General features: G+C 48.2%; 4 protein-coding genes and 1 non-coding gene across 10 annotated transcripts; 4 read left to right on the top strand and 1 right to left on the bottom strand.

Annotated features, from left to right (window-relative positions):
• Nucleotides 1-21,518: 21,518 nt before the first annotated feature.
• Nucleotides 21,519-23,377, bottom strand: LOC117856396 (uncharacterized). Its single transcript, XR_011898375.1, has 3 exons — nt 22,320-23,377; nt 22,067-22,198; nt 21,519-21,944 (listed from the first exon to the last, which is right to left on the bottom strand). It is a non-coding gene; the product is annotated as an uncharacterized protein (transcript).
• Nucleotides 23,378-24,271: 894 nt separating this feature from the next.
• On the top strand, nt 24,272-25,581 carry LOC117856397 (F-box/LRR-repeat protein At3g26922). Its single transcript, XM_072294237.1, has one exon. The coding sequence runs from the start codon at nt 24,315-24,317 to the stop codon at nt 25,401-25,403; it is 1,089 nt and encodes a 362-aa protein (XP_072150338.1). The 5' UTR covers nt 24,272-24,314; the 3' UTR covers nt 25,404-25,581.
• A 1,323-nt stretch (nt 25,582-26,904) lies between these two features.
• On the top strand, nt 26,905-29,414 carry LOC117855153 (uncharacterized). Its single transcript, XM_034737443.2, has 3 exons — nt 26,905-28,042; nt 28,132-28,275; nt 28,368-29,414. The coding sequence occupies exons 1-3, from the start codon at nt 27,881-27,883 to the stop codon at nt 28,797-28,799; spliced, it is 738 nt and encodes a 245-aa protein (XP_034593334.1). The 5' UTR covers nt 26,905-27,880; the 3' UTR covers nt 28,800-29,414.
• A 4,117-nt stretch (nt 29,415-33,531) lies between these two features.
• On the top strand, nt 33,532-35,746 carry LOC140222870 (F-box/LRR-repeat protein At3g26922-like). The gene is made up of 2 exons (XM_072293996.1): nt 33,532-34,538; nt 34,816-35,746. Exons 1-2 carry the CDS (start codon nt 33,747-33,749, stop codon nt 35,050-35,052), a joined length of 1,029 nt encoding a protein of 342 aa, XP_072150097.1. The 5' UTR covers nt 33,532-33,746; the 3' UTR covers nt 35,053-35,746.
• Nucleotides 35,747-36,841: 1,095 nt separating this feature from the next.
• On the top strand, nt 36,842-44,967 carry LOC117858744 (uncharacterized). Of its 6 annotated transcripts, XR_004641034.2 has the most exons (8): nt 36,842-37,130; nt 37,307-37,392; nt 37,700-40,475; nt 42,451-42,594; nt 42,717-42,876; nt 43,472-43,561; nt 43,658-43,773; nt 43,907-44,967. XR_004641034.2 is itself a non-coding variant. In XM_072293605.1 (7 exons), the coding sequence occupies exons 1-3, from the start codon at nt 36,910-36,912 to the stop codon at nt 37,721-37,723; spliced, it is 309 nt and encodes a 102-aa protein (XP_072149706.1). In that variant the 5' UTR covers nt 36,842-36,909; the 3' UTR covers nt 37,724-42,594; nt 42,717-42,876; nt 43,472-43,561; nt 43,658-43,773; nt 43,907-44,967. The 6 variants fall into 6 exon arrangements, 2 of the variants coding, with proteins under 2 accessions (XP_072149706.1, XP_072149707.1); XR_011898164.1 differs by having other exon boundaries at nt 37,700-42,594; XR_004641032.2 differs by lacking the exon at nt 37,700-40,475.
• The last annotated feature ends 25,529 nt before the right edge of the window (nt 44,968-70,496 follow it).

Below are 70,496 nucleotides of genomic sequence, written 5' to 3' on the forward strand. Positions count from 1 at the left end.
GGGTACTTGTTGCTCGGGGGCTAGCACCACGACATTAGTCAAAGATGATATTACTTTCTGCATCAACGCTACTACAAACGACACAACACCTGGACTACTTGTCGTCGTGGGTTGATTTTCCGGCTGTGGACTTGCTTGGGCCGGGGCAACGTCCTGGACTAACAGGCTATTGCCATTGGTCGTGGGCCTAGAGCAAGGTCCTCCAAGGTCCAGATGAGAGGATTTCCTACACAAGATAAAACCTTAGCAACAAAAAGTTACAATAAGTACTCGAAAGGAGAGGAAAGATTACTTTGACGATATCCTCAACTTCAATGTGGGTTCGCTAAACAATCGCAATGGCTTGACAGATGAAGATGGCGCTTTCAGTGGGGCCTGCACGTCCACAAGAGGATCTTGACCAGCCTTGAGCTTCGCCTCGGCTGCTAAAGTTGTCTTTGCGACATTGAGGTTTATCACTTGTGGATCATCCTGAACTACATCTTGAGGCTCTAGATCATCCTCATTCTCAATCAGCTCCTCGGTGATTGGCACCTTGCTTTGAGCAGTCATAGCATCCGCCTTCTCTCCTTTGGTCGCCTCTTCGAGTACCTGCAAACCACCAGTGTCATCCTGAGTAGACACGATTGGTGATACTGGAAACACCTTTCAGGAGTACACAATACTTAGGAGCTTGTCCTTCCTCATAAGTAATTACCGTGGGAGGCACATCTTCCGCAGGTACAGACTTATTCACGACCCATTTTGCAATAACAGATCGCTTCTTCTTTAGCGGTGGAGGAATGGTGTTTTATACCCGGCAACCTACCGAGGGGTATTCCGAGGTAGTAGATTGGTTGGTGGGGGATCACCAGACCTGGAACTCGAAGGTAAAAGCAAGGACGCAAGACTCAGATTTATACAGTTTCGAGCCGCCAGAGTAGCATAATACCCTACGTCCTATTTGTGGTGTTGTATATTGCACCCTGCGCTTGGGTGTTGTTTTGCCTTGGTTCAGGCTTGAGGATTTGTTCCTCTGTTGTGGTTCTATGATGTCTTCACCTACCGATCTAGAGACCCCTGCCCTCCTTTATATACTCCAGGGGGCAGGCTTACTAGGTGGTTACAAGGTAAGAGTCCTAGTAGGATTACAAGGTATGAGTCCTAGTAGGATTACAGGGAAATCCTTAGTAGGAGTTCGTCTTCTTCCTTCCTTACGAGTACTGGGGATCTATCCCCGACAGAGGAATCACAGCTCCAAGCTCATTAGCAGCCAAGCGTTTCCTTCTTCCAGAGGAAGACCCAGCCTTAGCAGATGGTTGAGCCTTGACTTCATCTGTGGCGTCAGAACTAGTGCCGCTGGAGGACTCGACTACCTACTACTCCTAGTCATCTCCTATCATGACTTCCCGCATAAACACACGAGGAGCAGCTTCATAGGATACTTCGGATCCAGGAGGAGGAGGAGCAGAGAAATACAAATCAACATCTTCCTACAAAGAAAGATAAGTTAGCAAACCCAACAACTTCAAATAAAGTACTCGGGGCTACGGCCACGGGTACTTACAGGCTTTGGTGGGTTGGCGGCACTGAATTCCTGCGCAATAGTGGTGATCTCACCCATATTTTTTAACATCCATTTGAGCCTCACCATGACTTCATCAGTGCTAGTCTCTTCTGGAGAGAATCTAGAGGGATCAGCTAGGCTGGTGTACTGATAGCCATAGTGGCACCTTTGCTGCCGGGGCTGGATGTGTCACTTCATAAAGCTGAACACCACTTTGATTCTAGTAAGGCCCTCTTGTTTCAACTGCGCTATTCGACCCATTAGCTCGGGTAGTTGGAGGCAATCTCCATATTTTGGTTCATCAAGCCAGTGGTTGTTCCATGAGGGGTGATGCCCTGTCATCTTGGGTAGTTTCAGGTCATGGTTGCCAATGTAGCACCACTTTTCCTTCCACCCGGCATTGGAGTCTATCAACTCGTAATCTAGGTGCTGGCCACTTGCTGTCTCCCGTATCTGGATATCGGCGCCTCCAACCAAGATAGTATGATCCTTTGAGGGTTGTGGCTTCACACGAAAAAACTTTCAGAATAATTCAAAGTGCGACTTGATCCCCAGAAAGGCTTCGTAAAAATGAACAAAGATTGAATTATGGAGGATCCCATTGGGGTTCAGATGCACCAGCTCAATTTATAATAATGCAGTAAACCTGAGAAAATATCTGAAGATGATAATGCAAAGCCTCACTGTGGCGGAACCACCTCGGATTAGCTTGATTAAGCAGAGTTAAGCCGCCTAACATGCGACACTCCTGCCTAACCCGTGCTAACACGAAGTGCCGTCGGATTTCATCCGATTTAACCACTTAAACAGGATCGAGTTTAGCAAACCCACACGAAGGTGAGTGGTTACAGAGAATACAACAAGTCCACTGAGTTAAACAAGTTTTACCCATTTAGTTCGGCCATAAAATCCAACATCAGAGTTTTACAAGATTCAAAAGAACCACGGAGGAAAACACTAGCGGAAGACTTCGTCGGGGTCGGATGTCCCTGGTAAAGCCAACCGGGACATCACAGCGTCCTCTCCTCGCCATCCGAGGAGGGGTCCCACTCGACCGTCCAGCCTGGCGGGAGCTGGGGCGGCCAAGCACCAACCAGAGAGGGGTCGGACGCAGCAACTTCACCTGAAAATAGAAGCCACAACAAGGCTGAGCTACTAAGCTCCACAAGACTTAACCGATAGGGGTGAGGACTACTCCTCATCTAGACATGCAAGTTGTTTGGCTGAGGGGTTTGTTTGCCAAAAGCACTAAGTAACCCTATTTCAAGTTTTAGCTCCGGTTCTAGGTTCATTTACCAGTCTAGGTTGTGCAACCTATTCTAAGCAATCATAGAACCAAACAAGATGGGTAGATATAACAACAAACATTGCCATCATCAGATTCCTCATTTACTCAGGGTGACATAGCGATCAAGCAATCTCAAACTGTGAGAGGCAGACGAATCGATTTGAGTTCTTTAACCATGCATGGTGAACCTAGCCTCACGACATCCGCGCACCCGGAGGTCGCTTCTTGTGTCGGCCTTCCCCATCAATCCCCTAACCCGTGTCGGGCCCATTTCCTTTGGTGCAAGGTTCCACAGACTCGGCCTCTGCCGTCCTGTGACCACTCTTACCACCACGTGTGACAACCAGCAGGGGAAACTCCGTTCCAAGAACAATGGGGCGACCGCTCACGTCTAGGTTCAATCCGGTACTAGGCTTCCTCATCCCATACTAAGTATGAGGCTAGTACTTTCAAACACTTGATCACGAACACCACCACTATCGGGCCTTAGCAAGATTTCATAGACAGACGGGGCGACCATCCGACCACCAAATAGTTACCAAAGCCCTGCCCCGTCCATCGTCCTTATAGTTATAACAGGAGAGTAAACATGCAACTTCTACAACTCGCGAGTGACAGGAAATCACTTGACTTTTACCGTCTCTTAGTTAAGCAATGCAGCTACTCGGTCCAACAGCTAGTGCTCAGATCATGGGTTACCTGAGTCATGCATCTAGGGTTTCACACAACTCCTATACGTAAATGCAGAAGCATGTTATACGGAAGGCATGCGCAAGTTTGGCAAAACACGTAGGATTTTCATGCAACCGGGGCTTGCCTTCAAGCAAGGAGGACGGGAACTGCTCGGCTTCGGGGGCGACTTCGGCTTCGGAGGGCAGGAGCTCGGCTACAGCTTCTTCTTCTGGCGCCGGGTGAAGCTCGTAGAAACCGTCGGCGAGGTGCAGCTCTACACGAATGCAATGCAAGGGTTAGCATAGACGGTTATTTCAACAGCAACACGGGCTCGCCTGAGCCCAGAAACTTGCGACAAAGAGTAGGAGGTTATGGTGGTTCGAGAGAGCTGGTGATGATCAAGAGGTAAGGGTAGGAAGGGAACTAGTGGTCTGATCCTTGAACCAGAGGATGTGATAACTGGGGGAGTCCTTAGACGCAAGCGCTGAAGGGTTCCCAAGTTTTACACATACACCCTCGAGTTGAAGAAAAAGATCACAGCCAAGCCCTCGGGCGAGGCGTATAAGGGCCGGCGGAATAGATAGGGTCGGGCGAGACGGAACCGGGGTCGGGTGGATAGGAGGGGTCGGGCGAGGCGGACTGGGGTCGGCAACTCACCTTCTTCCTGAAAGGAAAGCTTAGGGTCGGGAAGAAGCAGACTTGGGCGGAGGAACTAAAGCTTAAACAACGGCTAAGACCGGGAAGCTACGGCGGCGGCGGCGCTTCTTGCTAATCACAAGAGAGCTTTTACGCAGCACGGAGGAGCAAGCTGCTGGGTGACTTGGAGAAAACTGAGAGAGAACTGAGAGAAGAACTCCTCAAGAACTGGGTGGGTGGCGCTAGGAGCTTGAGCAAAGAGCTAGAGAAGGCTAAAGGCAACAAGGGCGGAGGGAACTCCGGCGACGGGGGCATTCCTTTTATAGCTGCTGGAGCAGAGGAACGGAAACGGCGCGGAGAGAGAGAAGGGGAGCGGCGCGAAGGCCGGGGAGAAGCAATAGAGTGCTCTGCCGGGGCGGCGATTGAGCGAAGAGGGCGGTGCTGCAGAACTCCGGGGGTGACGCCAGCGATCATTGCGTTCTACCGTCAGGGCGGCGTAGGAGCGGGTAGACTGGTGGTTGAGATTTGGCGGAAAGCGGGCGTCGTCGTGCGGAAGAGGTGATAGAAGCGACCGGTTTAACGGCGCTAGAATCGAGGGCGCACAGGTGAGAAGACAGGCGGACGCGGGCGTGGGGGAGAGCGCGGAACAACAGATTGCCGGGTGGCTTCTGACAGAGCGGGGGAAAGGAACTGTCGCGGCCGCGGTCGGGGTTGGCGGTGGAGGAATCGTCGTGTAGCGGCGACCAGGCGGCGCTACTGTGGCTGAAGGGACGGAAAAGACGGGCGACATCGAGCTCTGGGGCCGGGATCTGGTGGCGTGATGATGGGCGCGGGAGGCGAGGCTCTGCAGAAAGGGGTGCAGAGGGCTTCCGCTGCCATTGGGGAAAAGGGGGCGCGGGAACCCACTCGGTTGCTTGCCAGAGACAAAACTGAGCGGCAGGCGTCGGAGAAGACGAGCCACGCGGCAGGAAGACTCTGAGGCGGCCATGCAACTCGAGTGCGGCTGTCGCGGGGGATCTGGAAAAGATCTCACGGGTCCATCGGTGGATAGATCGGACGGGTGAGGAAGATTAGCAGAATCCGATGGTGGGCTGAGCTCGCCGGGGTCGGAAGAGGAGCGAAGCGGGAAGGGGTCGGATCCAGGGGTCGGGACCTGGCGGCTAGCTGAGCACTTAGGTGCGGTCAAGCAAGACAGCTGACTAAGGTTAAGGGCTGCGATCAAGGCTAACTGGAAAGGCTTAGGGGTCGGTCGCTACAGCCTACCCCTCTTAAAAAGAATCTCATCCCGAGATTCAAAGATCAAGGGGTGTGCTGTTCTTACCTCCTTGATGGGATAGAAAACCGGGGAAACGCTTGTTCAGATATTCGTCCGTCTCCCATGTTGCTTCATCCTCGGTGTGGTTTCTCTAGAGGATCTTGTACATCTTTACCACTTGGCGTCGGGTGTGCCTTTCCTTTTGGTCAAGAACTCGATCTGGGTACTCGGCGTAGGTCAGGTCGGGCTCTACCTGAAGCTGTTCTTGCTCTAAGATCTCTACTGGAATTCGGACACATTTCTTCAGTTGAGACACATGGAAAACATCATGTATGGCCGATAGCTGTTCTGGGAGTTGGATCCGGTAAGCAATGGGTCCACATATCTCCACAATCTCATAAGGGCCAACATAGCGGGGAGCTAACTTGCCTTTTATTCCAAACCGTTGCACTCCTTTGGTCGGGGAGACTCGAAGGTACACATGATCACCAAGGTCGAATTGCAGGGGTCTTCTCCTCTGGTCGGAGTAACTCTTCTGTCGAGATTGGGCAGCCTTGAGATTTGTTTGAATTACCTTCACTTGCTCTTCGACTTCTGCTACTAAGTCAGGGCCATAGACCTGTCTTTCCCCTGGTTGGGACCAGTTCAAGGGTGTCCTGCATCTTCGGCCATACAGGGCCTCAAACGGTGCCATCTTCAAACTGGCCTGATAGCTGTTATTATAGGAGAACTCTGCTAAGGGCAGGCACTTGTCCCAGTTTTTATCATAGTGGATAACACAGGCTCTTAACATGTCTTCAAGAATCTGGTTGACTCTCTCGGTTTGGCCATCAGTTTGAGGGTGATATGTTGAGCTTCGAATGAGCTTGGTGCCCATAGATGCTTGTAATTCCTCCCAAAAACGTGCCACAAACTGAACTCCTCGATCAGAGACGATGGTCTTGGGTACACCATGTAGGGAAACTATACGGTCGAGGTACAACTCTGCATATTGCTTGACTGTGTAGGTGGTACGAACAGGAAGGAAATGTGCTGTCTTGGTCAGACGGTCCACTATAACCCAGATGGAATCATACCATTGTGTGGTAAGGGGTAATCCAACTATGAACTCCATGCTGATGTCTTCCCATTTCCAAGAGGGAATAGGTAGCAGCTGCAAGGTGTTGGGATACGAGGTAGGCTACACTAGCGCAAATCAAAATTTCTACCGCGTATAACCAGGAAGAACTGCCGTATAAGGATCACGGGATTACCACTCGATGCACTACTGGTGCGGAAGATGTAGATATGCGTCGATGCAGTGAAGATGATCACGTAGTCGTACGTAGTCGAACAACGTAGTCGTACGTAGTCGATCACGTCCAGCAGCTCCTCAGCAGCTCGTCCACGTGCACAGCAAGATCACCTCCGGTACCGCGGCTCGTCGTCGGCTCGTCGTGGCTCGTCGGCGGCTCGTCCAAGTGCTGCAGGCGCAACACCTCCAAGGTATCCACACGTGCAGGGAGGAAGCGTCGCAAGCCGGATTGCTAGATCCGCGAGTTGCAACAGGCGAGGGCGTGGGAGGCACGGCAGGTGTGTTTTGCCAAAAAGGTGTCAAACCCTAGGGCGCCCCCACCCCTCTATTTATAGAGGTTCCTGATGGGCCTCTGGATCCGAGGCCCATTAGTACTCCTAAACCTAATCCAACTCGGATCAGATCCGAATTGGGCTTCCAGCCCCTTAAGTGTGTGACCCTATGGGTTCGGATACGTATAGACATGGCCCGAGTACTCCTACTCGGCCCAATAGTCGGTAGCGGCCTCTAGCAAGACGTGCCAACTCCTATATGCACACGAAGATCATATCAGACGAACCATCACAACATAATATACATGCTATTCCCTTTGCCTCACGATATTTGGTCTAGCTTCAAGCCGACCGCTCTTTCTCGATCCTGTGATTCGGAATCCCTTTGTAGGTTAACTCTTAACCGTACGTAGCATGGCCATGCATTTTCGGATCCGATCACTCGAGGGGCCCAGAGATATCACTCTCAATCAGAGAGGGGCAAATCCCATCTTGATTGACCATGTCTCATAGCATGCTTCTTGACAAACCCGAAAGCTACCTTTATAACTACCCTGTTACGGCGTAGCGTTTGATAGCCCCTAAGTAGGTCAATCCACATCTAGAATACATGCGACAATCTCAGGTCTAAGGACAAAGCGTATATGTTGTTTAAAGAGAGAACTACTTCTCGTGTTGGGTCAGTCCTAACACATGTCTCCACATGTGTCCACATTATTAGTTCAACATCTCCATGTCCATGACTTGTGAAACATAGTCATCAACTAATACATGTGCTAGTCTAATATTCATGTGTGTCCTCACATGAACTCCGACTAGGGACAACTTTAGAATAACCATACAAGTAAAGAGTTTCACATACAATTCACATAATTGCAAATCAATTCAAGTAGCCTTTAATGGATATTCAATGAACACAATATACAAATCATGGATAAAATGGAATATCATCATCTCTATGATTGCCTCTAGGGCATACCTCCAACACAAGGTTCCTGCTACCTTCAAATGACTGGCCTTGACACGTTGACAGGTGTCACATTCTGAAACATAACGAGCTATCTCTGGTTTCATTCCACCCCACCAAAAGGTTTGACGGAGATCATGGTACATCTTATTGCTGCCATGATGGATCGAGAACTTGGAAAGATGAGCTTCATCTAGGATTTGCTTCCTCAACTCGGGGTCGGCGGGCACTACTAGCCGGTTTCCATAATACACACCTCCCGTTTTGTCCTGACGGAAATGCTTATATCCCTCATCCTTTACTGAAATCTTACTGATGATTCGTTTTATTTCTTCATCCTTAACTTATGCTGACCGAATTTGGTCCTCCAAAACTGAGTCAAGGATGATGTGACCAAGGGTTCCATGAGGAACAATATCCAGACTTAGTTTTCCCATCTCGTGACACAGAGTCTTGGTGAAGGCTGTTGACAACAAGCAGTTGCAATGGGGTTTGCGACTGAGGGCATCGGCTACCACATTGGCCTTGCCAGGATGATAATGCACTTCCAACTCATAATCCTTTATCAACTCCAGCCATCTTCTCTGACGCATGTTGAGGTCGGCTTGAGTGAAGATGTACTTGAGGCTCTTGTGGTCGGTGTAGATATTGCAGTGAGCTCCCATTAGGTAATGCCTCCATATCTTCAAGGCATGTATCACTGCTGCCAACTCAAGGTCATGTGTCGGGTAGCTTAGCTCATGAGGTCATAACGCACGTGAGGCATAGGCAATGACTCGGCTGTCTTGCATAAGAACACATCCGAGTCCAGTACCAGAGGCGTCACAGTATACGTCATACGGCCTAGAGGGGTCGGGCTGAGCCAAAACTGGGGCGGTGGTCAACAAGTGCTTCAGGGTCTTGAAGGCCTCTTCACACTTGGTGTCCCACACAAATTTGACCTCTTTCTTCAGCAACTCGGTCATCGGCTTAGCTATCTTGGAGAAATCTGGTATGAAACGCCGATAGTAGCCTGCCAGTCCAAGGAAACTCCTGATCTGGTGTACTGAGGCAGGAGACTTCCATTCCATGACTTCTTGCACTTTACTGGGATCCACGGCGATACCGTCTTTGGAGATAGTGTGTCCCAGAAACTTGACACTATCTAACCAAAACTCACACTTGGAGAACTTGGCATAGAGCTGGTGATCTCTCAGCCGTTGGAGAACTATATGAAGATGGTCGGCATGCTCTTCCTCGTCCTTCGAGTACACTAGGATATCATCAATGAACACCACTACAAACTTGTCCAGCTCGGGCATAAACACCGAGTTCATAAGGTACATGAAATAAGCGGGTGCATTGGTAAGTCCAAAGGACATTACTAGGTACTCGTACAGTCCATATCTGGTAGAGAAACCTATCTTGGGTATGTCGCAGGGTCGAATCTTTATTTGGTGATAACCAGAACGAAGATCGATCTTGGAGAACACTTTTGCTCCGGCTAACTGATCGAACAAGACATCAATGCGTGGCAGCGGGTACTTGTTCTTGACCGTCACAGCATTGAGGGGTCGGTAATCCACACACATACGTAGACTGCCATCTTTCTTCTTCACAAACAGGGCGGGGCAACCTCAAGATGATGTACTGGGTCGAATGAAGCCCTTTTCCAACAGATCATGCAACTGGGTCTTCAACACGGCTAACTCAGCGGGTGGCATCCGATAGGGTCTCTTAGATATCGGGGCTGTGCCAGGAACCAACTCTATGGAAAACTCAACTTCTCTATCAGGTGGCATACCCGGCAAATCTTCTGGAAACACATCAGGGTACTCACAGATAACAGGGAGGTCTTCTAGACGAGCTCCCAAGAGAGGGTGGGCACAAGGAAGCGAAGACTCAGGATGGGTCAAGGGTATGGTAGAACTACCATGGGAGGGTGAGCTGATGTAAATAGATCGGGCTGATGTATCTAGAACAACATGATGTCGGGCCATCCAATCCATACCAAGGATGACATCTATGCCTTCTAGGTCAAGGATGATAAGGTTTTCCTTGAAGAGGGTGGGACCTAGCTGGAGAGGTACAAGAATAACGACCTGATCCGACGTTATCCTTCCTCCAGGAGTGGCGATCACATAGGGTTCCTTAGTGTGACCGACACTTAGCCCACATCTTTCCCTTGCCTTACTCCCGATAAAGCTATGAGAGGCTCCCGAATCAAACAACACAACAACAGCTTGATTTAAAACAAGGAAAGTACCCGTCATTACTGGCGCACCTTCGGGGAGCTCGGTCAAGCTGGTGTAGTTGAGTCGGCCTTGTCGGACTTGCACCTTGGGCCTTCTTCCTCTGGCTGTCATGGGGTTCTGACCTTGCTGTTGATTCTTGTTCCTGGGGCAGTCCTTTGCAAAATGTCCTTCATTGCCGCAGGTAAAACAACGATTACTGGCTGCCGGGCGAGGTGGCGTTGGCAGGGTCGGCCGGGGCACTTGCGGTTGGAAACCTGGAAAACGAGGCGTTGTTGCCGGCGAGGGTCGGGCGATCCATTTCCCTGACTGCTGGGGTCGGCCAGGGGCTTGTGGAGGAACCATCCGGAACCTTCGGGTCGGTGGGCTCGGAAATGCCACAGAGGCTTTCCTCTTATGGTCGGCCTTGAGAGCTTGCATGCAGTCCTCCTGAGAGATGGCCAGGTTGACCAACTCGTTGTAGGTGTCCACCCTGATGGGGTTCAGCCTTTCCCTGAGCTCCAAGCTCAGTCCTCGGCGGAATCTGTCCCGCTTCTTCTCGTCGGTGTCCGCATGATAGCCAGCATAACGGCATAGGTCATTGAAAGCTTGGGCGTAATGCAGCACATCCCGAGTTCCTTGGGTGAGGGCCAAAAACTCGTTGAGCTTACGCTCCAGGAGACCTTCGGGAATGTGATGCGCCTTGAACGCCGTCTTGAACTCGTTTCAGCTGACCACGTGGCCAGCCGGCAGCATGGCATGGTAGTGGTCCCACCAGAGCCGTGCGGAGCCACGCAGCTGCTGAGCTGCGAACCGCGCCTTGTTGTTGTCGGGGCATGGAGCGGTGAGGAGCTCGAACTTGGATTCGATCGTACGAACCCATGCGTCAGCATCGAGCGGTTCTTGTGTCTTTTGGAACAGCGGGGGCTGTGTCCCCAGAAAGTCCTCATACCGTGCGATATGCGGCTGCGGCTGTGCTCTTCCACCATGTGGCTGCTGTTGTTGTCCTTGCGCCAGATGCCTTAGCAGCTCGGTTTGAGTTGCTAAGATTGCCTCCAATGGCGATGGGGGCGGGGGCGGGAGAAGGTCCTGTTGCTGATCACTACCACTGGGCACAGATCCAGACCTAGTGCGGTGCGCCATCTGCAAGAGTTAACGCCCCATTAATTTCATAACCTTAGGTGTACTCCAACAATTGGAACGTATGAATTAAATCCCTTAATGCGACTCTTGCCAATGGTGCATCACACGTCCTCATAGAGGAAGCACATTCCTCCCATTCTCAGCATAGGTAACCTCTACTTGACCTGGTACTCCAATTCAGGCAACACATGCCACATACAGACTCCTAGGATCTGATCCACTCAAACCAAGGGGTCGGACAGGGTCCGTACTCGAGAAGGGTCAGACGAGGCGGAAACTGCCTCAAAGGGTCGGCGCACTCGGTTTCACAAGCCGGGGTCAGCCCAAGAACAGGTCCTCCGAACACAGCATACGGTCATGGCGCAACTTACTCAACCTAGCATCCACACCATACAAAGATGAGAAAGCTATGCACCGGGGTTAACTTTATACACAACGGTGTTTCAACACAGGGAGTACTCAACTCGAGGCTAACCTATTACAACTTTTCCAAAATCTAGGCTGCCGAGGAGTACAACAAAAAGAAAGATGGTTCCCTGAGAACCCTTAAGCTACCAATGGACACTATGAGTCGGAGAAGGGGCGCCATCTTCCTCTATATCCATGCTGGACGCTCCCTCGTCTTCCTCAGGGTCCTCCTGAGCTTCGAGCTGCATGTTGAGGGCATGCATATCTTCGAGCTCAGCTTGGTGCTCCTCCAGGTGGGCATTAGCAACGGCCAACTTCATTTCCACCTCCATCTTTTCCTCCGAGAGCTCTATCATGCCGTCCACGAGGTCGGCGACTTCTCCTTCAAGCTCGGAGATCCGATCCTGCATATCGTGGATCTGGATACCACGCTGGATCTGGATACCACGCTGGATGGTGTAGTTTACATGGAAAGATATGAACTAGTCAAGGATTTGGAAAGTACTCATTGTAATAAGAGTAAAACTCTTCTAGTCGTATCCAACTAGTATTCTTGTAACCAACCGACCTGTAACCCTGCCCCCAGCAATATAAGGCGAGGCAAGGACCCCCTCCAAAGCAATTCCATCCAACCAACACACGGAGCGTAGGGTATTGCGCAATCTAGCGGCCCGAACCTGACTAAATCGTGTGTCTACATTTACCTTTGAGTTCCTGATCTCGACGAGCCCCACTAACCTATTGAAGCAAAAAATCGGATAGTAATCCCGACTCCTGCGTCGAGCACACGACCTGAGAGAATCTGCTTAACTCCTATTCGGGTTATCGCCCTGGTGCGTTTCACATGGCGTGCCAGTCAATTTGACCTATTGAATGACAAGGAAGAAAAGATATCAAATTCCGAAGATTCGATCGGCTGAAGTTCCGATCTACTCCAAAAGATGTATCAGCGGATTGGCCAATTTAGTATAAGGATGACCGGCTATGAAACAACCGATAATCACGTAGCAAATGTAAGAAAAACTACTAGAGTAACCTAAATAATGATACAGAGACAACACCTGAGATAGATCTAATCGGATGTATGATGATAAAAAAGTGTATTAATATAGCCGACAGTTCGTACCTCAAGCTGGATAACTGGTGATAAGAACTAAAATAACAGGCAAAACCTATAATTCTAGCAAATATCGATAATTGGTAAATAAATCTAAATGAAACAATAGTGATGCGCCCGAAGTTAAAGCTTAGATATTACTCGAAACGCGGAACTTACAAATTGGCCGGAGATCATGTTGATGCAGCCCTGCCAACTCGCACGAACTCGTGAAAAGAAAAGGATTTGGCGAAGTCACCGACTTGAAAGTAAAGTTGCGTGAAAAGGTAGATTTTGTATTGACGTTTGTTGATTATTTTGCAAGCTTCACGAGGCACCTATTTATACCCTGTTACAACTTGTTTCCTAACCGACTACGACTCAACATTCTATTTCTTATTCAAAGCAGCAAATATTTACATACGGATACAACCCGCATCGGAGTCGAACACCATCCAATCCTCTATGCGCCAACCCTGTTTTCTTGTTACCACCTTGGCCCATTCAGGCCCATATCGGCCGAGCCATTCTGGATTCCAATCGGCTAGTCCCCATCGATCTCATCGGCTAATCGGATGAAACATTGTAGCTTTATCGGCCGATTTCTCTATCCATAGCCTCTTGTTTAACCGCATCGGCCACTTTCTTCTCCTCTTGACGTCGACCCTGAAACGTGTCAAAAACTGGCGTCAACACATGCCCCCCAGTTTCTGAGTGAAACATATCTTTTGCTCCGAAATTTTCTCAAGTCCGATTCCTTCCTCCGAAGAGACGCAACAATAAATGTAGCAAAACCCTCTTTGCTCCCAAAATCTTCTCCTTGAAGATTGCATTTTTTCGAAAAGAGAGCCCGTAGGCAACTGCTCTTTTCGAAATTAGCGTAGACGTCATGGTAAAAATTCCGTATTTACCCTTTTCTGGAGCCATCCCACAGATACTCATCTCTTTCGCCGCTTCTTCTTCCTCCGGGCGAAAAGGGTTTCCTTTCCAGCGAATCATCTCCCGGCGCATCCCAGCGACATTGCTCGTGCCGCCTCTAGGCACATCCCAGTGCACTCCGGTGACTTGCTCACGTCCTCCACCAACCGCACCGGCTTCCAGGTTCCAATGGCAGCACCCACAGCTACCATGGCCTTCGTTCCTGAGGTAACTCTTCTAGGCTTTCCTCATCTTTTCGTGATTTTGGATTTGTTCTTAGTCTTTCTTCACATTTGCTCAGGAACTCAGGCAGAGAATCACCATCCCCATGGCCGACACCCCTGGATTCATCGGCCTTGGCCCTATGGGAGATCCTGACCCAACCAATCTGATTAGCCTAGAAACTCACAGGATCCCTTTTAAGCAATCAACCATGGAATTAGACAATTGGGCGACCACCTTCAAGTCTTGGCTGAATCAAACCCTCGGATGGAGAGATTGGTTTTTCATAATGTCAAATTCCAACAGAGTCTTTTGGGATGAGCAAAAAATCGACCATTGCATAAATCTATCTCTATCTCATATGGAGAAGAATGAATCTCTGCTCATCATGGCATCTTACTTGTGGTCCGACGCTCTCAATGCATTTCTTTTTCAGCCATGGACCAATGACTCCAACCTTGGCCGATGTCTTGATGCTGAATGGCCCAGATGTTTCCTTCGCTGATTCACCTTTTGATTTCTTAATCAAACCTACCCATCGGCTGGAGACGAAAGCAATCGGCGGATGGAAAGGTTTTATTGAGAAGAACATGAGGACCAGACCCATTACGGAAAAGGAGCACACTGCCTTCTTGATCATGTGGCTGGAAAAATATGTCTTCTGTGGCAAATTGGTCGGTCCTACTTCCAACACACAGGCTTTGGCCGAAGCACTAGTCAGAGGTGCCGCAGTCCCTTTGGGAAAGCACCTGCTAGGGGCAGTGTATTACATGTTGCATCATGTCACCGTGAAGCTATCATCTGGAGAACCCATCGGGAATCCTGGTGGTCCTTGGTGGTTTGTCAATCTCTGGCTCAAATTATACATGAGTGAAATCTTCAAGGAGCGGATTGAGACCAAGACTTTCCCCAATGTTGAGTTAGAGACTGACCCATTGCTAAGACGCCGATGTACTTCCTTTGGTGAAGCTGTGTCCTCTTTCCCAGGCGGCAAACTCGCCCCCTCAAGAATAGTCGAGCATTTCAAATGCTTTTATAACGGCTTTAGAGAAGCAGTGACGAAACTGGTATCCATATTAGAGAGAGAACCCAAATTTCGAGAATCCTAACTGCTTTGACTCGGTTGCCAACACCTTTGACGAGGGAATCATGGACACCCTGATCAAACCTGGGATTCTACCAGCAAATTTCTTCTCAGGCAAGGACCCTCCAACATACGAGTTCTATAATCTGTCGGTAGCAGCTCGGTAATTCGGCTTGGGACATATGCCAATCGGACTTCACTTCGTCGGCCGAGTGAAATTTTGAGAACCGATTTCAAAAGGACTGGAATACAACAGATTATGTAATCTGGCACCGGATTCTGACACTATTGACCTGAGCGTTTGGCTGGTGGTCCCCTTCTCTACATAGCAATTCAAATTGTGGTGGGCCGAGTGGAAATAGTACCTTTTCTACGTGGCCCCTACGGTGTACTGCAATCAACTGGACCCTGCTCATGCTGAACCAAATGTAGAGGTAACAATGCTTTTTCTGCCGATTCCTTACTTTTTATTCTTACATGCCACAGAACTTTTCCATCGTTGTCCTTTTTTCTCTGCGCAGGTCGATAGCCAAGTGCCTCCAACACACAGTCGGAGCGGCAGACTGATAGAGACCCATAATCCATACACACCGTACCCTCTCATCGGCTATCACGCCCCATCAATGGAAGACGTAGCCATCGGCCGACATAAGCTCAAAATGTCTACCACAAAGAAGACGAGTCACAGGGTGCGAGCTCGCACTGAATCGACGACAACTCGGACAACCTACCAATCGGCAGCAACATCGGCTGAGCTTTGAAGACTCACGTTGATCAAAGGTTGACCAATATACCCACCAAACTAGTCGGTAAAAGGCTTGGGACCTATGTGCCACGTGTCCATCGGTAAAAAAGTTTTTTCTCTGGGCTTAAAAAGGAAAATGATGCAAATTACAAGTTGACCCTTAACCTGATTCTTCGATTCAACCTAAGGATTGGGGGCTACTCCATATGGAGTGTGACTTTCGTCACACTTCCATATAAAATTCAAGATTGAAGGATTCAAAACCAAGTTAAACGAGGCTTGAGCATATTCTAGCCGCATGGCAGTGCTCGCGTACCTTTGAAGACTTAACCCGATGAAGTGCTCGAAGAACACCAAAACTAGTCGGTGAAGCCTACAAAAGTACTTGGAACTGCTGCATTTGACTAAAAAGTATTCGGAGGCTTGTCATACATACAACAATGGGCCAACCAAAAGGTTTGGACAGTCTCAAATATAGAGCTGGACATCGAGATGTATCTAACATGGATACTATGGCGCAGGACGACGTAGTCTACGTCGCAAGATAGGAACTAGTCAAGGATTAGGAAAAGTACTCGTACCAATCAGAGTAGGACTCGTCTAGTCGAATCTAACTAGTATTCTTGTAAACAACCGACCTGTAGCTGTAACGCCCATAAAAATCTACCCAAAATAAATCACTCGTTAAAAATGCTTTCCAAAAATTTTCCGTCTGCTGAGCTCCATCAAATCTTTTCCCTTCCGTCGGACCCGTCATTCCAGCCCTGACTCGTCAACCCTCTTTTTTCGTCCCCGTAATTTTCACCGCGTGCCCGTCAAGTCCATCACGCGTGCCGTCGAATCCCGCAATTTTCGCCACCTTTCCCTCCCCTTTATCCTCCTCTTTTTCCTTTCCTTTCCTCTTTTTTTCCCTCTCTCTCTCTCTCTCTCTCTCTCCTTCTCCCTCCTACTGCCGCGCCCCTTTCTCTGGCGTTTGGCTCCGGGGCGCCTGCCGCCAGACGCCGCGCGCTACGCCGGGTCGCGCGCCTGGCCGCGCCGCGCTCGCCCGCGCCGCGCACCTGCCCGCCCGCCGCGCCTAGCCGTGCTCGCCCGCGCCGCTCGCTCACCCGCGCCGCCTCCTGCCGCGCCGGTCCCACGCCACGGGCGCCTGCTCGCCCACGCGCGCGCCCGAGCAGGGTCAACCGCGCCGCGCCGCCCGCTCCGCGCCAAGCCGCCATCCCGTCGCCGCTCCTGTGGCCATCCCGCCCGCCGGTCACCGAATGCCGCCCTCTCCCAGCGCACCTCCCCACGCCGGTCGCCGCCCCTGCTCCCTCCCCTCGTCGACCGAGCCCACGCCATCCACGAGCTCCGCTACTCCGGCACGCCACCAGCCGGAGGACCGATTGCCATCATTGTCGGCCGCACACCACCCCTCCTGTCGCCTATAAAAGGGGGCCAAGGCCGGCCATCCTCATCACCACCTCGCAACACCCTAGCTCGCCGCCCCTCTCACCGCCCCTGCGCCACCCGCCGCCGCCGCCAGGAAACCACCACCTCCCTGCCGCCGCCGGTCCCCTTCCCCTCGCCCCGGCCACCAATCGACCGAGGTGACTCCTCAAATGGGTTCCCCACCCTCTCCTTCCCCTTCCCAGCCACTCGGTCTCGCCGCCGACGGGCCGAGCCGGCCGGTCCACCGCCGGCCGTGCGCCCCCCCCCCCCCTTCCTCTGTTCTGAAGCCAAGGAAAGAAGGAGGAAGAAGGGGGCTCGAATTTCGATCTGCCCCTCGGTTTCCTCCTATTTGCAACCCGGTCCCTCCACCTCTCTCCAGGGAATTCCACAAATAAGCCCTTCCACTTTTTAGAGTATTTACAAATAGGTCCTCGGTTTTCACAATTTAGTCCTAAACCTCATTTTAAAGCCCCTAATACTCCTTTAACCCGTCATTTCATGCGCCAAATTTCCTCCAATCGATCCCAAATTCAACCACGGCCTCCTCTCATATATTTTCGCCGAGGCATATCCAAAGTTCATGAAAATACCCTTCCTACCTATTTTCCGTTCATATTTCCTGTTCGGAGCTCAACGGGTAAAATCTTTTTCCTTTTTATTTATTGTGTGCTCGTTTGTGTGTGCCGTAGATCGCGGAGTACCCAAGGAGGAGCGCGAGGAGGAGTTCGACCGCGAGCCCGAGCTCGAGGACCAGTACCGTGAGCAGGAGCTCCCGGAAGGCTTTGAGAACGGCAAGTCCAATCTCACACTTTGATGCATATTTAATACCCATTTTTTCAGACACAACCTATTGGCCTGTTTTATAAAATGCATGTTGTTTTATCGCAAGACATGGTTGGATAGCCACCCCTTGATTGTTATGATTATTCCTTGTCGTCCCATATTTATCTCTAGATATGAGTTGCTCTGTTTAGATGATAAATACTGCTAGAATGCTTAGGAACTCATTATCCAAATTCAATCATGACTACATCTTTATTCGGAAAATAAATGTGTGAGTGTATTCAACTGAGGAGTTGGGTTTTTCGGGTGAAAAGAGAGGTGGTGGATGAGATGGATGGGCGTTTCTTGTGTGGAATGCCGGTTTGTTGAGCTCGTACCTTAGTGGTTGAGCAGAGTTGGGAGATATCCATCTTGTCATGGCTAAGGATCGAGTTGATGTGTCATCTTGCCTAATTCCATCATCGTACAACCACTCGACCGTTGTATGGGCAACGGCTTAGCATAAACCCCACTAGCTAAACTGCTAGGCTTCAGGTGTGCTGGTGAGCAACGGGAGCCCTTGGAAAAGGACTAAGCTCTTGGTGACTTAGGTCCCGGTTTCGGCCCCGTGGATGGGCTGCTAACCCCTTGGGTGCTTTCGTGTTGTCTAGTCAGTGTTGGCTATGGTGGGTAATGGCTTTGTTAGGATCCGTACCATCACTAAGGTGATCGTGATACGGTACCCTACTTGTGGGAAAAGTGTACAACCTCTGCAGAGTTAAAACCTATCCGGGTAGCCGTGTCCACGGCATTGGACGAGTTACGGCTCGGTCACACAACTAGCTTTTGGGAGATGACTAGTATTTACGGTGTGTGTGTGTGTGTGTGTAGGATTTTGGAAGTGTCCGGCAATTGTGCCGTGCGCTACGGCGGACGGGGAGTCCGGTAACGATAAAACTTGGATCCTTTGTGTAGGATCAACCCCACTTGGTATATCTTTTATTAAGAAAATGTTTTATGAAAATTCTTTAAAATGAAACCCTGCATATGTCAAAAATCCAGCTTTATTGCAAATAAACCCTAACCATATCCTTGTTGAATCATATGCATATTCTTGTTGTATCCCCTCCGTGGAGGTGTTGGACTTGTTGAGTACTTTTGTACTCACCCTTGTGTTGTTGCTTCAGAGGAGGATCCGGACTTCGTCGCCGAGGACTTCGAGTAGGAGGTTGCGTCTGCACCCAACGCTGCCTGCGGTGTTGGCCCTTTTGCAGGATGCTTCCGCTGACGCATAGTTCTGATTGCAGTCCGGAGTCCGACTGGACTGCAACTTGGATTTGTATTGTTATCGCTTTAGTCTTGCTTTAGGTGTGGCTTGCCCGCCCGCTCCTTCGGGAGTTGTACGGTTTCTGAACTATCTATTGAATAAATGTGTTATCAGCCTCCTGGGATTGATAATTGGATCACATTTAGTCTCTACTTATGTGGGGACGCTTCAGTAGCCCTACCCCCAAAATATAAGGTGATGCAGGGATACCCTCCAAAGCAATTCAATCCAACTAACACACCTTTGAGTTCCTGATCTCGGCGAGCCCCATTAACTAAAACACTACCTCGGACACCCCAAGGTAGGTTGCCAGGTCTAAACACCAACAGGGCGGCCACTAGACCGCCGTGTTCACACGCATACAGTGTAAAGGGATAGGTCGGGGCGCAAGGCTTGTCCTGAACCAGTCTCCCCACAGGCTTAGCCTATAAAAGGCTGGTTCTTGTACCAAGTGAGAGACAAGGGAAAAGAAGTTGAAACAACTAAAGCAACACAACACATAGGACGTAGGGTATTACGCTTCCGAGCAGCCTGAACCTGTCTAAAAACTCTCTTAGCCAAATCACACACTAACTCCCTGACCTCCTCTCAAATTCCTACGTACGAACTAATCCAGGCTGAATCTAAAAGGGGTCCCATCGGATTCCTGCTCTTGGTACTCGACCACCATCAATGGTGGCTGGGGAAGTGGCCGCCAGGGAACGCGCCTATGATTCCCTTGATCTCGATGTACTCCGCCATGGCGGAGAGGGTTTGCATTTGGTGATTTTTTTTTTGCTCGTCAAGGAGGGGGATGAGAGTGAGTGAGTGACTAACTAGCAAGTGATGAGAGTGAGGTACCGAGGTGGTCGGTGGCCTAGGGTTTTGGCGCTGCCTTCCGCCGTGCGCCGTGGGCCAAAATGCTGGAGGCGGATTCCTCGCGGGCCCATGACATGCAGACAAAGAAAGATGTTCTTGCAGTTGCTTCTGCCTCCGTTTATATGTTGGCCCACAAGCAAGAATTTCCTTCCCGTTTTCCCTGTCTTCTCAAGTATATCCAACTATGATGAGCTGAGTAATTATGAGGTTTAAAAAGGACTGTAGAAAGGCTTAAAAGAGGCAGATTGCATGTACTGTCTCCGTTCCAAATTATCTTGTTACAATTACAGATGGCCATGACAATCTATTTGAAAATATTTATAGAACGCACGTGAATGACCATCATGATTGAAGTGTAGCTTTGAAAACCATTTCCTTTTTTAAAAAAATTGTTGTAGAACACAACAAATTTGTGATTGCATGATATTACTCCCTCCATCCCAAATTACTATTTATTTTAGCTTTTATAGATACATTGATTTTGCTATGCATCTAAATATATATATTATGTCTAGATATGTAGTAAAAAGCCAAAACGAATAGTAATTTGGTACGGAGGAAGTACTTTTCACGACAAATCAACAGATATGATTTGGGCTGAAATCAAATATTTCAGAAAGATATTGATAGACTAGACGAGCTTCTACTATTCATCCATAGCAACAAAGGAAGAATGTAGCTTCTACTCTTCTTGACAGTGAAATGCTTTGCCTGATCACCCCTCCGCCGCCTCATTCAGAGCACATTAGCTCGAACGTAAACATTACATACTACTATGACAGAAATAAGAACTTTAAATAGTGTAATTAATAGCAGATTTCTACGGAATTAGGCACCGATTAGGGTGGTATGAGGCTAAAGCATCAGTAACTATTAATCAGTATTAATTTCTGAATTCCGAAAAAAGGATCTTCATTGGCATCAACAGAACAGCTGCAGCATGTTCAAAATCTGAACCAACTAGAAGCATAATGAGTCAAAGATACTGTAACTTTAAAAGGTTTGTGCAAGATCAATCAAAACGATTGTCACCGAATATTGCAACACAAACAGACTGCAACAAATAAAGCATAACTACCACTGTTGCTGCCATTACCAATTCACCATAATGCATTGGTAAATTAGTCAACACAACTCAACATAGCTTGCTCTTTCTTCACGGCACAGTAAAAGAGAACACTAATGACTACAACCATTAATGAAAACTATCAGGTAGTAGTAACAAGCAGATGTCAACTGTTTGCATTTTTCTATAACACCAACCAGCAAAATTGTCGAGTGCTGCCAATTTCAGCACTAACAATTTCTCATCCTATATGCTACTACCAGCCAACAGTTTAAGATGGTAACATGCGTGCAGATACTGCAATAAAACAGAACATACCCATTTTCAGGAAAACGTAGCTTGGATCATGAGACACCCAGGGTATACTGAGTTCAGAAGCAATAATAAAAAGGGTCAGTAACAGAAAAATCAGATGCTACTTGGTAGCTCCAAGAAGAACCTCCTCCAAAATTACTGCTCTCCAAGACCACCAGGTCACAGTTCCCACTGGCCCGTTTCACATAAGATGATCCTGTATCAGTTCGGCGGCCGCCACAACCCCTGAAGAGAAACTGTCATTGGCAAACACAATTGCCATCTGCTGCAACGCCTCTGCATTCTCCAGGATGAACTTAAGGAAGGCAAGCTCACTTTGTTTCCCTCATGGAAAACAATCTCCCTGATGTGCGACTGCACGCATTCGGTACGACAGGCCTCCTGCCAGAACTTGTGACTGAGCGTACCAGTTGGTTGATCAGCTTTCTCAGACTGCGAATCAAATCAATCAGTGGTTTAGCTAGCTAGCGTTGGATCATTCAGTGAGCATAAATCAAATGCTAGTGACAATTCATATGGGTGCCAGATTAACAGAGCAAGCAGGATCAACTAACCTCGATATGCAGGGTCTCTACGCTGGGAAAGCATCTGAGGAAGCTGGGAAGCATCTTGGCTCCATTGCGGACTCCGAAATGCACCTTCAAGGCCAAAATCTTGACACTTGGGACGATGGTGTTTGGGCTTGCCTTTGTCCCAACCAGCAACATAGACGGTTTTTCAATGGAAAGATCACAGAACCTTTGATGTACAGATACAGACTAACTAAGAATTGCTTAAATAAATGGAAGAAGAACATGAGCATGGCACCTTGATGACAGTGTCGCCCACCTCAAGAACATGTACCCCAGGCACCAAAAATCCCACTGAGCGCAGATTGGATCCATGCCCAAACTTGATCCTGGTGCGAACCCTGTCGCCGGGCACACAACGAATCGTCTCCCACAGGAAGAGCCGCTCCAGATGGGGAGCTTCCACCACCGCGACATCTTCGACAATGCACGTGCACAGCTGCACACACCGCAGGCTGCTGCTGACAATGCGGAGGTTCACTTGCTTCTGGCTCGAATAGAGCACGAGAGTCTCCAGGACGGGGCTCCTGGCGAGGACGAAGTCGAGGTCCCTGTCCTCCATGACGACGCAGCCGAGGGTGAGCTCCCGGAGGGCACCGCGCGGGAGGTCCGCAGTGTTCGGGAACCTCCAAAGACCGAGGTGGAGGCACCTGACGGACGCGAGGCTGAAGATCGCGGGCGGGGCGCCGGGAAGCTGTTGGGGGGGGGGGGGGGGGGGGGGGGGGGGGGGGCCGCGGCGCGGGGGAGTTTGAAGGTCGAGGTGCGCGTCCATGTAGCCGATGGTGAGGTCGACGCAGCAGCGGAAGGGGCCCGGGTGCACCTCCAGGACGCGGGACACCGCGGTGATGACGGCGCTGGACTCGGCGTCCCGGGGTAGGCTCCCGTCGTGACCAGCGCCCGGGACGAGGAGGGTGTGGACGAGGACGAGCGGCGCGGAGCGCCAGCGCGGCGTTCTTGGCGGGGAGGCGCGAGACGACGTTGCGGATAATCTCGTCCGGGAGCGCGCTGATGCGGTCCTCCTCGGCGCCGGCCCCGTCGCCGGCGGACGAGAAGTCGGCGGAGAGGTAGGCGTCGGCGTAGACGGGCGGGTCGGGGAGGCTGGAGCGGAGGAAGTCGTACATGAGATCCATGCCGTGGAGTACATGCGCGTCCATCCCCTGACTCACCATCTGGAGCAGCATACCCTCTGCCTCCAGGGTGATCTGCGGCGGCTGGTCCATGGTGGCCGCCGTGCACCCGACGGACGGGGAGCAAGGCGAAAGCGAGGGGGTTTGGGCTTTGATGGGGAAATTTTGTTTGGTGGATGAACTTGGCTTTGCTGGCCCAGCACTACTATTTAGTGGTGATTCATAATAAGGTGATCCTATTTAGTGGGATAACTATATTCTTAATGTTTAATGCTAATTATGTGCATATGAGAAATGAAATGGTGATGGATCAGCCAATTTCATTTCTCAAAGCAAAAAAGAATTTTGAGGGTGAGGATGTGATGAACCATTCCATTCTTCTAGCCAAACCCATCTTTAACATGCCTTTGGTGAAATTTCAGTTAGCATTTTTCTGTCAAAAGACTTAGCTAACTCAGGATTCTGGGTAGTACTTTACCATCAGCCGAAAATACCTTTTCCCTTTACAAAACCCGGTGAAAATTTGAATCCTTGTGTCTCAGCAGTTTCTTTTTTATTCACTTCGTACGTGGCTGCTGCTGCACTAGTAACTAGCAAACTGACAGCAGGGATATGTTCAAAACTGTACAGATCATATTTTCGATCAGAGAGTTTTTCATTAAGGGGCCGTCCTGTTAGAGCTAAAAAGCTTAAAAGAACAGGTGGAATGGCAAACCAAATTTTAACATCCTAAAATTCGAGTGGACAAATCAATTTAATAAGCTTCGGTTGTTGCCTCCATACGAAATATGAAAGTATATGTCAAATAAGTTGAAGACACAAATAAAATTTCAACACAGACCACAACTGAATCTTGTCAAATTTGGCAGATTCTAATTCAAAAAAAAAAACTTGACAGATTTTAGGACGCTGTAGCCCACGCGGACTTCGCTTTGGCCCACGCACACCCAGGGCTGCCTGTCTGCAACCGCTATATATTCAAGCCGAGCTCGGCCGAAATCGAATCAGCATTTCCCTACCAGCACAACTTCCCCACCAACTGCCCGGCCATCTCCACGGCGACCGCACCGTCAACTTTGTCCTGCTGCCCCCTCCCCACCGTCACCATGGCCGCCACCCTCGCCGACGCGGAAGGCGAGGGCCACGACGGCAGGGACAGCTTCAGAATCAGCGACCTCATCTGCGACGGCGAGGAGGATATCAGCTTTGTCCTGTGCTGCTGCCCCCTCCCCACCGTCACCACGGCCGCCACCCTCGCCGACGCGGAAGGCGAGGGCCGCGACGGCAGGGACCGCACCAACGACCTCACCGACGACCTCCTCCGCCAGGTCGTCTCCCACCTCCCCATCAGGGACGCCGTGCGCACCACCACGCTCTCCACACGCTGGCGCCACATCTGGCACTCCGCGCCGCTCGTCCTCTTCGACCAGCATATCTCCGCCGCCACCGAAGCCCAGCACGTCGCCGCCATCAGCAGCATCCTCGCCAGCCACACGGGCCCGCGGATCCGCACCGCCCACCTCACCGGCTTCAACTTCCACGATCGCAAGCCCGAGCTCGCCCAGTGGGTGCGGATCCTCGCCGAAAAGGACGTCGAGGACCTCGTCCTCATCACAAGGCCCTGCTTCGGGTTCGGGAACGCCCTCATCACCAGCACCTTTGGCTATCCCGCGCTCGACCTCCCCGCCGACATCCTCCTCCGCTGCAAAAAACTCCGCCGCCTCTACCTCGGTTATTGGGCGTTCCCGAACATCACCAACCTCCCTGGTGGCGTCGGCGTCTTCCCCGACCTTGAAGAGCTTGCCATCCTTGACACTTACACGAAGGACAATGACCTCGACCACATGCTCGCTTCCTGCCCCGCGCTCAAGAAGCTGGCGCTCGTCCTGAACAACCCCATGCCACAGCATGTCCGCCTCCGCGGCAAAGAGCTCGAGTGCGCGATCGTCTGCTCATCCGTTGCGGACGTCGCGCTGGAGGCAAAGTGCCTGAAGCGGCTCATCATGTGGGATATGTGGGCACATGATTTAGCGATCCGAATTGCTGGAGATGTACCTGCGCTGAAGGTGCTTGGATACTTGGATGCAGGATGCCACCAGCTCCAATTTGGGGGGGTCCAGGTGATGTCTGATGATATGATACTCCTGTGTATGAATGATCACCTCATAACTAGCTGTCTATGTTCTAGTGTCTGATGATATGTGGATGCATTGCAGGTGCAGGCTGGCACGAATGCAAGCCCAATGCGCAGGGTCCCGAGTGTCAAAATCTTAGCAATAATGGTGGATTTCAGTGAATTCAGGCAAGTTCAGAAGCTGCCCAGTTTCCTCGGATGCTTTCCCAACATCGAGATATTGCATGTGGAGGTAACTATCTTCATGATAATCCAGTCATTTGACATTTTCATCGTCACTAGCATGGTTCTTCTGTAATAATTCTGGTGTTTGCTAATTTTCAGTCTTCTGCAAGATATGAATTGAGAAAGAACTACGCCAAGTTCTTCGAGGAGCTCGGTCCCATTGAATGTTTGCTATTCCACATCACAAAGGTGTTTCTCTACGATTTCCGAGGTCATCAAAGTGATATGGAATTCCTCAAATATCTGGTCTCGAGAGCAAGTCAGATGCAAAAGTTGACACTTGTGTTGCCTTTTGAAGATCTTAAGCATTCTGTGGATGAGAATAAGATCAAGGTTCTACTTGGTGAACTACTACTGGAACCTGAATGGGCTACTGAAACTTGTAAGGTTTTGCTTCTGAGGCCTGTAGCAGAGCTTGTTTGCTTCTTCCACAGGGCATTTGATCTTTCTATTGAGGACCCGTTTCTCAAGGATGATGGGGAGGAGCTCTTCAGCTCCATGAAAAGGAGAGAACAAGATGTTAACTGAACAAGCGCCAGTAGATGAGTTCACCAGTATTGAGGACCCTTGTAATCTGATTGACAAGAAGGCGGTTAAATGTTTCAGAATCTAAACTTGTTTTTTGGGGTAGTATTGTCAAGCTGATCATGAAACAAAATCTGAACTGCGTTGCATAGCGTCAGCATTGCAGCATGATGGCTGTATTTGTTGATATTCCGTAACTATCTGCAGTTTGATTCTGAAAGACTGACATTTGAGACAGTATATTGCGTAACCCTCGTATACTTACATTAGAATTTCACTTTTGAAAATCATTCCATGTATTCATCACTATGTGTCCTTTTGGTCTCTACGTGCATGTGTTATGAATTTCAACAGGTTATTTTTCCTGTTGCCCAGAGTTGCTATTCTGGCCTGTCTGTGTTTGAATCAGTGCAGAAACAAGAATTTGGTCATGATGACAAGTACACCTGCATCTTTCAAACTTTTCTTTCCAGCATGTTGTATGTAACAGAAATTTAGCATGTTTATTCTGGGCAATTGGTGAATGTCTGTGCTTTGCCTGATATATGTTGCTTTTGTCTCTGAATTTTCTCTCAACTTGTTGCTTCCACAAAATCTTGTTAGTCATGCTTTCAGATAGGTGCTGCTAGCACGTCAACTTAACTATGCATGCTTTACTTCCAGTATTCAAGCTTGGCACAGTTTGCTCCTAGCAGGTTAACTTCATTTCCAAAGTTTTACTGCCGTTTCAGCTTGGCACAGTTGCCATCCTTTCTTCTTGCTTGCCTTACCTTGTACTTGAACATGCATACTGGGCTACTGGCCATTTCAGATGACCTATGCTACTTGAACAGGCTGTTTGTTCTTGAGGGGGCACTGAAGGCCAGCTGGATCTATTTTGCAAGAACATTCCTCCTCTCTGATGGACCCTGGACCCCCTCCGCTTCAATTTGAGACTCGCAAGGAGGCACCGGCCGGAATCCTCTCCTAATCGAATTCGTCCCCTCCCCTGCAAAATCAAATCCCCATTCCCCCCACCGCCACCGGCCGAAACCTTCCTCTCCTGTTCTCCGCACCGGCCGCCATGGCATTGGCCTTGTTTAGGGAAGTTATCCTCCGTGACGTCCTGTCCTACCGCCCCGGCCTCGCCGTCACCAGGCGCGCCACCCTCCGCGCCGCGGACGGCGAGGACCGCATCACCGCCCTCCCCGACGACATCCTCGGCCTCATCTCTCCCGCCTCCCCATCGACGACGCCGTGCTCACCACCATGCTCTCCTCCCGCTGGCGCCGCATCTGGCACCGCGTGCCGCTCGTCCTCTGCGACGACCACATCCCCGCCTCCACCGAAGCGAGCGCATCGCCACCATCGACCACATCGCTCACACGGGCCCGTTCCAGTCCCTCGATCTCGCCTGCTGCTTCAAGGAGAAAGAGCGAGAGCTCGCCCAGTGGCAGCACCTCCTCGCCGACCGGGGCGTCCAGGACCTCGTCTTCGTCAGCATACCGGGAGATTTGGACCTGCGCCTTGCCTCGGACATCCTCCGCTGCGACAAGCTCCGCAGCCTCTGCCTTGGTTACTGGACCTTTCCGGACACGCCCAACCTCCCCGACGGTGCGGGCGTCTTCCCGTACCTCGAGAAGCTTGCCATCCTCTTCACCAAAATGGAGGACCGGGACCTCGACCACATGCTCGCCTCCAGTCCGGTGCTTAAGACCCTCACGCTCGAGCCAATGCAGTGGCGTGCCCAACCACATCCGCCTGCTCAGTCAAAGTCTCTAGTGCGCGCTCATCGTCAAATCCGGGATCATGGATCTGGCGGTGATGGATGTCCCATGCCTGGAACGGCTCATCCTGCATGGTAATTCTGTCAACTTACCTCTCAGGATTATTAGAGCACCTGAGCTGAAGGTGCATGGCTACTTGGATACCAAAGCCCACCGGTTTCAAATTGGGGACAACGTCATAAAGGTGCAATGTGCTTACATGATTCCTCGTGTATGGTTGTGTAATTACTTGGTACACATGTGCATGATTCATGGGTGTTTTTTTTGTTGAAGGCTGACACTGAGGTAAGCCCAAGCTCCGAGGTCCCAAGTGTCAAGATCTTAGCAGTGGAGGTGAATTTGCATATCTTCAAAGAAGTTCAGATGCTGTGCAGCTTCCTCAGATGTTTTCCCAACATTGAGATACTACATTTGGAGGTAACGATTTGCATGATAATTCATTTACTTGTTTTTTTCCATCATCATTAGCATGGTTCTTCTGTAATTTTGTTGTTTGCCAATTTCTGTAGTCTGCTGGAGCTGATGAACCCAGTGACAAGCCCGATGCCGAGTTCTTTCAGCTGCCCAGTCCCATTGAATGTGTGCAATCACACATCAAGGAGGTGTTTCTCAATGAGTTCCAAGGTCATCAATGTGAGATGGCATTCCTTAAGTACCTATGTCGGAGAGCAAACCAGATGCAAAAGTTGACACTAGTGTTGCGTGGTACAATGCTTGACTCTGTGGATAAGATCAAGGTTCAACTGGATGATCTAGTTCTTCCATCGGTCGCTAGTGAAGCTTGTACAGTTTTGCTTCTAGGGCCTGCAGTGGATCTATATTGGTCCTCCTTCTATAGGGCATCTGATCTTTCTATCCATGATCCATTTCTTTCAGATCATGAGAATGAGCCCTTCATTTCATTAAAGAGGGAGAATAAAATGTGGATAGAACAAACATAAGTCCAGGATTGTTTCACGACCCAAACTGTGCAGGGAGGAGGAAATAATCCAGAGCCTAGAGCTGAAGAAGAGGCCATGGGCCGTGGCGAAAGGATGAAGAAGCCTGTGAAGCGAATGAATCTGTGAAGACCTTGTAGTGGCAGAGCCCTGGTCGATGTAATATAGATACTGGAGAGCTCGTGAGAAAGGGTATTGTTGATGTCATGAGTTAATAAACTCAGACCCTAGCTTCTATACCAACTTCCCTGTCTGCCTCGACTGTTCCAGACTTCCCATCGAATTTTACCATATGCCTATCCAATTATCATGTTTTGTGTTGATTGATCGAGATTATTGTGACAATGGGAATGAGATCTTCAGTGACATTAAAAAGGGAGTACAAGATGTTAACTGAACAAGCACCAGCACAACACAGATGGAGATGAGCTCACCAGTTTTGATGAGTCTTGTAATCTGATTGACTAGAAGGTGGTTATATGTTTCAGGGTCTAAGGTAGCCTTATAAGAAAGTATTGTCATTCTGGTCATGAAACAGAAGATATGAACCGTGTTACATAGCGTAAGCATCAAATTGTGCACTATGATGGTTCCCTTTAAGAATTTTTGTTACCTTTATGAGGTTCGTTACTATTTACTACATCATAGATACATGTGTTTGATGGTATTCCGTAGCTATCTGCAGTTTGATTCTGAAATAATATAGGGACATTTGCAACACTATATTGCTTAAACCATATACATTTATGTTAGAAATTTTCCCTTATGAAAAATATTCCATACACTCATCACTATGCATTACATGCCTAATTATGCATCCAAGTTGATCATGCCTATGTCTATGAAGTGCTTCCTCATTACTCCCTCTGGTTTTTTTACATGTCACATTAGGTTTGTCCTAAGTCAAAGTTATCCAACTTTGACCAAATTTATAGAAAAATATAACAACATCCATACTACCAAATATATGCTCTATCAAAATATATTCCATGATGAATTTAGTAAAACAAATTTGATATTGTAGATGTTGTTATATTTTTCTATAAACTTGGTCAAAGTTTGACAAGTTTGACTTAGGACAAACCTAATGTGACATGTAAAAAAGAATGGAGGGAGTACTTTTGTGGCAAGGTCCTGATTCATGTGTTGACCTTCTCCGTCTGGTCTCTCTATGTGTATGTGTTATGAACTTAAATTGGTTATTTCCTGTTGCTCAGATTTAACACTCCTATCTGTGTTTATTTAGTTCTTAGTGCTGAATCAGTGCAGCAACAAAAATTCGATCATGTATGACAGACATCTGCATCTTTCAAATAGAACTATTTTGTTATATGACTTCACTTTTGCTTTCTATCATGTTCGATGTAACAAAAATGTGGCATGTTTATGCTTGGCAAGTGGTGAGTATCTATGTTTTGCCTGATATATATTGCTTGACTGCATTTCCTCTCAACTTGTTGCTTCAAGTAAGTCTTTCTATACATGCTTTTGTATAGGTGCTGCTAGCACGTCAACTGGACTATTCATGCTGTACTTTCAAGTATTCTAGCTTCGCATAGTTATGCTCCTATCAGGTTAATTAACTTCAGCTGTAAACTTTTTCAGCTTGGCACAACCCTCTCTGTTTGCTTTCCAATTATCTTGTGCTTGAATGTGCATACTGGCCATTTCATATCACGTATGCTCTTTCTGGGGTCTGCAGTTTGGTTCTGGAAGGTAGTTACATGTGCGACAACATATTGCTTAAACCTTGCATATTCAGGCTAGAATTCCCCTTGCGAAAATTAATCCATACAGTCATCAATATGAATTAGGTTTATTTGCCTGCAATGCATCCATGTATGCATACCTCTATGAAGTGCTTCCTCGTTACATTCATATGATGAGATTACCCTTTTGGTTTCTCTATGTGTATGTGTTGTGAACTTCAATTGGTTATCTTTCCTCTTGGCTAGAGTTACTGCTCCTATCTGTGTTGAATCAGCGCAGCAACATGAAATTGATCATGGTGTGACAGTCATCTTCATTTCCTGAATGGAACTATTTTAGTCATATGACTCCGCATGTGATGGATGTTTATGTTGTGCCTGATATATGTAACTATTTTCTGAATGGACCTTTTCTTTCTAGCATGTTCTATGTAACAAAAACTCAATCAAGTGATGGATGTCTATGTTGTGCCTGACATATATTGCCTGTCTCTGAATTTTGTCTGAACTTGTGGCTTCAAGAAAGTCTTCCTAGTCATGCTTACAGATAGGCTCTCCTAGCATGTTAACCTAACTATACAAGCTCTTCGTTTTTCAGTATTCTAGCTTGGCTCCGTTTGCTCCTTTAAAAAAAATAGCTTCTATTTCAGTCATCCTTCCTTTTGGCTTGCCTTATCTCTTATTTTGCATACTGCACATTCCAAATAACCTATGCTATTGCTGGAATGTGGAGTTTGGATGGTATCTTCAGTTTAATTTTTAACAGCTTATGCCACATGATTTTGGTCGATGCTTCTCGAGTAATGACACACATAGATGTTTGTCAGTATCCATGGTGCATGTTCTGAACTTCTGATGAAGGGCGGTTTTATCATTGATAGTCAGTGTTGAGTCATGTTGGCTGCAATCTGCAAGGCTTAGTGCATTTGGTAATTTTTCTCGCATCTGGCCTAGCCTATTTCACCTAGTAGTTTTTGTAACGAGTCCTGCTTCACATAGTTACAGTTTCTCTGGCTGCCTGCTGTGAATAAAGCAGTGACCCAGTAAAGGAATGTTGGCTACCTCTGCCTTTTCTCGTTGTAGCAAGTTTTTTTTCTCCCTTCAGAGTTCAGAGGTTGCATGTTAAGTTTGGACAGCCAGTAGCAGAGCGTGCTCTGCCGAATATGAAATGCCAGCTACCATGCCCTCCATTTCATGCGAATTTGGTCTTTAGTCATGACTCATGAGCTCATCTCTTGCCGATATTCTGCCATACACTTGGAATGAAACTGGACATGTCCCAACTCTTAATTGCTATGAAAGATAGTGGCAGAAATATGCCTCTTGACTTCAGTAATTAGTAGTAGTACAGCATACTCAAGTGGACAAATCAAAGTTTCGATTGTTGCCTCCAAAATAAAACAAAATGAACGCCAAACAAATTGAAGACCTTAACTGTTTTTTTTTCTCGTGATGAAAACAACCTTAACAAATTTTTTACTTGAACTACAACTCTGGTCCGTTTGGTAGAGCTTCGGCTCCTTACAAAATGGCTTCGGCTCTAACTCTTTTGGTGAAGTGGCTTCTCTAGTGGAGCTAAAGCCATTTTGCAAAATGTTTGGTAAAACGGCTTTTCAATGGCAATATGGGTAATTTTATGATCACTTAGGCCCCGTTTGGTAGAGCTTCGGCTTCTCATAAAACGGCTTCGGCTTCGGCTTCTTCGGTGGAGTGACTTTTTTAATGAAGCTAAAGCCGTTTTGCAAAACGTTTGGTAAAACGGCTTCTCAATGGCAATATATGTAATTTTATGATCACTTAATGCTTGGAGAGAGAGGAGAAGCCGGTGAAGCCACTTTTTTCGGCTTCTCCTCTCTAGTGTAAGCCGTTTTGCGGCTTCTCCTCGGCTTTGGTGGTGAAGCCGTTTTGAAATTGACCCTTTGGTAGGGCTTCATCAAAAGCCGGTGGAGAAGCACTTTGAGAAGCCCTACCAAACGGGGCCTTAATGCTTGAAGAGAGAGGAGAAGCCGGTGAAGCCACTTTTTTGGCTCCTCCTCTATAGTGTAAGCTGTTTTGTGGCTTCTCTCCAGCTTCGGTGGTGGAGCCATTTTGAAATTGCTCCTTTGATAGGTGTCGATGCGGAATCCGACCGACTAGTAAATATTAGTAGTTTTGCCATGGGTTGGATCGGATGTGGCCTAACACTCAATGATATAGGATTTATTCTGGTTCGGACAACGGGCCCTACGTCCAGTTCAGGATCAGTTGGTTGACTATATTTCTGAGCCTAGGTGCTCAAAGTTTTGCAGTGAGGGTACAAACGAGTGAGGGATGAGAAGGGGATGTCCGAGTCCTGATCGTGCTTTGGTCCAAGTGGGAGAGAGTGACGGGGGCTCAAACGTGCGCTATGTGTTCGAGAGTGTTCGCCTATGTTAGATGTGGAGGGTACGTCCCCTTTTATAGTGCAAGGGATGGCCTTACAAGTCAGAGAGAGAGTATGGGTGCCACCTAGTCTTGCTGATGCCCACATCATCGGGTACAGTATGGCCACTGTCCTCCATCCCTGTTCATCTCGTCAGACCACTCCATTGTAGCAGGTAGGTTGTGGCGGCACTGTGCAGGGCGTGCGCAGGGTATGGTGTGGTACGGTCCTTTGTACGGTGGTTGATCCGGGCGCTTTTTCTTATCCGTTCCACCTACTCCATGAGCCCACAACGAGCAGGCGTTCCCGGTAGGTCCCAACCGTGTCGGTCGGGGGGAGCGGTGTGTGTCGGTACGGCACATCCCCGGTCGGGAGAACTCGGTCGGAGTCGGATTGTAGTCCTCACCCCGACCAGACCTCCTGGTCGGAGGTGCCGATCAATCGCCGGATCTTGATCTCGGCCTGACGTTGCGTAGCTGGGCGGTCCAGGCGTGTATTGTCATTGCGCCTCCTTGTTGGGCCGAGCGTTGCGGATAGGCGGGCCTATTGGGACTTTGGGTCTATGAACCCGTCAATAAGACTTTATCAAAAATCCGTGGAGAAACACTTTGAGAAGCTTGAATCTGGTCCAAGTTTAGCAGATATTAGGAAGGGGTAGCCGTAGCCTGGTTCGAACGACTGTATCATGGGCCCGCACGGAACTCGCTTTGGCCCACCAAGTCAGCAACCGCCATATATACACGACGAGCTCGAACGAAACGAAATCACCATTTCCCCACCGGCACCCACCTCCACGCCTCCACCCCCAACTCCAACCATCTCCAATCCGCGGCGCCCGCCATGGACGCGGTCTTCAACTTATCCTGCAGCACCCGCCCCACCGTCACCAGCACCTCCACCCTCGCCGCTGCTGCAGGCGTGGGCTACGACGACGGCAAGGACCGCATCAGCGCCCTCCCCGAAGACCTCCTCTACGACGTCGTCTCCCGCCTCCCCATCAGGGACGCCGTGCACACCACCACGCTCTCCAACCGCTGGCGCGACATCTGGAGCTCTGCGCCGCTCGTCCTCTTCGACCAGGACATAGACATCGACCCAGGGCCCAAGCGCGTCTCCGTCGTCGACAGCGTCCTCGTGAGCCACCGGGGCCCGTTCCGCTCCGTCGACCTCTTCTCGTGCGACTCGAAGGACCACGAGCCCGAGCTCGCCCGGTGGACGCGGATCCTCGCCGAGAGGGGCGTCCAGGACCTCGTCTTCATCAGGCCCCGGGTGACCGTCGACATGGCCCTCCCCGCCGCGATTCTCCGCTGCGACAAGCTCTGCCGCCTCCACCTTGGTTTCTGGGAGTTTCCGGACACCACCAACCTCTCGAACGGCGTTCCCAACTTCCCAAAGCTTCGGGAGCTCAAGGTCTTCGGCATTCTCATGGCGGACGGGGACCTCGACCGCATGCTCTCTTCCAGCCCCGCCCTCGAGAAGCTGGCGCTCGACATGAGCCACCGCCCGCCAAAGCATGTCCGTCTCCTCGGCCAGAACCTCAAGTGCGTGATCTCCTATGGTACAATTGCAGTCGAGGTCGCCGTAGTTGAAGCGCCGTGCATGCCTGGAGCGACTCGTCCTGTGGGAAACTTATCCTTATTCTGAAGTGGATGCCTCTGAAGATTCACATGTGGGGGTCAGGATTGTTCAAGGCGCACCTGCGCTGAAGGTGCTTGGGTACTCGGATACAAGAGTCCACCAGCTCCGATTTGGGGACAACGACAAAGTCAACAAGGTGGCGTCTGATGATATGATGCTCCTGTGTATGATGATCACGAGATTGCGCGTGTTCTTTTTTTAGATAGAGTTCCGAGACTTCATGTTCTTTGTATCTGATGATATATGATTTATGGTTTGCATTGCACTGCAGGTGCAGGCTGGCACGAATGCAAGCCCAATGTGCAGGGTCTCCAGTGTCAAAATCTTAGCAATAAAGGTGAATTTCTTTGCAGAAGTCCAGATGCTGCCCAGTTTGCTCAGATGCTTTCCCAGAATCGAGGTTTTGCACATAGAGGTAACTGTTTACGTGATACTTTCACTACTTCAGTTATTTGGGCGTTTTTCATCTTTACTCGCTTGTTTCTTATGTAATTGTGATGTTTGCTAATTTTGTAGTCTGCTGTTTCTGATGAATCGGATGAAGATCACATTCCCGAGTTCTATGAGGAGCTCAGTCCCGTTGAATGTGTGCAATTATACATGAAAGCGAGATGGCATTCCTTAAATACCTAGTCCTGAGAGCAGATCAGATACAAAAGATGACACTTGTGTTGCCTTATGATGAAAAGTTTGATTCTGAGGGTGAGAAAATAAGATCAAGGTTCTACTTGGTCATCTACTTGATCAAGAATGGGCTAGTGAAGCTTGTACAGTTTTGCTTCTGAGGCCTGCAGCAAAGCTTGTTTGCTCCTTCGACAGGGCATTTGATCTTTCTATCGAGGACCCATTTCTGTTGAACGATGGGGAGGAGCTCTTCAGTGACATTAGAAGGAGACAACAAGATGCTAACTGAACAAGCACCAGCGCAACACGGATGAACTAATTCACCAGTTTTTTTGACCCTTGTAATCTGATTGACTACAATATGGGTTCAGGCTCTGAACTTTATTCTGGAGAAGTACTATTCTGATCATGAAACAGAACATATAACTGTGTGGTATAGGGAAAGCATCAAATGTTGCTGTATGATGGTCCACTCAAAGAATTTCCATTACCTACATAAAGTTCTTACTTTACTACCACTTCGTAGATAGATATATGTGCTTGGTGATATTTCTTAGCTATCTGCAGTTTGGTCCTGACTTCAGAAAGATAGTGACAATTGAGATAATACATTGCTTAAGTCTTATATATTTATGTTGGAATTTTCCTTATGAAAATCATTCAATAAATTCACAAGTATGCATTAGAATTGTTGCCTGCATGTTATGCATCCAGGCATGCACCTCTATTAAGTGCTTCTTCATTACTCCTGATTCATATGTTCGGCTTAAGACAGACATCTTCATCTTCTGAACAGAAACATTTTGGTCATATGACTTCACTTTTTCTTCCTAGCATGTTCTATGTAACAAAAATTTAGCATGCTCATGCCTCTGAATTTCGTCCCAAATTGTTGTTTCAAGAAAGTCCTTCTAGTCATGCTTTCAGATAGGCTCTCCTAGTATGTCAACTTAACTATAGATGCTACCTAGTTCCGAGTATTCTAACTTGGCTCAATTTGCTCCTAGTAGATGCCACTTCAATTTTTAAATTTTAACTACCAATTCAGCCATCCTTCCTGTTGCCTTGCCTTAACTCTTACTTCGCATACTGACCATTCCAGATAACCAGTGCTATTGCTGCAATCTGCAGCTTGGATGGTATCTCCAGTTTAATTTGTTGTAACAGCTTATGCTACATGAGCGATGCTTCTCAAGTGATGACAGAGTTAGATGTTTGTCAGTATCCATGGTGTATGTTCTGAACTTCTAATCAAGGGTGCTTTCTCATTGATATATATTCAGTGTCGGAGTCATGTTGGTTGTAATCTGCAATGCTTTAGTTCATCTCTTGGTAGTTAATTTTGCTCATCTGACCGCCTACTTCAACGCAATGTTAGAGTCCTGCACATAATTACAGTTTCTCTCTGGCTGCGAAAGCTGTAAGCCAGTGACGCTGAATGTTAAGTTTAGACTGGTAGTTTCAGAGCATGCTCTGCCGGATCAGGATTCAGGAAACACCTCGGAATATTCCTTGTTTGGATGCTGCACGGCAATGAGCGCGTCCTCGTATTTTCCGGGTACAAACACAGCACATACGCGGCCGCGGGTCCGTGTCGAAGGGGGAGGGCCCACCAGACAGTGTGTGATCGATCGAGGGTTTAAAGTGCCCTGACTCCTCTTCGACTTGGGCTAGAATTGGAATAGCCACCGCCGCTGCTGCTGCTGCTTTCCCCTCCCTCCCTCTTCTTCCACCTCGCCCGATGCCCCTCCCCTTTCCCCTGCGCGCTTCGCTCGATCGCAGCAGGGCTTCACCGCGTCGTCGCGCCGCGGGACCGATCGAGATGCACGCCCCGATCCTCGCGCCGCACCCGCCAGCGGCGAGGGGCTCGCTGAAGAGAGCAGTGGACGAGGAGATCGAGGCCGACTCCGCCGCCTTCTGCCGCACCTGCCACGAGCCCGGTATGCACCTGCCTCGAGCCCGGTATGCACCGATCTCTCACATCCCCCGCCTCGTTCGTTCCCGTGGGCTCCTTCCTCGCGCCTCTGGATTAGCCGGGTTTAATTGTGTTGGGACCCGGGAGGGGTTAATTTTCGTGGTGATCGTGCTGTGCTGCTGTTGCTGGTTGATGAAGTTGCTTCTCCTTTGTTCCGGTGCAGGTGATGAGATTATCTCGCCCTGTAGGTGCAAGGGGACGCAGCAGTTCGTGCACCGCTCTTGCCTTGACCACTGGAGGTCTGTCAGGGTAATGCCTGCTTATTTGCCTTATTTTGCTCACTTCTGTCAAATTCGATCCACCTATTGCGCCTTGTTTCTTATCTGTCGTTTTTCTAAGCAAAGCATATATATCGTTGGAGTTTGTATGGCAACATGCCTTTTCTTATTCTTATAAAGCTTGTTCTCAGTTAATTACTTAATTTTAATCTACGAAACGTACTCAATAAACCTGTGGCAGCAGGTTTAATGTGCTGACATGTATTATGGCTGGCTACTTTTGATGATGAAAGCATGGGATAATTGCTTGTTACTGATTTTTTTTCATGAATACGCAGGAGAGCTGCGTATCTTTGTATTAAGAAGATGTTGTAAAAAGGATTAGTACAACGCGGGCCGTCCGGGTGCACGCACACGGTTAACAGTTTATTGTCTATTACATGCGAGATTAACAACCGTTTTAGAATGAGACGAAGCTCAGTTTATCGATGAAGCCGTTCTCCCGTTGCTTGAGCTTCTGTCGCTGCCGGCCAGCCGATGGTGACCAAATGTTTGGCGCCCGCTGCTGACCAGAGAACGGTTTCATCGATGAGCTGCTGTAAAAGCTGCGCCGGCTGCAAGGGGGTGGCTCTGCCAAACACCCTGTTGTTGCGCTCTCTCCAGATCATCCAGGATATAAGCATTATGCTGGAGTCAATACCTTTCTTCTGCGTAGCGTTCAGGCCATGTCTCATTTGGAGCCACCATTCAGTTAAGCTCCTGCCCAGCACTGGACCGGGAACGATAGAGTGCAGGATGGACCTGATGAGGTGCCATAGCTGTTGAGTGTATGAGCAGCGAGCGAACAGATGGTCGGAGTCTTCTAGTTCCTGATCACACAAGGCGCAGGCGGTGCTGTCCTGTAAACCACGACGATGGCGTCTGGCTGCTGTCCACAAGCGATCTCTGCAGGCTAGCCACATGAAGAAGCACACCTTCATCGGCGCCCATGCTTTCTAGATCAATGAGCCTGCAGGAGATGTTTGTGATCCGATGAAGAACGCCCGGTACGCAGACCTTGCTGAATAAACCCCCGAAGGCTCCCATTTCCAAGTGATAACATCTTCAGAACCTGGCCTTAGCTGAACGCGCTGCAGTTGGTGCCAGAGAAGCACATACGGATGGATGGCCGGCACTGTTAGCTGTCCAACAACGTCGGAAATCAATTTCTTGTCTTGCAAAGCTTCAGACACTAGGCCCCTGTTTCTGACTCTGGACTTGACAGTGTTGCAAAGATCAGGAGCGATGGAGCATGGCGATGACTCACCATTCCACCTGTCAATCCAAAATAAAGCTAGGTTGCCGTCCCCCAGTTGTACTTGAATCGAGGCCTGAAACATTTTCTGAAGCACGTTGTCATTATCAAACTGCAGAGCGAGGTTTCTCCAAGGTCTGTCAGGGTTGGCTCTTTTTAACCACATCCACCTCAATCTCAGGGCATAGGAAGCAATCGTAAGATCTGTTGTACCAAGGCCTCCCAGTTCCTGTGGTCTGCATGATGCAGTCCAAGCGACAGGGCATTGCCCACCATGAGCCTTCTGCCTTGCAGCCCAGAGAAAGCTCCTTCGGCGCTTGTCAATTTCACTGATCACCCACTCAGGAATCTTCAGCGAGATGAATGTGTGAGTGCAAGTTGAGGTCATGACCACTTTTACCATCGTCAGCCGGCCAGCTTTGTTCATCAGTGAAGCTTTCCAGGTCGAGATGCAGGCTGCTACTTTGTCTACCAGTGGCTGCAAGTGTACCTTTTTGAGATGGCCAACAGTGAGTGGGAGGCCAAGGTACTGAATGGGGAATTCGGAGATTCTGGCTGGGAGAAAGGTGCTGATTCTTTGCACCTGCTCATCGGTACAGGCAATGGGGGCTATGAGGCTCTTTTGAAGATTGGTGTGTAGCCCTGAAGCGTTCCCAAAGAAAGCGAGTGTTTCTCTAATGGTGATCATGTCCTGGGCTGTAGGAGAAGCAAAAATCATGACATCATCGGCATATAAGGAGCATTGGTGTTGGATTGCCGTGTGTGCCGGTGGGTGAAGCACTCCTGCTTGTACTGCTTGCTTGAGCAACTGGTGTAGCACCTCCATGACAATGATAAACAACATTGGAGAAAGGGGATCTCCCTGACGTAATCCCAGAGCATTCCGAATCAGTCTGCCTGGATTGCCGTTGAGGATGACTCTGGTAGTGGCTGAGGAGATAAGTGAAGAGATCCAATCGCACCATCTTGTACTGAAGCCCATTGCCTGTAGGACTTGTAGGAGGAATGCCCAGTTGACAGTGTCAAAGGCCTTCGATATGTCTATTTTGATTAGCAAGGTTGGTTTCCTGTTGCGGTGCAAAGTTCTTGCAGCTTGTTCCACGAACTTGAAGTTATCATGAATGGACCTCTTTTGAATGAAAGCACTCTGATTGGTGTCTATGAGGCGATGCAATTCCGGTGCAAGCCGGTTAGCAAGAAGCTTGGCGGCCAGTTTAGCAAAGCTGTGAATTAAGCTGATTAGCCAATAGTCACCGGGGTGTATTGGTTCTGAACTTTTGGGCAGCAGCGTGATCTGAGCACCATTCACCCGGCGCAGTTGTGCGCAGGCGTTTCTGTACAGCGCGTTGAAGGCTCCCATGATTGCTTCCTTGATCACAGGCCATGCCACTCTGTAAAACTCTACCGTGAACCCATCTGGGCCGGGAGCCTTGTCATTTGGGAGTGACTTCACCGTGCTCCAGACTTCGGCTTCAGAGAAAGGGCGATCAAGCTGGTGGAGATCAATTGGCTGAATATTCAGAGCGGCGAGGTTGATGAGCTCGGTTCTGTCAGAGGTGGTGCCCAGGATGCTGTTGAAGTGCTGAAACAACATTGTCTCCTTATCTTCTTGCGTGACAGCCGTGTATTCCCCGAGCTGCAGCCTAGTGATGAACTTTTTCTTAGCACGATGGCCGGCTTGCATACGGAAAAGACGTGTGTTGGTGTCCCCATCACGAAGATGTGTGATGCGTGAGCGGAGTCAGATCATGGTCCTTTCCAGGGAAGAAAGGCCTAAGCTTTTGATCTTGAGCTCTTTCCTTAACCGGTATTCCTCCAAGGTGAGCTGCCTCTCCTCCTGTGCTTTGTCGAACCAGTGAACGATAGTTTTGGCCACGAGCAATTGCAGCTTGATTTGTCCTACGTTCCTTTGGCTCCAGCTTTGGAGTTCCTTGGTAGTGTTTCTGAGCATGGCGTCTAAACGTGTGAAGGGGTCAGTGACGAGCTCAGAACACGTCCAGACTTTCTGCAAAGCTTCCTCGAAGCCGGGCATCTTGATCCACCAGTTCTCAAAATGGAACCGACGTTTTGCACTGAAGTTTGCATTCGTTGCAAGGAGGAGCGTGCAGTGATCCGACAGCCCTGACGCGAGCGCTTGCAAGAGGCAACCGGGGTAGTTTAGTTCCCAGTCCACCGTGACTAAGATCCTGTCCAACTTTTCCAAGGTTGGGCAAGCTCTCTCATTACTCCAAGTATATCTTCACCCGTGCAGGTATACGTCTTTGAGCTGCAGCTCGTTGACAAAACGTCTGAAGCGGCCCATGTTCCTTCGGTTGAGGTAGTCATTGCTTTTATCGGAGGCACACAGGATGAGATTAAAATCTCCTACGTTCATCCATGGGCCAGTGATGCGGCTGTGGATCGAGCGTAGCTCGTCCAAGAAGACGATTTTATCTTCATCAGGCTGCGGGCCGTATACTGAGGTTAGGCACCATGGTTGAGTTTGGGCGCCCGTCGTGATGGAGACAGTAACGGAGTAGTTCCCGGTTTCAATGGCGGCACAGGTGATTTCAGGGCTCCTGCACGCGATCAGCACTCCACCACTCACACCAGAAGACGGCAAGTAGGAATAACTCGCGAAGTTACTTCCCAACATTTCAGAGAGGAGGAAGGGGGAGATTACTGCCAGCTTCGTCTCCTGGAGACACACGATGGACGCATTCGCGTCGTGCACCACTTCCCGGAGAGAGTCTCTACGGGTTCGCGCGTTGAGGCCACGCGTGTTCCAAACTAAAACATTTTAGTTGCACAAGTCCATTGCTATTGTCGACGTTGGTGCTTGAGCAGGTGTAGCGTCAGTGTGCGGCGACCGCTCCACCGGCCAGCGAGGTGATTCTCATCAGCTCGTCGTCAGAGAGGGCGTTCGCTGCAGGGAAGATATCCCTAAGCGCGGCAAAATGTTTGGGTTGCATCGTGGAGTGGAGGAATTTGTCAAACTCAGCGGTGGACACTTGCTCAGCATCTTGCTCGCGGGGGACAACGCCTAGCTTCTTCATGACCAAGATTTCACCCTTCTTCGACGGCCTTACGGTGCTGTTCAGAGCCTGATTGGCCAGGCGGCCACTGCGACGTGGAGTTGGCGCCGCTGCTGGGGTGGTGATGGCTGGTCGTGCGGTGAGCGGAGCTTGCAGAGCAAGGCAGACGGAGTTGAGGAATGCCGTCATCCGCACGAGAGCCGCCTCAAAGCTGGGCCGGGCGGTGGGGGAGCTCACGTTCGTAGCAGGCGACGCCGTAGCCGCAATACTGTGTTGAGGGCCCGCAACAGGGCACGTCCTGGGCGTGTCATCCGCAGGCGCGGCGCGCCTGGCCGTGGTGGACTGTCTAGGTGCCGGCATAGCAAGATGGTCACCATGGACTTGCAGCTCGTTACCACTGTCGCGCTGGGCAGCGTGCGGTGTAGGTGCGTCAGGGACCGATGTTACTGATATATCCATAGTCCATTGTTTGGTCAGCATGGTAGCACTGATTTTTTTCTGTCTTGTTAGATTGCTTGGATCGATTGCTCGTTCTGTTCCTGTGGGGATTTTCTTTGCCATGAGTCCTCGAATCCAAATTTTTCTTTCTGGGATGGGGTGCGCTGAGTCATTCACCCACTTTGCTGTCGATATTTCTGCGAGTGTGGGAGGGAAATGTGTTTGGTTATTTTGAGCAGGCATGGTTGATGAACCTGCTCATGATCAATTGCTGAATTGGTTTAGGAGAAGGTGTTTGTGGATCGATGGTTGGGAAATATGTGACTTGATATTGATTTTGCAGGTGCTGGCAGCTGATTGAGGACAGAACCATACAATGATGTTCTCCTTGTTCTATGGCCTATGGAACCATATCTTCAGCAAGACGGAGTTCCATGTGCTTATCCTCGGAGTTCATAAGGATGGGAAGCCGGTAATTCTTCTGAAGGTTGTGTATCCTAATTCCTAACCGTGTTCCTTAAATTCCCTGCGGTTCCTGAGTGCTAGAACTATTAGGTTGAGTTCATTTTGTACTTATCTGAACTATGTCTATGCCAAACTTGATTGCAGTTAAAACATGGCTATGCAGACCTTGCTAGAAAAGTTGAAGTTGATCTACCTGAAGGGAGAAGGTCTTCTGCATGATCGGATTGTTCCAATAGTTGGTCTTAATATTGGGTGTATTGAAGATGTGAATGTAAAGCTTGTTTTCTGGGACCTGGGAGGTCGGGTATGGTTTCTCCTGCAGAGTTATAGACTCGTCATCGACAATCTTGTCGTTGAAACTTCTCCATTCAGCATGAGTTGCGGTTGATCGCTTTAGGTTTCAGTCATTTGGTTAATTTGAGTTAGCAATGTAACTTCTGGTGACAGAACTTGTTACAATTCTCAAATAAAAACGCCTGGATCATGTATCTAGCCATAATCTGTATGCTTAAACATGAGGTTTTCCAGTGGGCTGGTACAGTTCTAGAATATTGAAGCGTGTGCTTGTACTCAAGGCATGTAGTGATCAGTTTTTATGTTGCTTCGCATTAAAACAACCACAACCACAACAAGAGCCTGTAGTGATCATGTCTTTATGTTTTCCACATATATCAGTTCCTCTTATCTTAATTTAGTGTATTAAAAACTTGCACATCAACGCTGCAGAGATAATCATCTGCATCTATTGCTTGTTGCCATTGGTTGTGCAAAATCTTCCTCATTGACTTGTCATCATCATTAAGAGCATAGGCATTGATCTTGACAAACTGAATCAAATCAAATTCCATGTGTTTTCTGTGCGTGCTTTTTCTTATCAAATTATTCTGAATGTTGGACAGGAGATGTGATCATTGAGCTCGTTTCTAGCAGTTATATAAGCCGATAGCCAAACAAATATAATATAAGTAATCAAATCTGCTACTAGGAAGGTACTCTTTTTCTTTGTGATTTGCAAGCAGTATTGATAGGCTGATATATAAGGTATGCAACCATGGGCGAAGTTTGACTAATATCTCAATCTTCAGCTTTAGCAGTCTATCGGTGTCACATATGAACATACAAGCAATCTGAATGTTTGTGCTACTAGCACATTTCTGCATCCTGAATGCAGCTAATCATACCGGAAAAGGGGAAGCTGTAGGTAACTTCATTTTCTTGTGATCTCTTCTGCAATAAGTATGTCTGGTTGCAGTTGTAATCTAAACACACAGGACGATGTTATGCTTTGCAGTGGTTCTGAACTTCTGATCTACCAATCTTTCCTGAACCTTTAGGTGTAAAGCTGAGTGATGCTTCGAAGGAGCTTGGGAAGAAGGTTGCAACTAGAGATTTTGCTGTTAAGGTATCCTATAGGTTGTTCCCTCCTGTCACTATTGTTTATATATTTTTCCCTTAGCTATTTCTTGATGGCATGTTTCTGTATTTTTCTTTGTGGTTCTTGCCTCGAGTTCAATTTTTGCCCTGTTAGAGAATACGGAATTAGATAGGACAGGGGGGATATCATTTCAAGCAGGTAGTTTGAGAACCATGACCTTTAGTTCTTTACATTACAGCTTCATTATTTAGTTCTGCCTTTATTAATGATACTGTACTTGGTTAATTATTTTTTCTGAAGTCTGAACTTTATTATCAATTGATGGAGTATTGGATGCCTGACCTGTCCTACTTTTATAAAGCAATGGAAGATTCTAAAACCCTAGCATCTGCAGATTGTTCCCAATAAGATTATGTTTTGTTTCAGCAATGAGGTTTGTTGTTAAATAGGATTCTGTAGCTGTTTATCTGGGTTGAACACTAATACAGATATCTCAATCTCATGTTAAATCCTACCTGGTTAGGACTATTGTCATTAAAAACATAAGTTTGACATTCATTGTTTGCAGAGTTCTACTTCTAAGTTTCTTTAATTTGCATAATGAACAATGCAAGCAATCTATATTGGAGAAAATTCAGGCAAATCAATTTGAGGCACTGGCCTCTGTTGAGGAAAGACCTCTGAAAAATATGGGGTAAATAGCCTGAAGTGGAAACCATTAACAAAAGGCCGGGCGGAAAAGGAGTCATCACCGGACCATGTTAGTTTCATTCTTGTTGTCGGACACACTACAGTACTTGAGTTTCATCCTTGTGCTCATTATGGTTGGGTCCTCTGGTCAGGTATATGTGATCCATAGGAGTAGCTTCTTGTTTTGTTGGCTTTTTCATTGTAAGACCTGCAATTCGTTCTTTTGTTTCAAGCTCGTGCTTTGATCCTGTAACTTCAAATGTGATTTATTTATGCAACAAGAGTGTACAGTCAATTATTGTTACCTATCAATAGAAGGTTACTCTCCTAGTGTGTTGTTGTTTTATATCTTAATTTCACCTCAATCATTTCGATTTGGATGGATTATTGGTGGGTTATAGAGCTTGTGTTTTAATTGTCTTAATTAATTACTTTAAATGTAAATGTCTTGAAGTGCTTAATATGCCTTCAACATTCAAATCTATCAAGCATTCTAGGCTTTTAGCTTGTTTTTTAGAATGAACTGTGTGTACCAAGGATTTTTTACATGAATGTATGGTTAATTTCTCGAGAATGAATTGGATTTGCTCTAAATATGTAGTCCCAGCTTACACCCAGGAGAAAACTTTGGCTTCCTTGAATTCTATGGCAATGTTTACCAGGTCCAATCAATTGTTGAGAATGCAATAGTACTCTTCAATTATTGCTGGGTGTGGCCTGGTCCAGCACTCCACCGAGGAAATATTTGAACGCTTATCATGCGTTCATTCAGGAATGTAGCCTTTCTTGAAACTCCGGGTGGTCGTACACAAGATGCAGTCCACTTAAAAAATGTTTATAGTCTGGTGTCTGGACATGGTGTTTGCAGGTGCAAAAAAAGGTTTTGAGTACGATATTTGGTGCTGATAGCATTGCATGGGTGATGGGTGAGCTCCAGTAAGACAAACATCACGGCTATATATTTTTTTTCTCTCTAAAAGACACCTATATTGCTGGGCTGCTTGATGCCTCTGCCCACGTTTGCTCGTAGCAACAGCAACGCACGGGCACATTCCTAGTCTTCTCTTAATAAACGAATGAGCTAGACATTTTTTTTGCGATCTTTCGGGCTCCCACCCTTCGCCGTGCGTCTGCCATCGAGCAATCGCGATCCTCGCTACGACTTGCGGGCGTCGATCTTCCCCCTCGCCAAAACAAGATCAACTCCGCAAAGATCGCCTGTCAGTTTCTTTCCGTAACTTCTCCTGCTCCTTCGCTCTTTTTCATCTCCATCGCACCTCCGCGGTTCCTCCGCACGTCGTCCCTGTCGTCCATCGTCGCCTACTCATCCCTCGCCCGTGCCAACGCACGGCTGTCTGCATCTGCACGCGGTCATTGTCAACGTCGGCGGCGCCATAAGAGCCCCGCCACCACGCATAAGAAGGAGAGTCAACAGCCGGCCTCTTCCCTTGCTTCTCGGTTTTTTTCTCTCCAACTGCACGCGATCAGAATCGAGCCTCCACGTTCACGCGACGATGGCGCCGCACTGGTGACCAAGGCAATTACCTCCTCGCGCGATCAGTTGAGAATACATGCATGTCTGGGTGCATATCAAAAACTATATACGGATGTGCTAGCACCTGAACGTCCGATAATTTTTTTTATCGGACGCTCCGTCGCAACATTGAAAAATAACTATCAAAACATCAAAAATCAACACTTGCAACATGAAAATATGCACTAAAAATAGTTTTGGAACTCATGCACGCCATCCATCTCAAGGATAAAAAATCCTCATGTGGAACATTTCATCATGTTTCATGCAACATTCATCAGAAGATAAATTTGCAACACCTTTACGTGCATGAAACATCTCGAATCGCTTCGTACAACATTCAAAACAGACACATTGCAACAATAAAAATCACAAGTTGCAACATCTCGAATAGAAACAATCTTGCGATCCCGACCAAATCAAGTATTGCAACAACCAAAAAAAGCATCTCTTACAGCATTGCAACAATAAAAAATCATCTCTTACAGCATTGCAACAACGAAAGAAAAAGAGGCCGAAACAAAGAAAACAACCATATGCAACATCGTGAATAAGTTGGTGCAACACCCGATTGCTAGCAAGTTGGACTGTTGCAAACAGATGAAACATCAAAAGCCAACTGTTGCAACATCCAAAAATCTCTACTGCAACATCAAGAGGTACCTATCGCAACATGGAGTCGTCAGTAGGTGCGCCGACATGGGTGCCGACTTCTCCTAGCCGAAGACACCCTCGCCGTCGACGATGTAGACGAAGGCGTTCCAGCCCTCCAGGACGGGCTGGTGGATCTGGGAGCCCGGGCGCATGGTGAAGTCCATGTACATGGTCGGGGTGTGCGTGTCGATGAGCACGTCCATGCAGATGACGATGAAAGTGAGGTCCCATAGAAATCGAGCATCATTACAATGCGGGAGTAGGCCAATCAGTGTGTTGCTGCTCCACCGTATTCCGCCATGGCCTACTGCATCCACATCGCCATGCCCTTGCAGCAGCCCCTATGTGCAGCACGCCCCGTGGCACAACCCGCTGGCCGTTGCCGTCGAGGAGCAGTACCGAGTCCAGGGCACCTCGCAACAGGATCTCAAGGGACATGGTGTTCTTCTCTATGGGAAAGGGATAAGAGCAAAAGAAGAAAGGAAGGTGAATGAGTGGTCGAGAGTTACCTGCACTTCAGGGCGCTTCTAGTAAAAGTTCATATGGGCAGGGATGAGACACGTATTCATGGTGGAAAGTTGGCCAGCGAGATTAATAATTAAGCAAGCACTATGAGCTGTGAGCGAGCGTCCAATTTTGTAGGTTAGGTCAGACGACCGGGTAGTAGCATTACCGAACTATATATCTTGAGAAGCTAAAACGAATAGCAATCTGATGATCGGGTGGGAACTGGGAAGTATATATATATTGCCTAACTACCCATGTTAATTCCTAATTAGCCAGGAAAAACGGCAACGGCCGCGGAGTACTCTTCGCAGGCGCCGGAGGAAGCCGCTGCCGCTCGGAGCTTGCCGTCGCCAGCCACACAGAGACCGTGCCGCTGCCGCTTCTTCCCGTGCCTTCTCTGGCCAAGTCGCATATGGCCACCGCCCGTCGTATACCTAGGTGAGCAGCCCCTATGATCTTCCTCGGCGCACTACGGGAAACCTCAAAGTCGCCGAGTGTAATTACTTCGCCGAGTGCATTTTTTCGGGCACACGGCGAAGGACCGTTTTGCCGAGTGCAATATCAAAAACACTCGGCAAAAATAAAACACTCGGCGAAGGACCGGTTTGCCGAGTGCCGCCAAAAAAACACTCGGCAAACACCCAGGAGGCACTCGGCAAAGTTGGACACTCGGCAAACTGACGACCACGTGACTTCCCCGTGCCGCCGCCGGCGGCCCTCCGTGACGGACGTTAGTCTTTGCCGAGTGTCAATGGAGGGCACTCGGCAAAGGCACTAGTTTGCCGAGTGTCGTGATGGGACACTCGGCAAAGTGGCCTGTATGCCGAGTGCTAGGGGGCACACTCGGCATACTATAGGGTTTGCCGAGTGTCTTCTGACACACTCGGCAAAAATAATTTTTTTTCCCTCCTCCACCCTCCAAACTTTTTACACTCCACATGTATGGCATTTGGCACTGCATGGTAGAAGATGGACTATTTTTTGACCTGTTTGCTATATTTAATCAATTAATTTCATTTAGAGTAATTTTTTGATTTAAGTCAAATTTGAACTGCAAGTGGTTGGAATAATGGAATAATATGAGTGGAAAAATCATATTCATGTTAGTGAGTCCAAATTGAGGTCTCACCCAGAAAATGAAAAGAAATTTCGAACATTTTGCTAAGGAAACACGACTACGAACGTGTGGCCAAATGATTGTTTAATTCTCAAAAATACAAACGAAGTTTGAAAATCATGAGATTTTGCAAGATGCTATGATTTCATATGCAGAGGCTGTGGTAAAAAATTGACAAGGTTTCGCACAAGTTTTGACATATGATGTTTAGAATTCGAAGCATCTCCCGAGAGAATTCGTAGAAGTTGAAAGGATCCGGTAAGATTTTGAGACGAATCGATACATGTATTTCTCATTGAGTCCAATTTTTTTTATAGGCTATAGAGAACATAGATTGGTTCATGTCAAATTTTGGGAATTTTTCAGATCCGTTTGGTAATTTTTATTCATTAATTGCACGTATATGAATTTAATAGATATAAATTTAATATGAGCTATAAATCCATGAAATGATGGAAAAATATTACTTAAAAAATGAAATACGCAATGTTTAGTGAATTTGACTAGGTTTTTGCAAACTTTACAATCTTTTAATTAATAAAACTAGTTTGACATGAAATAATAGTACTCATTTGCCGAGTGTCAGGGGATGGCACTCGGCAAAGAGCCTATTTGCCGAGTGTCAAATTTGGGACACTCGGCAAACATCGCCGCGGTCCACCTGCCAGCCCCCTACGAAATCCGAATAAAAAAATTAAAAAAAAATGTTTGCCGAGTGCTCCTGATCTAGCACTCGGCAAAGCCTTTGCCGAGTTCTAGATCATAAGCACTCGGCAAACCTTGCCGCGGTCCACCTGCCAGCCCCCTGCGTATTTCGAATAAAATAATTAAAAAAAATGTTTGCCGAGTGCTCCTGATCTAGCACTCGGCAAAGCCTTTGCCGAGTGCTAGATCAGGAGCACTCGGCAAAGTGGCCCTATCCACACTTAGCCACGCACGCACACGCCCGGCCACACGCACGCCAACAGCCACGCACGCACACGCCCGCGCCTGTAGCCGCCCCGGCCCCCGCGCCCGCGCCGCCGCCGCCGCCGCCCGGCCCCCCGCGCCCGCGCCGCCGCCGCCCCGCGCTGTCGCCCCCCGCGCCCGCCCGCGCCGCCGCCCCGCGCCGTCGCCGCCCGGCCGCCCCGCGCTGCCGCCGCCGCCCGGCCGCCTGGCCGCGCCGCCGCCACCGCCGCCCGCCCGAGCCGGGATAAGGCCCCGGCCTCCCCTGCGCCCCCGGCCGGCCTCCCCTGCGCCCCCGACCGGCCTCCCGCGCCGGCCCCCCGCGGCCGCCCTCGTCCGGCCGTCCGGCCGCCGCACCGTCCCCCGGCCGCCCCCGCTCCTCTATTCGTGGCCGTCGCCCCTCCGGTAAGTTGAAAATGTTGAAAATATTAGAGAATGCATGATAACATTGCAAAGAATAGAGGAAGAGTAGAAATTAGAAAATGTTGATTCTTCCTTGAATGGAAAAATATTAGAGAATAGAGGAAGAATAGAGGAAGAATATTAGAGAATAGAGGAAGAATAGAGGAAGAATATTAGAGAATGCATGAATGGAAGAGAGGTGTGGTTGGTAGTAGAGAAAATGTTGATTCTTCCTTGAATGCACGGTAAGCTAAAGGAAGAGTAGAAATTAGAAAATGTTAAAAAGAATAGAGGTGTGGTTGGTTGTGGTTGTGGTTGTTGGCCATCGTGCCAACTCTTTGGTGAGATTGTGGTTGTCGGCCATCGTGCCGTTTCTTATGTTGCAGGTTTTGGAAAGCTCCCCGTGTAGGGGAGTTGCTGCCAAAATTTTGACTTAAACAATGCTTTGTTTCTTTTGTTGCAGGAGAGGCTTACAAGGACCGTCCTCGACTCGTCACTTTGCAGGATAGCAAGGTGAGGCATGCTACACCTCTATTTCCGTATAATGTTCGTATATCACATAACCTAGTTAGGCGTCTCCCGTTCGAAAGAGATACGGTTGGAAATATGCAGATCTTTGCATATCTATAATCGTATCTATTTCGAATTGTCCACGTTTTTTGGATAGCCCAAGGATGTGTAGGTGGGTTTAGTATCCATGGTCTACTCCGACCCGAGATAAAATTTCGGCAGCACCTCCTTGTTGTTCTCTAGATACACAATCTCCTATCAAGGACGTGTATTTGGAGAACAGCGGGGAGGTGCTGCCGAAATTTTATCTCGGGTCGGAGTAGACCATGGATACTAAACCCACCTACACATCCTCGGGTGGGATTAGGACCTATCTTTACCTAGTAGACAATATAGGAACGTGTATATGCAATGTGAATTTTGTATTACTTATTTAAATGGTAGAGGATGGAGGATCGTCAGTGGATGTACACGGGTCGCACTAGTCAGAATACGTTGACCAATGAATGGCTTGACAAGACGGATGCTTTCTTGGAACGGGCGTTTGCAAGTGTCAATGGAGCTCGATCGACTTGGTGTCCGTGCAGCAAATGTGGAAACATGTGTCGGCAAACCAAGCTAGACATGGGCAAACATCTGGTGAAGAACGGATTTACGTCAGACTACACCAGGTGGATCTACCATGGTGAATCTGACCGTGGGAGAGAGGAGGTCTTGAGACAACGCATCGAGGAATTTGATGATGATGCCGGGGTGGGAGACATGTTAAATGACTATCATGAAGCACACTTCGAAGAGGCACGTAGGGAGGAGGAGCCAGAGGCTACCGCTAAGGCTTATTACGAAATGTTGTCTGCGGCACAGCAACCCCTTCACGGCCATACCAAGGTTTCTCAGCTAGATGCCATTGCACGCCTAATGGCTGTGAAGTCTCAGTTTAGTTTGAGTCGAGACGCGTTTGATATTATGTTGACAGTTTTTGGAAGCCTGCTCCCGGTTGGTCACATCTTGCCAAAGAGCATGTATGAGGCACAGAAACTCCTTCGTGCACTTAAGATGACATACGAGCATATACATGCTTGCCCGAAGGGATCCATCTTATTTAGGAAAGAGTATGCAGAAGCAAAATACTGTGTGAAGTGTGAATCGTCTAGATTTCTGGAGGTTGACTATGGTGACGGTCAGAAAAAGCAGTTCGCAATTCCTGTGAAGGTTCTACGGTATCTTCCTTTCATACCGAGGATCCAACGGCTTTTCATGACTGAAGAATCCGCGAAACAGATGACATGGCACAAAAATGGCCGTCGCTATAATCCTGAGAAGCTGGTACACCCATCCGATGCTGAAGCCTGGAGAAGCTTTGATGCGATTTATCCTGCAAAAGCTCTAGAGGCCCGTAACGTACGCGTTGCATTGGCAACTGATGGGTTCAATCCCTATGGTATGGCGGCCGCCCCGTACACCTGTTGGCCCATTTTCGTTATCCCCCTGAATCTCCCACCCGGCGTCCTATTTCAACGACATAATATATTCTTGTCGTTGATAATTCCAGAGCATCCGGGGAATAATATGAGTGTGTATATGGAGCCTCTGATTGATGATTTGCTCCGTGCTTGGGAGGAAGGGGTATGGACCTATGACCGATCCACAAAGACAAACTTCAAGATGCATGTTTGGTACCAGTACTCACTGCATGACTTGCCAGCATATGGGATTTTCTCCGGATGGTGTGTTCACGGGAAGTTCCCATGCCCAGTATGTAAAGCATCTTTGAAGTTCATTTGGTTGTCGAAAGGTGGCAAATATTCTTCGTTCGACAAACATCGACAATTCCTCCCTCCTGACCATCCATTTAGACGAGACATGAAGAACTTTACCAAAGATGTTGTAGTTACAGCCCCCGCACCGCCAATGATGACAGGGGCCGCAGTTCGTGCTCAGTTAGACGCTCTTGAGTTCAAGAATGAAGAAGGTGGTTTTTTGGGATATGGCGAGCAACATGCTTGGACGCAGAAGTCGTGCTTGTGGAAGCTTCCATATTTTGATGATCTCCTTGTTCCACATAACATTGATGTAATGCACACGAAAAAAAAATATCGCCGAGGCAATTTTTGGTACAATAATGGACATTCCTGACAAGACAAAGGATAACGTTAAGGCTAGAGTGGATCAAGAGACATTGTGCAACAGACCACAGCTAAACATGGCGCCTCTAAGAGCTGGCAAGTTGTGGAGGAAGCCTAAGGCCGATTTCGTTCTGACGAGGGCCCAAAGGAGGGAGGTTCTAGAATGGTTCCAAACATTAATGTTCCCTGATGGCTATGCAGCGAACTTGAAGAGGGGAGTGAATTTAGCAACTATGCGAATCAACGGGCTCAAGAGTCATGATTACCATATATGGCTTGAGCGCCTCCTTCCGGTGATGGTTCGAGGATATGTCCCTGAGCATGTGTGGCAGGTGCTAGCGGAGTTGAGCAATTTCTTCTGCCGGCTTTGTGCGAAGGAGTTATCTCGTACTGTGGTTGCAGAAATGGAAACAATGGCGCCTGTGTTGCTCTGTAAGTTGGAGAAGATCTTTCCTCCAGGCTTCTTCAATCCAATGCAGCATATGATTCTACACCTCCCGTATGAAGCACGAATGGGGGGGCTTGTGCAGGGTCGTTGGTGCTACTCAATTGAGAGATGTCAAAAGGTTCTTCGAACTAAATGTAAGAATAACTGCAAAATTGAAGCATCCATTGCAGAGGCATACATTCTGGAGGAGGTGTCAAACTTCACATCGAAATACTACGCTGACAACCTTCCTAGCGTGCATAATCCACCTCCTCGTTACAATGCCAACGAAGATGAATTAAGCCTTAACATTTTCCGAGGGCAACTCGGAAGTGCAAGTGGTGCGACCCGCAAGACCCTTAACCATGAAGAGTGGCGCTCTATCATGCTGTATGTGTTGACCAACCTATCTGAAGTGGAGCCGTACATGATGTAAGTCATCGACAAACTTGTTTCGACGTATTAATGATATCTCTTGCCTAAACGTATCTTTCTCGTTGGTATAGGCAATTTCATCATCAATTCTGGCGTAAATCAAGGCAACCGGCCCCGCACGAAGCTGAGACTCTTCTTAAAGAGGGTGCGGGAAATGGAATGCCCGATTTCATTTCTTGGTTCAAACAGAAGGTACAATTTCATTTCTTTGAACATTCTCGTTCTCGTGCATATGATTAATATAACGAACCGCCCTGTTTGTACTTGCAGGGCCGAACCGATGCGTCTATGAATGTCGAGTTGAGACAGGTTGCCGATGGCTGTGACTATAGGGTCAGGTCGTTTGCCGGTTATGACGTCAATGGATATAGGTTTCACACAACAAGGCACGAGCAGAGTCGGCCCAATCGAAGAACCACAAATACCTGAGTTTTCACGCCAGGCTCCGATGGGGTCGAGTACTACGGAAGAATTGAAGAAATATACGAACTCACTTTTCATGGGTGCAAATCTCTTAATCTAGTTATATTCAAATGCCATTGGTTTGATCCATCTGTCGTGAGACGGGCCCCTAACCTTGGGCTAGTCGAAATTCGACAGTCATCCAGGTTACCAGGAGACGATGTCTATATTGTGGCTCAACAAGCCACGCAAGTTTATTATTTGTCATACCCGTGCCAAACCGACAGCCGTCTTAAGGGTTGGGATGTTGTGTACAAGGTATCGCCACACGGCAAACTACCTATACCAAACAATGAAGATTACAATATAGATCCCGACACATACGAAGGAGAGTTATTCCAAGAAGATGGGCTCGAAGGGAGTTTTGTGATAGATTTAACCGAAGCGATCGGAATGGAAGTAGACAATGAGAGGGTTGCTGCAGAGGACGGTGGAGATGAGGTTCAGAATGTGAAGGACTTAGAATTACTTCAACGATTACAATTAGCTAATGACAGTGATGACGACATTCCTTCTTCGGAGCACGAGCTTGACTATATCGACACGCGTGATAGTGATGATGAGACTTATGATCCAGCTAATCCCGATCATGATGATTATTTCTAATACATGTATGATTCGTAATAATTTAGCTATAATTTAATTATAATTTGCATATATTTGTAATTATGTTTTGTTTGCCTATGCTAACTCGTGTACTCTTTTTAATTGCAGGTCATTAAGCAATGGTGGGCGGTATGAGGAAGCTCACGTCGATTTGCGAGAGACTGGCCACGGCAGGGACTGGTTCAGGGTCAGGGTCACGTTCAGGGAGCGGTCAAGGGAGGCGTCGAGGCAGGCCTCGACGTAGGGTTGAGGAGGAGGAGGAGGAGGAGGAGCAGGAGGTGGTCCAGAGGCCTCGAGGGAAGGGTAAAGCGGCGAGGCCCCCGTCGCCTGAACCTGAGGTGGAGGAGGAGGAGGAGGAGGAGGAGGAGGTACCTTCCGCACACGCCTCTGGGGATGAGGAGGCGGCGGAGGAGGAGGAGCAGGAGCAGGAGGGGGACGGGGAGGCAGGGGATGCCCAGTCCAAGATATGGTTGCGAGGTCCCTCATCCCTCCCGAAGCGGCCGATACCTGAGCATTTACGCCCGCTCATTAAACCGGTTGGGACCAAGTAAGTAATTTTAAATATTCTTAATATTGTTCTTATGTTGAAAGTTACAAAAACTAATAATTCATATTAATGACTTGTGCAGGAGTTGGATTAAGCTCAGCGGGGGTGACCACAACCGTAAGGCCAACGGGATCCTTGGCCTTTTGTGCAGGGTTCACTTCCCTGGCTTGGTGGTGTACGCCGGACAGCTGCAGCCGGCCTACACGTGGGACCACTACGTCGCCGCCCCCGACGTCCCTGATCGTCAACAGAGAAGATTCCCCAACATAGCGGAGCGGGTCAAAGCCGAGCTGTGGGTAAGTACTCCTCGTACTAAATTGCTCAATACATCAGCTACTTTCGACATTCTTGAAATAATAACTGTATACGCGTGTATATGCAGGACTTCTATAGATGCCAGGAGGGGTTCGAGGCCAAGGCGAAGGCCGTCTGTGATGTAGCCGCCAAGAAGCTCGTGAAGGACATGCATTACGAGGCGCGCATCCAGGCCATCATAGAATTTAACGCTCAATACAATCGTACGAAGGTTAGAAAAGAGGAGGCAAGAATAATGAACATGACTAAGGACCAATTCATGAGGGTAAGTAAAGAACGTTGATGCTTACTATTTCTGATTAATTAGGTTTATTTTCTTGTTCCATATGTCACACGCTTGATGATGTAGGTGCCTCCGTGGTGGTGTCGTGCGCATATGCCGTGCTGGGAGAGGATGGTCGACGTGTGGTTGGAGCCCGGGTGGTTGGAGAACCACCTTGCTTGCCGGCAGCGGCGTTTGCAGATGCCGACTGTACCACACCATCAAGGCAGCCTAAGCCTTGATGAATATAGAGAAAAATGGGTACGCAACTTCAATTCTTTATTGTAACCTTCTGATCTACGTAATTTTTAATGATTTTGTATTTTGCCGCAGTCGGCGTCACATGATGGCCGACCTTGCTCCCAGCTCAAGGCATGGGTCCTCTCCAAAAAGGGCAAGGCGACGGCCGATATAGATTTCAACCCAGACGACCCGTCCGAGGCGTACAGCCACCCTAGCATACACAGCCGCGTCAGCGAGTATACAAAGATGGCTAGGGAGGTTCACGGGCCAGACTTCGATCCGAGCTCCGAGGACATTGATAGAGAAATCGTGATGAGGGTGAGAGGAGGCAAGAAGCATGGCCGATATTGGATTGGCGACGGCGTCATCGACACGGCCTCTACTCCCACTCTCTCCCAGATCCGAGCTAGGAGCACGGACTCGAGCCCGGCGGTACGCCCACGACCCACCGCTGCACAGTTCCAGATGGAGGCTCTACAGGTTCTTTCTCTTCCATTCATCGTTCGTTTGTTGTTATACTTTAGCTTTGCATTATAACATTGCAATGAAATATTGTAGGCCCAGGTGGAAGAATCAAGGAAGGCACAAGAGGAGATTAAGGCGCAGATGGAGGAAATGCGGCGGAGGATGGAGGAGGAAAACCGGATTAGGATGGAGCAGATGTTCCAGTACATGCAGAACTTTGCTTCGAGCATGGGACAGTCTTTGCCTCCGCCACCGCCGATGATGTTCCCTCCGCCTCAGCCACCCACGACTACTCCTGTGAGTCACTTGACACATTGTGCTTAAGATTCAATAGTTTAAATTTGACAACTTTAGATGTTACCTCAGAATGTCCTATCCTATGTGCAGAATCAATCGGCAGCTTCGAATAATGAAGATCAAGATTTGTCGCAGTGGTCTCCTTGGCCTCCACGGAAGTAGACTTGGTTGTGAACAATGTGGAAACTAAATTGTGAGAAGAACTTGGATTTATGGATTATTTCGTGCTTATGTTGAACTATGTCTGTGGTGTTTATGAATTATGCCTGTGGTTGTGAATTATCCATGTGGTTGTTTATTACAAATGCCTGTGATATGTGTATTGTGAATTGAGAGGGGTCCGTTATACGTGGCAAAATGTCGGAAAAGGGGGGGTTCTGGTCACTTTGCCGAGTGTAACACTCGCCTTTGCCGAGTGTAACACTCGCCTTTGCCGAGTGTTTTGGACTTAACACTCGGCAAAGGGGGGGTTCCCAGGTGTAGGAAAGGTAACTTTGCCGAGTGCTAAGGTCAATGCACTCGGCAAAGGGGCCGGCTTTGCCGAGTGCCTGGGACCCGGCACACGGCAAAGGTGGCCGGGTTTGCCGAGTGCCTGGGACCCGGCACTCGGCAAAGGAGGCCGGCTTTGCCGAGTGCCCGGGACCCGGCACACGGCAAAGAAACCGGGTTTGCCGAGTGCCCAGTGGATGACACTCGGCAAAGGTCCGGTCTTTGCCGAGTGTTGGCACTCGGCAAAGACCCGGTGTTTGCCGAGTGCCTCCCGTCTGGCACTCGGCAAACCCGTCGTTACCCCGACGCCGTCATCCCGGATTTCGCCGAGTACATCTTTTCGCCGAGTGTTTTTTGGCCGTCGGCAAAATGTTTGCCGAGTGCTCGAGTTTTGACACTCGGCAAACTAGTCTTTGCCGACACAAAATTTGCCGTGTGCTCTTTGCCGAGTGTTACACTCGGCAAAGCCTTTGCCGAGTGTTTTTAGACCTTTGCCGAGTGCCCCGGGCACTCGGCAAACCTTCTGTTTCCCGTAGTGGCGCAACTTCTGGCAACCCTCACTGAAGCGCCAGCAAGTGAGCGTGAGCCACCGTTACCAAGGCTATTGGCTGATGTCCTTTACTGCAGAAGAAGGGGGAAGCACGCGGAGATAGCTACAGTCACATAGGGAAGCGACGATGGCTACCTACGAAGGTGCGGAGTTTAGTTTGTTGTCCTCCACGTCCCTAGCGAGATGCCCAGTCTAAATGACAGGGAGCGGGGCATCAGCCATCTAAATGATCTAAAATTGATTTCACTTAACCTTCTTTCACTTTTCTAAGTAAAATAAAGAACGAACTTTGAAATTCCTCTGAAGCACGTGTGTTTCATGACATGGATGCATTCAATTTTGAGTGTTTGTAACGAAACAGGTGTTATAAATTTTAAGTATCAATTGCAAACATGGCCAAATGTTATTTTCATATCCAAGGCAGGGATCACTTATAAGTCTATGTTATTTTTTTTAACTCGTCATTGGTCCTTTAAGATAGTAGATAGGAGAAGCTTGTGCATGTGCTCAAGAGAGCAACGCTGATTGGAGATGTAAGATTGATACACATGTCACTGTTAATTTAACATTTTCACAGGTTGTGCCAAAAACAATACGAGTGCATCTGCATGTGGTCTATGGAGAAGCTCTGGTACTCACTGTGTTGCTGCAGTTCCTTCTGTAGTGAAGCTCGGGATGTTGTTGATCTCAGTCCTGACAAGCTGCCGCGGTGAAGCTTCAAAACACTGTTAGAATCAAGTGCGCTTTTTCTACGATGTTCAACTGAATTATACTAGTGATGGAAAATGCTAATCTCTGATGGTATGCATTCAACTTTCCTAAATGTAGTAGTTTAAATTCCATGGAGGTGCTTTATGACACATGTTTTTGTCATGTTAAGGCACACATGAAGTTATGCTTTGATCTTGTTAAGTTGATGCTTGTTTCATAAATGGCTTGTGTTGAAGAACTCTTCTAGATTATGGTAATTTTCCACCATCTTTCACATTTTAGAGTTTCCTTGTCGTTTTTCATCTATTAGTGATGGACAGGGTCCTGGTTTCTCTTTACTGTTCACCGTTGCTTCCTTTTAGAATTTCCTTTGTAATTTTCACTAATAATTGGCCATTGGTCACTGGCCTTTGATGGGTGTGCATTTGTTTATTGTGTTGTTGTATTGGTTTACTAGGATCGTACCCGTGCCTTACTACATGCAAAACAAAAAATGAGTTACACTATGTTATAAAATTAAGGAATTATGCAACTCATGTTTCAACTTAAAGTTTCAAATTATACAACACAGACATTTGTGATCTTTTTACATTGCCTAGAAAGAGTAGGAAAGAGCAGGAAAGGGCCATGCCACCATAGGATGGGTGATGTGCTGCCTCCTCCAGGCGTCCACTGTAGCAGCACGTGTGGATCAGATTCCATCGGCTCCCGCATGCCGGGCTACGCCGGCCGCCGCGCGAACGGAGGCCACTCCTGCTCGGGGTCCGGCTGCGGCGGCGGGCAGTTAGGGCTGAGCGCAGAGAGGCGGCCGTGGACACGAGCGCAGACGGTGAACCTGGCCAGGGGATGCCAACGGTGGCAAGGGCAGCTTGGCGGGCGGCAGCGGGGTGGACTGCGAGCCGGCCGACTCTGGATGAGGATCGGGTAGGGTGACGGAGTGGATTAGGAGGCGGATTTTGTGGGAGCAGGTGCGGAAACATCTTCAGCAGGACGAAGGGTAGGCATAGCTCGCGCGAATGACGGACATCGGACGGTGATACACGCGAGTTGGCGAAGCGAAAGGTCAGCCTCCCGTGGGTCGTACGACAAAAAAAAAGTCCCCTTCTTACGTTTTTAGTTGTAGAGGAGAGGAGAGATTTGCAAGTAGTCAGCAGTTCCTGTGTTGGGTGGGGGAACTATGCAAGTTCACTGTTCCTATATACCCAGAATAGTTGACAATTAACTACCTTGGTTTAAGCCATGCATTTCTTTTAGTAATCACATATTCCTTCAAATATGTTTGGAGTCCATCTTACATACAATCATCCATATATTATTGGAAAAAGTTCAATTTACTACCTTCAAGTATAGCATAGGTCCAAATTGTTAGGTGCATGCCTAGTCGGGATCATAATAAATATGAAGTTCTTGAGGTTTCTGGTGTCAACCGAGAGTGATAGAGAGAGAGAGGTAGGGGTACCTTCACCCCTAGGGGTGGAAGCAGCAGAGCTGCTGGCCATCGCTGGTTCTGTTGTTGAAGATCTGCGCAAGGCAGCGACGCGGAGTGCAGTTGCGTTGCCGGCGTGGCGGCGGCGGTGCTTCCCGTCGCTACTACGCAAGACCTAGATCGGTAGGTGTGTCGGTGGGGCGGCTGGCAGCGGCAAACCTCGTGAGCCGAGCCATGGCCCCCACCCTGTTTATATAGCGCAGCGCGACAGGGGCCCACCACCCAATGCTAGGGTGGGCGTCCCCGATCAGGGCGCGGATCAGGGTCCCGATGGGCCTTTGGGCCCATTGGGTAGGAGATCAATCTAACATTCTCCCCCTTATCTCATCATTCACTTTTAACTTTAAACTTTTCGCTTTTATTCGTTTCATCATAGATTAATGTGTAGAGCATGCCTCATCGTCACAGCTCAATCGCCGATAGAATCAACAGCTACAACACACCTCTCTATTTTGAAACAATTCTGTTTCTTTTGGGCCTTTACAATCCAGGAATCATAGGCTTTCCCTTAAACCCATGCCGGCTAAGTGTTCTCTGAACACATTGGGTGGTAAGCCTTTCGTAAGTGGATCCGCAAGCATATCTTTTGTTCTTATATGCTCGAGATTTATAGTGCGATCCTGGATTTTGTCTTTCACAACATAAAACTTTATCTCAATGATTTTTGAAGCATTACTTGATTTGTTGTTCTGAGCATAGAATACTGCTGGCTCATTGTCGCAATACATCTTTAGTAGTCTGTGAATACAGTCAACCACTCTCAATCCGGGTATAAATTTCTTTAACCACATCGCCTGCCCCACCTGCCCTGTGGCCTCATGACATGCTATAAATTCTGCATGCATCGTGGATGACGCAGTTACTTTCTGTTTTGAGCTTCTCCACGAGATAGCTCCTCCTGCGAGAGTGAACACGTAACGAGACGTGGATTTTCTATCATCTTTGTCTCCCGCAAAATCTGCATCTGAATACCCTTTTATCTCTAGGGAATCAGATCTCTTATATGTAAGCATGAGTTCTTTTGTGCCTTGCGCATAACGCAATGCTTTCTTTACCATTTTCCAGTGTTCTACACCTGGATTACTTTGATATCTTCCAAGAACCCCAGTGACAAAAGCTAAGTCAAGGCGAGTACATACTTGAGCATATTGTAGGCTTCCGACAGCTGAAGCATATGGAACCGCTTTCATTTGATCGATCTCGTACTAGTTCCTAGGACATTGAAAATTCCAAAAACTGTCGCCCTTGACTATGGGAGCAGGTGTGGCTTTACTCGCATGCATTTTATACCTCTTTAGAATCTTTTCTAAATATGCCCTTTGCGATAATCCAAGAACCCCATTCTTTCTGTCTCGGTGAATTTCTATGCCCAAAACATATGATGCTTCACCGAGATCCTTCATATCGAAATTTGAGAACAAAAACTTCATTGTCTCTTGCAGTAGACTGATATCACTGCTCGCAAGTAAGATATCATCCATATACAGAATTAGGAAAATGTATTTCCCATTTTTGAACTTTGCATAGACGCAATTATCCTCTATGTTCTCTTAAAACCCAAATTTCTTAATTATATCATTAAACTTTAGATACCACTGTCTAGAGGCTTGCTTTAATCTATAAATAGATTTCTTTAGATGACATCCCATATTCTCTTTGCCTTCCATGATAAAACCCTTGAGTTGTTTCATATAAACATTTTCTTCTAAATCCCCATTTAAAAATGACGTATTTACATCCATCTGATGTAACTCTAAGTCAAAATGTGCAACCAATGCCATTATGATTCTGAAAGAGTCTTTACATGAGACAGGAGAAAAAGTCTCATTGTAATATATTCCTTCTCTTTGTGTAAAGCCTTTTGCCACAAGTCTCGCCTTATACCTTTCTATATTCCCTTTGGAGTCACGTTTAGTCTTGTAGACCCATTTACAGCCTACTGTTTTGGCTCCTTTAGGAATTTCTTCAAGTTCCCAAACTTTGTTGGAACTCATCGATTTCATCTCATCTTCCATGACCTCTAGCCACTTTGATGAGTGAACGCTTTTCATGGCTTCCTCATATGAAGTGGGATCACCTTCTATATGAACTTCTTCTGTATTATAAACTTTATAGTCATCAGAAATAGCTGATCTTCTGACACTTTGAGACCTTCTATGCCCCTCACTTTCGGGCACATTCTGTGCCTCTGCTTGTGGCACATCATCCAGAGGTGGCTTCTGCAACTCTTCCTCATGTGTAATGATGGGTTCAATTGGCTCCTGAAGGACAGGTTTCAAATTTTCACTCATCGTTTCCACGGGTGGAATCACAGCAGGTGCTTGTACCACAATATTAGGAACTGTAGCGGGTGCTTGCACCACAACCTCAGGAACTGTCGGTGCGGGAACAACAGGTAGTGAGAAGAATGGTTCCTGAATCATCGGATTGGGTGCACACACCCGCTTCTCCTCGAGATCAATCTCTCGAGGCACCATGCTCCCCCTCACCATTTCATCCTCTAAGAAAATGGCGTTTCTCGTTTCCACAAACTTTGTATATCTGTCGGGACAGTAGAAACGAAAACCTTTTGATTTTTCCAGATAGCCAATGAAGTGGCAGCTTACTGTTTTGGGATCTAGCTTCCCAATGTTTGGGTTAAATACTTTGCCCTCAGCTGGGCTCCCCCACACACGCAGGTGGTTTAGTGAGGGTACTCTTCCTGTCCATAGTTCATACGATGTTTTGGGCACCGACTTACTTGGCACTCTATTTAGAATGTGAATGGCGGTTTTCAACGCCTCCATCCACAGTCCCAATGGTAAGGTGGAATAACTCATCATGCTGCGCACCATATCCATCAGTGTACGGTTACACCTTTCAGCTACTCCATTTTGCTGAGGCTCGCCCGGCATCGAATACTGGGCTACTATGCCATTTTCCTGCAAAAACCTCGCAAAAGGTCCAGGAACTTGGCCAAATGGGGTATGTCGACCATAGTACTCCCCCCACGGTTGGATCTTACTATTTTAATTCTTTTATTATGCTGATTTTCAACTTCAGCTTTAAATATCTTAAATTTATCCAGCGCTTCTGATCTTTCTTTAATTGGATAAATATAACCATAATAGGAGTAATCGTCTGTAAATGTTATGAACGAGTCATAGACATCCACGCTTTTCACAGAAAATAGTCCACAAATATTAGTGTGGATTATCTCTAAAACTCTTGTGCTACGTTTAGCGCCTTTTTTAATTTTCTTTACAAACTTTCCTTTAATGCAATCTACGCATTGTTCTAAGTCTGAGAACTCTAATTGAGGAAGAATTTCATTCTTAACTAGTCTTTCTATTCTCCCCCTCGAAATATGGCCTAAACAACAGTGCCATAATTTCGACGATGTTTCATGAGTTCTCTTTCTTTTCTTTGTTTCTTGCTCTGACGAGGATACATTCATATTCACATCACACAGAGAATTTACTTTTTCACGCAGCGATAATAAATACAACTCATTATGAAGGATGGCAACTCCAACACATGCATTATCAAACCAAATGGCACACTTTCCATTTCCTAAATGACATTCATATCCATCATGGTCCATACGTGAAATGCTAATCAAGTTTCTGTGTAATGAAGGAACATAAAGTACATCTCTAAGTACAAGCATGAAACCATCAACTAGCTCTAGAGAGACATTGCCAACAGCTTCAACGTCTGCTTGGACTCCATTTGCGACTTCAACGCATCTTTCGCTTCTTTGCGTAGTCCTCGTCGAACGGAATCCCTATAAAGAATTTGCAACATGAACAGTTGCATCTGAGTCAATCCACCAAGTATATTTCGAATACTGTGTATACAAGGATTCATTTACAAAGGAGATAGTGTTCTCACCTCTTTTTGCCATTATCGACTTTAACCATTCGGGGCATTCTTTCTTGTAATGCCCCTTTTTCTTGCAATGGAGACACTGATCTTTGTCTACTGTGAGAGGCTTTTGGTGATGCTACTGCATGGGAGCCTTTCATCACACCTTGAAAGAGGAGTTAGCATTCTTTTTCCTGTTGTCCTTCATATAGTGCAATGAACCACCATATGAGGATCTAATTCTATCCTCTTCCTGCACGCACATGGCTATCATGTTGTAGTTGACAACAAAGGTGTCAAACTCTTTTTGCAGGGAAGCGAAAACCAAATGAATAATGTGCCCAGGCTTGAGCTCAAGATCCATTGGCTTCAACTGTGATGCAAGTTATACATCCTCAAGATGTGCTCCCTTATGCCAGTTCCTCCTCCAGTGTACCTCTCTGTGGCCAGCTGCTTGAACAGCTGGGTAGCATATTGTTGGCGCTAGAAATCGGTCAACCGAATTCCCAGCGTCTGACACACGACCCGGGAGAATCTGCTTAGCTCCTGTTCGGGTGATCGCCCTGGTGCGGTTCGCGCGGCGTGCCAGCCAATCTGACCTGTCGATTGGCAAGGAAGAATACGTGTCAGATCCAAGAGTCGCGATCGGCTAAATTTCCGATCTCGAGAGAGCTTATCATCGGATCGGCCGATTTGCCGTAATAAAGAAATCGGCTATAGGGCAGCCGATCACTGTAGCCTTGTAGACAGAAAACTACTGGAGTGATCAGCGCAATACTATAGTGACAACACTAGGAATAGATCTAATCGGCAATATATAAAATAGATGAATTTAATAGCAGAATATAAGGAAAGCCGAAACCACCGATTCCTAGCTGGATAACTGGTGATAAAACTAGAAAGACAGGTAAAACCTACGATTCTAGTAAATATCGATAACTAGTGAATAAATCTAAACGAAACAACAGCGATACGCCCGAAGTTAAAGCCTAGAATTTACTCGATAAACGGAACTTACAAGATAGGCCGGAGGTCAAGTTGATGCAGCCCTACCAACCCGTACGAACTCGTGAAAAGGGAAAGTATTTGGCGAAGTCGCCTGCTTGAAAGTAAGTACGAGGAAAAAGTAGTTGGTTGTATTGATTTGTTCATGATTACAGATTTACAAAGGTAGTTATTTATAGCCCCATACGGATAACTCCTTAACTGACTAGAATTCTATCCCTAATTCAAATAGAAAACGAATATTTACAAGCACGACTCGTGCTAGGTTGGTTATTATACGCTTCGTGGGCTGATCTCCTCTTCGTCCTTCTATTCCTTTTCAAGCCCATACAGGCCCAATTATCCCAACCTCCTAATCGGCCGATTCCTTATCGGCAAAAAGGCAACCGATTGGGAACCCAGCGCGTTCGATCCGAAGCGAGGCAGAAGTCATCGGCCGATCTTGTACTGTAGCATCATTCGGCCGATTCCCAACTGTACTTTGCCAATTCCCTCTCTTCTTGGCACCGATTTTACTAGTGATGAAATCTAGCGTCAACACATGTCCCCCAGTTTCGGAGTAAAACATAGTCTTTTACTTCGAAATTCTTTTCAATTTCTCCTCCGAAATAGCCGCAATGAAAATATCCTTCCATTTTGCGGTCTTCCAGCTGATGATTGCAATCTTTTCGAAACGGGCGCCCACGACAACCACTACTCCCGAAAAACTCGAAACGCCGGCACGGTAAAAATTCCATTTTTACCCCTCTTCAGGCGCCCTTTAAATAGCGTTTCACCCCGCACTTCATCTTTAAGCTCACGTCTTTCTTCCTCCGCGCGCGCGCCTTCTTCTTCCCTCGGCACTTTTCCCTTGTCACCGAAGCTTCATAGCGCCATCCTCCTGTTGCTTCTTCTCTTCCTCTCCAATGGCGGCTCCTTCTGGCAGCTCTCCAGCGCGCGATGCTCCGGAAGTAGCACCTCCGGCGGTAGTGGCGACGGTAGTTGCTCCATCGACAGAAGAAGGAGCTTCATCGGAGATCCCAATGGCGATCCCCATCGCGGCGTCATCGTCCGCATCTGCACCAGCGATCACGCTGACCACACGGAACTTCATCCCAGAGGTTATTACCGAATCCTTCTTCTATCGGTAATGCATTTACTTTAGATCTGTTTCTTACCTTTTTACACCCCCCCTTTCCTTTTTTAGGCGGTTAGGCATCGCATTACTATCCATCTTATGGGAAATCCCAGCCTTATTTGCCTCGGACCTATGGGGAACCCAGATCCAATAGAACAATCAATTTAGAAACCCACATAATCCCCTTCAAACAATCCGGCATGGACCTGGATCACTGGTTGGGCACTTTTAGGTCCTGGCCGAATGAAACCCCAGGTTGGAGGGAGTGGTACCAACGGGTAGCCGCGTCGAAGAGTGTCTCATGGGACGAGCTCAAAATCGGTCAGTGTATCAACCTGTCTTTATCCCAGATGGAGAGAAATGAGCCGTTGGTAATAGCGGCTTCTTACTTTTGGTCTGATGCCCTCAATGCTTTCTTATTTGGTCATGGACCTATGATCCCAACACTGGCCGATGTGGTTCTGTTGACCGGCCTTGACATTTCTTCCCCGGACACACCTTTCCGCCTTTTAGCCGCAATGTCACATCGGCTGGACACAAGGGGAATCGGTGGGTGGAAAGGATTCATCAGATGTAATAAAAGAGCTGGGTCTGTTGAGAATAGGGAACACACGGCTTTCTTAATGATGTGGTTAGAAAAACACTTCCTTTGTGGAAGAGCAGCCAGCCCATCAACCAACACCCAGGCTTTAGCCGAAGCACTGTCCGGAGGAACCCGTGTTCCCCTTGGGAAACACTTGCTAGGGGCGGCGTACCACATGCTCCACCAAATCGGCATCAAACTATCCAAGGGAGAGCCGATCGGAAATCCAGGCGGACCCTGGTGGTTCATCAACTTATGGCTGAACCTCTATATGAGCAAGATCACTCAGCAAAGGGTGGACCGTATGATGTTCCCCAACATCGAATCGGTAGAAGATCCTACCGATCGTCACCGATGCATGTCTTTTGGTGAAGCAGCATCGGCCTTTCCAGGTTGCACGTATTCTACTACAAAAGTAGCCGAGTACTTCCAATGCTTTTACAACGGCTTTAATGAAGATGCAACCGTTTGGTTTCCTTATCAGCGGGATGACCCAATATTTGAACTCCCAACCTACTTCGACTCAAGCACTGGCCGATTCGACGAAGAACTCAACGATGAGTTAATCAAGCCAGGAATCTTGCCAGCCAACTTCTTTTCGGGGAAAGATGCCCCCACGTACGAGTTCTACAACCCCTCTGTTGCAGCACGTCAGTTCGGCATGGGTCAGCTGCCGATTCAAGTGTATTTTGCTGGCCGAGTCAAGTTCAGAGATGAGCTCACAACCGGTCTGGACTACAGTCGGGTACGAGACCGGATTCCGGACTCCAACACCATTGACCTGAACAATTGGATAGTAGCTCCCTTTGCTGTCCAGCCATTCAAACTCTAGTGGGCCGAATGGAAACAATTCCTCTTCTGCAATTCGGCATCGGCATACTGCAACCTCCTGGATCCAGCCAACATTGACCCGAATGCCGAGGTATTTTCCTTAGCCGATTTTTACTCCTCTTAACGCGACTGAACACTAATGGTTTTACTATTTCTTCAGGCCAAGAATCGTACTCCTCCAACACACAGCCGGAGTGGTCGGCTAATAGAGGGTCATCATCCATACACCTCCTACCCTCTCATCGGCTATGATGCTCCGTCCGTGGACGTGATTGCTGGCCGATCGAAACAAGCTCAGAAGAGAATCGCGAAGAAGACCAGTCGCCGAGTCCGAGCCCGTATAGAATCGGCGGATCCTCCTATGCTCGTATCGGCAGAGACTCCGGCCGCGCCACCCCCTCAGGCTACCAAAGATGACGATACTCAAGTCGTCGCACAAGCTGGGGCAGCCGCCGTGTCATTGTTGTTAGAGGCCGTTCAGGTAAACATATGTTTTATTCCTCCCGATTGTTGTTCTGATATTAATCCTTCTTATCTTAGACTGCACAGAGCACTCCCATGGACACACAACAATCGGCAGCAACCCAATCGGCCATCGACGCGCCCCCGCTTCCATCCGTTGAGGTATAGCACTATTTCACCGATTTTCCCTGGTATTTGCATAATATACTTATTCAACCTTCTGACACAGGTCATCGGCACGCCAAGCGCTCCTCAACCACTGGTCTTCTCTCAGGGAGCTGGTCCAAGCACCGCGTTGATCATCGTGGAGTCTTCCTCTTCTGATGAACCCATGGTACAAGCCCCTGAGCAAGGCATGACGGCTTCCCAAATGCAACATGAAAAAAATTCGCTTCAAAGTGGTAAGTTATATTCCGGCTTTATTTAGCCGATTTGCTTCCACCCTCCGCCGATTTATTTTTCCTCTTTATTATCTCCAGGAACAAGACACCCTCGACAACAGCCTCTTCTCTTTTGCGGTTGCCCTCTCCGACGATGAAGAAGTCACCTCTCGTCAAATCGCCCTGAGCTCCATCCCTAACGAGGTCCGAGCCAAGCTTACCACCATCCGATCCCTTCTTCAAGGAGATATCGGCCGATTGGTAGAAGACGCTTCGCCGATTCGTCATCTATTTGGTGACGTCAGCGGACGAGTGCCCGAAGAAGCGGAGGAAGCATTGGCACCGGCCGCTTTTATTGAGTCCATGAGGATCCCAGTCTTTCAAGCCCTTCGTCACATGGCCGATCGTGCCAAGCTGGCCAAGACTCGTGAAGGGGAAGACGCATTCAAACGTCAAGCTCAAGAGGTGCACCAGCGTATCCATTTTCTGGAAGACTCCCGCCCAGGGATCGTCGGTGAGATAGACCGCCTCAAGCGCCGGAGGGCAGAGCTTGCCAAGGAAATGGAGCAAGTGACCAAGGCAATTAGCGCCGAAGAGAAAAGGCTCCAAGAACTTCCTTCAGTCATTGCCGAATTGAAACAGGAGAGGCAGCACTTGGCCCACGAAGCCCTGAAGCTCCACCGTTGTGCGTCAGAAGTCCCTGGATCGGCGGATGAAGACCAACGGGTCCTGGACTCTGCCGATCAGATCCGACGTCGGGCGATCGCGGCTATCGATACCCTTCTGGGTAATCTGTAAAGGCACTGACTATTTGTACGAACCTTTAATAACTACTTTGACCGTCCTTTGCGACGCCTCCTTTATTTATTGCCTTTCCTATTTCCGACGGGACGCATCCTTACCAAATTTCCACGCCTCTTTTTCTTATAAGTACCGGCCTAGGCACTTCCTTCCGAGAGCACCAGCTTGGCTTTCGGCTTTATTCTCTTACCCCTCTCGTCGGCGCGGCCTTCTATTACGTCTTCGTCGGCTTCCTCCTCCTTTGTCAACCAGGTGAAACCTTGGCCTCGATTCCCCTTTCTCTTTTTAGATCTTGGGAAGAGGATGCCCCTTTTTAATTTTTCTTTGTTTCAGCCTCGGCGTCTTAGCCCCGAACTCAAACGCGCCATTGAGCTCATACATTCTGATGACCCGTTGTCGTCAGAGGATAAGGACCTGATCAGGGCTCATCGTGACAAACTTCAAGAACACGTCACTGCGGAGGCCCGTCTGGTCTTGGACTTCCTGGACAGCAACGGTCGCCGGCGACCTCTAGCCGACAGAAGTCATCCGCTTCCTCCGCGAGTCGCCCGTGAAGACGCGGCGGCAGGAACGTCACGCCCGGCTTTGGACCGGAGCCACCCTCTCCCCCGTCAAGTCGAAGCGGAGGCTTCGATGAAGAAAATAGAAGAAGAGTACACCCGTCTCATGATAGAGCTAGGCCGGACTGAGAGAGAGCGCAAGAAAAAGAATAATTAGTTATTGTATTTTTTGTTCTAAGGGCGACTTGTATCTTGTCGGCCGTGTAATCCACCGTCCGTACCGAATGAATACATCGGCCGATTTGGACGATTATACGTTTAAACCGTTTTACATTGGTTGTGTGCAATTGTATTACGGTCGATCCCTTATGCTCCGACCCATATACTTGGGGTAGTGTCTTTTTAAGTACCTTCCGTTCAGAGCCCTAGTAAATTCTTCTCCCTCTATTGTTTCCAAAATGTAAGCATTCCCTGGAGCACATCTGCCGATTTTATACGGCCCTTCCCATGTAGGAGACCATTTTCCGAATTTAGGATCTTTCGGCCCAATCGGCAATACTAACTTCCATACCAAGTCCCCAGGGGAGAATTGTTTGACTTTGACCTTCTTATCGTACCACCTGGCTACTTTCTTTTTCTTTTCTTCAATGCTTATCAATGCTCTCAACCGCTGGCCAGCCAAGTCATCGAGTTCCCTCTTCATGAGCGACGAGTAGTCGTCGGCCGTTAATTGGTCCTGGAGCGAAATGCGCCTTGATCCCGCCCTTGCTTCCCATGGTAGTACTGCATCGTGACCGTACACCAACTGATAAGGGGATAACTTGGTGGCTCCATGACAAGCCATCCTGTACGCCCATAAGGCCTCAGTCAAACATAGATGCCACTTCTTTGGCTGCTCTTCGATTTTCCTTTTGATTAACTTAATTATCCCTTTGTTGGAGGATTCGGCCTGACCATTGGCTTGGGCGTAATACGGAGAAGAATTCAACAATTTGATCCCCATATCGGTTGTAAATTCCTCGAATTCCCCCGATGTGAACATTGTTCCTTGATCGGTCGTTAAAGTCTGGGGAATGCTGAATCGGTAGACGATATGATCCCTTACGAAGTCGGCCATGATAGCCGATGTCACGGCTCTTAACGGAATTGCTTCCACCCATTTGGTAAAGTAATCGGTAGCTACCAGAATAAATTTGTGCCCTTTGCTTGATGGTGGGTAAATTTGATCGATAAGGTCTATTCCC

Source organism: Setaria viridis, chromosome 5 (genome assembly GCF_005286985.2).
Source record: "Setaria viridis chromosome 5, Setaria_viridis_v4.0, whole genome shotgun sequence".
Taxonomy (NCBI): domain Eukaryota; kingdom Viridiplantae; phylum Streptophyta; class Magnoliopsida; order Poales; family Poaceae; genus Setaria; species Setaria viridis.

Bases quoted from the DNA above. Each gene is read 5' to 3' on its own strand.
- LOC140222870 (XM_072293996.1), top strand. From the start codon at position 33,747: ATGGACGCGGTCTTCAACTTATCCTGCAGCACCCGCCCCACCGTCACC. The intron at 34,539-34,815 runs TCCTTATTCTGA...ATTGCACTGCAG, and splicing joins CTCGTCCTGTGGGAAACTTA to GTGCAGGCTGGCACGAATGC.
- LOC117855153 (XM_034737443.2), top strand. From the start codon at position 27,881: ATGGATCTGGCGGTGATGGATGTCCCATGCCTGGAACGGCTCATCCTG. The intron at 28,043-28,131 runs GTGCAATGTGCT...TTTTTGTTGAAG, and splicing joins TTGGGGACAACGTCATAAAG to GCTGACACTGAGGTAAGCCC. The intron at 28,276-28,367 runs GTAACGATTTGC...CAATTTCTGTAG, and splicing joins TTGAGATACTACATTTGGAG to TCTGCTGGAGCTGATGAACC.
- LOC117858744 (XM_072293605.1), top strand. From the start codon at position 36,910: ATGCCCCTCCCCTTTCCCCTGCGCGCTTCGCTCGATCGCAGCAGGGCT. The intron at 37,109-37,306 runs GTATGCACCTGC...GTTCCGGTGCAG, and splicing joins CCGCACCTGCCACGAGCCCG to GTGATGAGATTATCTCGCCC. The intron at 37,393-37,699 runs GTAATGCCTGCT...ATGAATACGCAG, and splicing joins ACCACTGGAGGTCTGTCAGG to GAGAGCTGCGTATCTTTGTA.
- LOC117856397 (XM_072294237.1), top strand. From the start codon at position 24,315: ATGGCCGCCACCCTCGCCGACGCGGAAGGCGAGGGCCACGACGGCAGG.